Genomic DNA, 58,023 nt, shown 5'->3' on the forward strand with positions numbered 1-58,023 from the left:
TCTCACTCACTGCTCATCAACCACACCTGTCATGTAACCGACTATGATATCCGTTCCCCGTGGGACGCATAACTGTGGGACACCAGCATTTTTCACCGCAGGCTTTGACAGCAAAAGCAGCGCTGACCGTTAAAAACCCCCCGGGGGGCAGGTTGTAGTTTATCGAAACACCGCTGAGGTGAAAGAGCAGTTAGGTGAAGCAGAGAAGAGATACGTTTCGGCTTTTCCAGCCTCTGGGTAAAAGTTTAGGATAGATGCAGAGCTGCATGTTGGGATCTCATCACTGAAACAGCAGGAGTGATGAATAAATTGAACTGACTGTTTGCCCTGATAATTTTTTTTTTATTCCAATTTTGGGTGAGGATGGGTAATTAACGTACACATGCTCTCCTGCAGATGCGAGCTGAAGAGGCTACAGGAGACATTTTTCCGCAGTCTCAGATTAGTACAGGGGTCCCAGGGGTCTTGCTCGTCACTCCATTTCCTAAATTGACAGCTGGAGAAACTCTATTCCACTGGACATGATAAACGACACGGGGCGTTGGAGGAGCGTGTCGAAGCAGAGAGAAAGGAGTGATAAATGGGGGAGGTTGGGAGGAATCAGGGCAGATGAAAGTTGTTGGGCACTGAGAAATGACTGACAGCTCATTACGAAAATCTGCACACTGAATATGGACATACACTAATATTGAGGCCTTCAGTTGTCTTTGACTGATTTGTTTCAGCTGACGAGAGTGAGAAAAATACTAATCTGATAACAATAATAACAATAATAGTGATAATAATAATAATAATAATAATAATAATAATAATAATAATAATAATAATAATAATAATAATAATAATAATAATTCTACTATAGATAGAATTATTTATAGATGTAGACTGTGGTTGCTGATGAAGTGTTATTGCATTGCTATACTGAAAGATATTCAAAATTTCCTTTTTTAGGTAGTTATCAATATTTAGTTACTATTTGGGCATAGTTTTTGTCTGTACAAAACGTAGTTCACAAGGAGCTGCTTTCCCTTGTGAATCTGAAAGTTTTCACCTTTTGTCAGATGCTTTTTTAACAACTTGACATCGCCAAAATTTATGTTCTTTTTTTTTTTATTTTACTCTCTCTACAGTATAAGCCCTTTGTGATTTACGTTTATAGCATGTAAAAAGTCATCAATCAGGGCATTAGAAAGCTCAAGGAAGCCCATGAGATTCCAAGTTGGCATTATTTTATCGGCTATTTTTTCTCAGTCCTCTCACCAGCTTCTTGCAACCTTACTCAATTTAGTTGTTTTAGCCCCCTATGGCCGTAGCGCTGATTTTGAATAAGTGCTCAGGGCAAAAGGGGTCAGCTGCAATTTCAGCCGTAGTTAAACTGGTCTATTCTAATGTGAGATCTGAGGTGACTTTGACTTTTGATTAATGACAGTTCTCCAAAGGACATATCACCAGGAAAACTTTCCACAGCGAGAAAATCACTTCCAGTAAAAGAAGAAAACATCTATATCTTTACGCATACAGAATTCGGCACGGACTGACTGCATTCAATGTGAAATAATACCCAGGTGCCGTTACAGGAGGCAAACACTGAAAGTGTTTGTTATTAAAATATTTGTACTTGGTGGGCCCCAAAGGCCCACTATGCCTTTCTCACTTATGCATATTTCCATTATACTGACATCAAGCAAACAGAGAAATGCTGCTGCTGCCTCTCTGCTGTTCTCTTTCCTTCTCTCTCAAACGCTTCTCTCACAGGCTGTGAAAACAGCAGCCCCAGGGAGTGTTCATATCCCATGAGCCCTTGGGGCTGAAGGCCCGAGGACATGCTATGGGAATGTATTGAGGGGTGCTGTGTTGGAAAATAGCTCTGCACATCTCAATATGAATACTATAGATAAATGTAAAGAAGATTGTGTTGAATAGAATTGGCCCATTTGGGATTTTAGCAATGAGATTTAAAGATAATGAGAAATATACTATTAATATTTTATTAACTGCAGCGGATGAGTCTGACTGATGACCACACTTGAAAATATCTCAGAACATCAGAGAACATTAAATCTCTCCTGTGTCGTGCTTTAATGTTCTTAATAGGTGGAAACGACACAACTTCCACCATTGTCTGAACATTAGTAGATGTGAAAAGACTGTCAGTAAGTCTAGAACAATCTTCAACATGTCCTATGACTATATCTTCACAATGCAATCAGTCACTACTGTTTGATATAAAGTTATGAGCACATGACAAATCAAAGGTATTTCCTGTAACAAAGTCACAGAAAAGATTACAAATTCTAAAAATTCTAATCATATTTATTATATTATCACTACTATTATCAGTCCATTCACTTGGTAAAGACTTTGTCTGAACTCTCAGATCAACACTTTTCACAAACCTGTGACTTTAAATTTGATAGATTTCCTCAAAAGGAAAGTCCATACATTTATTCATAGAATCATAAACGAAAACAGAAAAAAATCGACCATCGTAATTCATCACAACCAAACTAGCAAAAAAAACCAAAACAGGCCTGATGGGTCGGCCAAAAAGAACCAAATGAGCCCCCCAGACCTGCCCACATAGGGTCTTCAGACTGGGAATCAACCTACTGCCTCATCTAAATCATAATATTCTCTCCTAGAATAGAAATAATGTCACAAAATCACGTTTGCAGAAGGGCCCTGATACCAAAGCTGAGTTTAGTTGGCAGAGGGGGGGTCGTGTAGTGGAAATACAGCTTAAGTGAACCCAACTCAGAGAATCTGAGATGTCTGGATGCCAAAGACTATTTAACATTATGACATAATCTGGGAAAGCTGGGCAGTATGTGGACAATGAAATAAAGAGTAGTGCAAGAATGGACAGTTGGGGAACTCCGCATTTAATTTTTTGTCACTCAGTCTTCATCTTTCTGTCTTATCCAAACTTAATTTCTCATATAAGTATAATATCAGGTATAAAAGACTGTGGGTTAGAAGGAGAAATATCTTCATGTTTTCTGTAACATGTGCGGACTGTCATTTGTCTCAGTTACAGTCAGTAATAACTTTGATTCTCATGTTTTGCCATAATTTCCTAAATTTATGATTAATATATAATTTCATTGTTTGTCAGTAAACCATGTACTCTAACTGTCAGGCTTTGATCATAAGCAGTTTAAAAAAATAAGTGTCTTTTCGGAGAAATGTTATCCAGAAATCATTAAGGTCACCAAAATATCTTCTGTGACGTTCAGACGAGTGGACGTTAATGTTCGTTGTGTCTTTACTACTCCTGCTGTACAGTGCACTCTCGTGCATTCGTGCATCAACGCTCGCTGTCACGTGACACCGTACGCGTAATCTATTGGCTGACGGCATCCGGAGGTGTGCTTCGTTCTGTCAGTCTCGATCGCGATCTCGATCGCACATTCGTTATTCGCGTGTGGTTCCTGGAACGCATCAACCGCAAGGAACGAGGGCGCACTTTATATCGTTTGTGATGCAGACTGGGAAATTTACCAGAAGTAAGACTTTTATTCTGTGACAAAGGTCTCTGTGTCTGTACTCTCCTGTATGATCTTATTATCTGTCAGCCAATTTAACTGAGAGGCCTTTGGGGAGTGACAATGAGGGTGTATTGGAGGAGGAAGGGACGCCCTCACACAACACATACACACACACACACACAGAACATACACACACACAGAACACATACACACACACACCTTTAATTCAAACCGACCTTTGAAGCCTCTTCACAATGCCGGTTTTCGAATTTGATAGAAAAATCATTATCCTTGCTGGCAGAGAACAACCTCCAGAAGAATTAAAACAAGCAAATGTTGGTATCAATCAATCAGTCCACTAACATCAAACTACTTTAGTATTGTTGCAAAATAAATGTAAATAGATAAGGGAAGCTGAAAATGTTTATCTATGTATCTATTATTATTTTATTTTATTTTATTTTTAAAATTATTATTATTGTATTAGTAATCATCAAAAATCTTCTTCAAGTATTATAACATCAATAACATCATTCAAAATATATAAGCATGTAGGATGTTACATACAAAATTCTGTTTCAGAACTTGGCAGTAGGCGGCACAAGTAGCGCTGCCACTGCACGGCGAGGCAGTTCCGGGATCGAGTCCAGCTCTGTGTGGAGTTTGCATGTTCTCTCCATGTCTGCGTGGGTTCTCTCCTGGGTTCTCCGGCTTCCTCCCACCTTCAAAAAATGTGCACTTCAGGTTAATTTGCTGGTCCCAAATTGACCGTAGGAGTGACTGTGTGCATGCGTGTTTGAAACTAACAGCGATATGGATTCAGCTCCACAGGTCATGTTATATAATTTGTAAAACTCATATACAAATAGAAGGTGGTGTAATATCCGTATGGGGAGGGTTCATAAACGTTTAAATTACCGTAAATAATAAGATAAATAGATCAATCGCGGATTCCTCAATCGTGTGTGGTTCCTGGAATGCACTGCCCGCAAAGACGGAGGGCGCACCGTATGTAAAGCATGGAATTTGAGTGATAATTATCTTGCTATGCAGATGACACTCATCTATACTTTTATGATGTCATTTTAAATTAGGTTTTGGTGCACAGTAGTTTAAAAGTAAAATATCAGCAACCACACAGCTTTCAGAGAAGACCTCCACTGCCACTCATTTTTTTTAATAGTTTCTTCCAGTCCAGGGTCAGCTCACACCAGCAGCTGGCTAATCGGGGTGTTCCTGACATCTCTCCCTTAAACAACATTTTCTTGCTAATCTTGGAGGATCTCGAGGTGCTGCCAGACTAGGTGAGATATAATCCCTCAGCAAGTTCTCGGTCTACCCCAGGTTCTGCTTCCAGTCGTCCATAATGTCTCCTCTACGTATGAGGGAAGCTTTTTTCCGTGAAGATATTCATGATCTCACTCTTTCAATCACACCGACAGCTGAGGACCATAGGTGAGAGGTTTGGGCTGGCCAAAAATAGAATATAATAATTCTAATGCTGATGTCAATGAGAATATCATAAATTATTCTGTCGTTTAACACATGGAGTAGCACTTGTAATGAGGATTTCACCAGGATGAGGTTGATTTAATCACTGGATCGACCCTAAAAAAACTAAAAAAATATCACTTAATTTTTTCCTTTCCTGAACTTTTCTGCTCCAAGATCTGCTCTTTCACACAATTTCATTTCATCGCAATTTGTTACTTTTTTCCACAGGTAGCTTGTGGACAAAAAAATTATAAGTAAACAAACACTGACTACACACACACACACATACACACACACACACACACACACACACACACACACACACACACATATATATATATATATATATATATATATATATATATATATATATATATATATATATTCTTTGGCCTATTTAAAATCTCATGAATTTATAAGGTGTTCCACAAATGTGCTGCATGAATTATACCTGAACCAAAACGATATTTGTAAAAAAAATCCAATTAATTAAGCTGATACTAATTATGGGTCCGGTTATCCGAACATTTCTTTTGCAACTCTATTTTGACTTTGTTTGCAAATTTTCTTGCAAGCCATGAACGGTAACAAATCCATCTACATTAAACTCAAGTAACGTATCAGTTCAGCTTCAATGGAAGTCAGTAATTTCAAAACAATCATGTCGACCACTCATGGACGTTATACAGCGGAATCCAGCGCAAACTGTGCAACAGTTATTTTTCCAAGTGTGACCGTTGATCCAAGGTCAAGCAGCATGGACAGACCTCTCTCATGCCAGTCTTCAGGCCGTTCTGAACAGATGTTTGCACAGCCAGCTGGACATGGTGACCTTGAGTTCATCTCAAGGGGTCTTCTTTGGCAGTGTGGGCACCCATCTCTCCCCCCCCTGGCAATGGAGACCCAGCACAACAGGGTATAAACTATGTGTTTGAATATACATATTCACACACACACACACACACACACACACACACACGCACGCACGCGCGCGCACACACACATACAGTATATAGCATAAGCTGTCTGTGTCTGTGTGTGTGTGTGATCTACAAACCAGTATTGTGTGCCATTCAAGCTTCAGTGAAAAGGTACCAGTGAATCAATCACATGCCCTGTGTAACACCTCACTAAATGAAATTCAATGGACTGATTGAGTGAGTGATGGATGATTCAAATACATACAGCCAGAATTAAGTGATGGAGAAACACTCACAAGGAGAGTGGAGGAGGTGAGGGTTGGTTAGACCTCTGAGGACTGTGTGTGTGTGTGTGTGTGTGTGTGTGTGTGTGTGTGTGTGTGTGTGTGTGTGTGTGTGTGTGTGTGTGTGTGTGTGTGTGTGTGTGTGTGTGTGTGTGTGTGTGTGTGTGTGCGTGTGTGTGTTAGAAAGAAATATAGATGTAGAGTGTTTAGACTCTGAAGGCTGAGCGCCCAGTGGAGCGACTGTGTTCATACCCTACATCTGCCATCCCAGAGAGCAGCAGAATGTGTGTATGTGTGTGTGTGTGTGTGTGTGTGTGTGTGTGTGTGTGTGTGTGTGTGTGTGTGTGTGTGTGTGTGTGTGTGTGTGTGTGTGTGTGTGTGTGTGTGTGTGTGTGTGTGTGTGTGTGTGTGTGTGTGTGAGTATGTATTTACTTGTGTGTGCCCAAGAGTGTGTGTGGTTACCATCTGGGCAGAACATCAGGGGCACGCCTGGCCTGCACGGTGAGCCAGTCCACTTTTAATCTGCCTGGCGCCCTCTCCCCACCAAGGAAGGTCAACTCCTCGGCAAGGACAGCACTGTCACCCCCAGTAACACCAACAGTGGGGGTCGGCGCCGGCTATCCATAATAGATGGCAGCTGGGTTTAGTGCACGTCTTCACTTTGCCTGGGGCAGCGGTATTAGCCCATCTTTCATTCCCACTACTCCGCCGAGCTAATGTGCTGTGTTAATGCTTGTGTGAATCAGGAGGAGTGCTCAGTCGTGTGTCTCCCCCGTAGCTACCGAGCGCTCATGTCATTGCCAAAATAGGACAGAAGGTGTTTCAACAAAGGAAACATTCATCTGGAGGTATCACAGCACAACACCAAAATTAACCTTCATACATTAAAAGCGTCACGACAATAGTTAGAGAAAGTGGATATGGTGAAGTTTTTGTGGGACAAGCACGCCTTTGATAAAGCTACCATGTGAGTCCAGTTTATAGAAGTTCATCAAATCGTCTGTGTTTACATTTATTATTGCAATAAAAACCACAAATATGTCTTGAAACTTCAACAATAGCCTGGATCACTTTCCTGAAACGTGGTCCAGTCTGTCCAACTGGTCCATCAAAGCAACGACGTGCCACACGACTTTTTTTTTTTTTTTGTCCGACTTGCCAGAGAGACCAAAACCATTTTAAATGCAAATGACCTAAATAAGATTAGCGAGGTAGGCAATCCGCTCCCTGTTCATTATCACACGCAGTAGTCAATTAACAACGCTAACGCTGGGACACTTATTGAGCTTTAACCCAATTTACCACGGCTAAGAGCCGGATGGACACAGTTGCGAGGAGGTAACTTAAGGTGGGCTCTGGAGTGGGAGGGCGGGGCAGGGGGGGGGGTCACGTCTTTATTGAGCTCCGTCCACATTAGAGAGACACGGAGGAGGTTAGACACACAGGTCAGTGTTTACGACATTGACTGCAAAGATAAACTCCTCATTGGTCGCTGGTCTACCTGCCCTCCCTGCCCTCTACCTCTACCTGCCCTGCCATGTGACGTTGGGCACCATATGGGCAGAAGGAGGAGTGTTACTCTTCTGGGGGTAATTAGACTACCCAGGATGCACTTGCTTGCCGAGATGCTGCTCTACAGTTAACAGCATTAGCCATGGCGGGGACGAAGGCGTGCTCTGATTTAACAGTTGTCACTAGGCCTTGGCTTTGAGAGGCATGGGTGACTGACAGGTCGAGACGAGGCCTCATCTGGGCGTATGGGTGTGTGTGTGTGAGTGTGTGTGTGTGTGTGTGTGTGTGTGTGTGTGTGTGTGCGTGTGTGTGTGTGTGTGTATGTGTGTGTGTGCGTGTGTGTGCACATCTATGAACGTGCCCAGAGACATGTGTCGACTGCACTGATGTGACAAAAAGTACGGAGAGAATTAAATATACGGCTTTTGTCACGGCTGCCGTTGTCATTCTTTAACCTTGTAAACCAGGAACTAGAGGGTGTTTTTCTTCTGGGTGAAATAAGCTACACTTCTCAGCACACGCATGACAATAAACCAGGACATAAAAAGTTTGGATTTGAAATTTGAAGTTTTTGAAATGTTTGCTATACACCTCTGCATCAGGAGCAAATACCAGTTCCTCACTGGAAAAAAATATTACGACCTGTTAAAATACTATAGGAGACTGTAATGATATCACACGGTACTGCAGGGACCTTACTTCTTTTTTCTCAGTTGCCGAGTTAGTTAGATATTGATTTTGATCTCTTTTGCTATCCTCCCCCATCACTTGCTGTGCCCTCTTCATTGAGTGGCGTTATTGCACTGCAGATAAGAGGTTTTAGTCTGGAACAAGATTCAGTGTCTTACTTTTTTTTTTTTTTTAAATTATTTGCTTGTTTGCTTTCACAAAAATTCACTGAAGTAAATTAAATAATCTTTTCTTCTTTTTTTGTCAGATATTGAAGCATTCTGGTGCCCAGTTCTGCACAAAAAGTCATGAATTTATGTAAAGTTTGAATGTAAATTCTTATGTGGGCAACAGTATTCCCACTTCTAGGGGAGTGTGAAGCATCAAAAGTTTTTTTTATTCCTATTTCTCTTTTTAGTGACCCAGAAGCTGCTGAAGCTGCTCCTCAATTCTCTTGTAAGTTTGCCCCATTCTCTGGACTCGTGATGAGCACCAGTAGCTGTTCTTATCAGTCCAGTCCTCTGGTACGAATGTTCAGGTTCTGACTGCGAGTCCAGGAGGTGATATCCAGCCATCAGACAGTCTCTCTCCAAAATGAGACATCAGCCCTGCTGACATAAATCATCATCACGCCCTGGTCCTGCCCATCCACTTTCATCTGTGTAACTAGAGCTCTGAGTGTCAGCAGGAAGAGTATTGGTTAGAACGGTCTATTGATCATTGATCTGGCGCCATCGATCCAAACCGTACCCTCCCACTCGCCCCGTGGGAGGCTGTAATTTGTTGTTGCTCACAGGGACTCCTGTTCCTCTTTTGACTTCAATCTCCCAGTGGAATATCCACGTAAGCTCAGATAATTATAATAAATGTGAGTTCGCCAGCATTTCTTCATGTTCAATTTATCAACTGTAATCAATAATTTTGACTTCATCACTTTGTGATGCTGCAGGAATAGTCCTTTATGTTTCTAAATGTGTTTTAAAGTCATTGAAAGGTTAAAGATTGCCAGATAAAACATGTTGAATGACCTTTCCTTAGTTTGTCTTATAAATATCAAACTGATATTTTAACATGTAGCCAGCCATTATAATTAAAAAAAAATATTATTTCATTAGCAATCCAATAGTAAGTTGTTAGTTATAATGTTAAAACAACACTTCATTAATAATATATGCATTTTATTTTGTAAGTTATATTTAGGGATTCTGGAAGAAATTGGATCTGAATGTTTTTCAGAGTTCAGTCATGACCTTTTTTTCAGTTGCACAAATGGCCAACAGTAAAAGCTACAGCTATATGATGAGCAGATCAATATACACGTAATTTACAAACTACAAGGCAGGTAATCAATGGATATAAAAGTGTATGAAATATACATTACAGGAACTGTGCTATAGAGCTCACCACAGACTTTGATAAATAGTCAAGTCGTTTATTTTTGTCGTTATTGATTATTCAATCCTGAGAGTTCACCAGAATCGTCCGTCTTCTCCTTTCCGTTTCACTCGGTCTTCTTCTGAAAGCTGATTTATGATCTATGGGGTCAGACGAGCAGCTGGTGGTTAAAACACCTCGGAATTGAAAAAAAAAAAAAAAAAAATTGAAGTAAAGAGCCTATAATGTGATTTTAAAACGTGTCTTTCCTTTCCTTGATGGAAATGTAGCTTTTTCTGGGTTTTGCTTTAAATTTTAGCGCTCAGAGAGTTTGCTGTTTTATATGTCTAGATCAATGTGATATTTCACTCCAGCTTGCCTCACGCTTCGTCCTTCCCTTTTCTGGTTGGCTGAATTATTGCCTAAAATTTAAAAGCCTGACTTAAAACATAAATATAAGAACGACTAAAATGGCCTCAGTCTCTATAAGACCCTTCCTTTTTTTACATTTATGGTGTGTTTTAGTTTAGCCTTTTTACAAGTTTAGGGTTTCCTGACTCCACACGGCCCTAACGTGTCTACGTCTCATCATTAGACTAACAAATGCAGTGTGGCTCCTGATTTAGTGTGCCACTCTGGCCTCCGATGTTTATTAATACCACAACACTGCACCTCGTACCTCAGGTTCATCAGTCACCTGGTAAAAGAGGTGGAATTGAAAAGCAGTCCTTGTTTTTGCTTGGAACTCTGATCACAGTCATTTATTGTGCCACACGACAGGGCGGCCCCTCTGCTTGTCCTTCACCCCCCACATGCGACGCTCGCGCCGATTAGATACCAAAGTGTATTGTTTTGTGACATACACAGGTGCACACATGAGATATGACTTTATATAAAAAAAAGGCAGAACATTCACACATTTAGCATCTTGAATATGCCGTCTGGTGGTACTAATTGTTTTTGTTTTAGTCGTGAAATTATGTCTGTATTTTGCACATTCCATTTTTTATTTTTTATTTCTTTGAAGCCGAATCCTCGAATAAAAAGGGTGAGGAATTTGCATTTAATTTCATTTCATGCATATTTTTAATCAGGTCTTTCTGGCTCTGCCCGGCATTCCCATCTACGAATGGCGAGGTTCTCATCGAGTGAGTGGTGCAGCTCTGGGCTCAGTTAAGTGATGGCTGTATGTGACAAATTGTCCTGAACCACATTGCTAGCACTTCTCCCAGACAGACCGTCCATCCCTCTTTCATCTCTTTCTGAGTGGACGTGAGGGCTCACCCAGTGGTACAAGACAAATAACACTTCTGCAAGGCCATCACTCTTTGCAGCAATGAGGCAGCTTACCTTTCAGTTGACTGTAGTCCATTAGCAGACTCGGCATCAGCTCAGCTTCCTCTTTCCTTTCCTGACCAGAAACCGTGTTTGAGGCCATCTGAGGAGTAAGAAACATCTCTGTGTGGTCAAAGCTTTGCGTGACGTGTGTTTCTGATGTGAGTTCATTCTAAATGCATCAACTGTTACCTAGTTTTGCCTTTTGTTTATCTTTTTGCACAGATTTTTTTTTAATAGTTCCTTATACTGTTACAGCTTTAATGATTTCTACGGCATATTTGCCAGAATAAAAATGACCTTAAAACAAAAAAGTTACATTTGCATCATCATCAATCTGATAAAGGGACAAATAAATAAATACTAAAAACTACTTTAACAGTCTTAATTATCAAACTGTATGCATTTACACTTTTGGTCGCTGCAGTTCCTTGACGGGTCAAGCAGGAAAAATGCTCTTGTTCAAAAGTTGATTTAGCTGCTTGACCTGCTGTTTTACCATTAATAAGAATCATCTTGAATTCCATGATGTTCTGTCTCTGTCAGAAACCTTATCTCGTGTGACCAACCCTCAGAAGAAAAATATTTATTGACTAAATCATTCTGCAGTCCACTGAGAGGACAAGAAGCTGTAACAAAAAACCAGAAACATGAGGGTCAGCACACTGATCCCCATATTTTAACGTAAAATAACATATCGTAAAAAAAAATCGCAATAGAAGTTGTTTTTAACATCATAATAAGACCGTTTGAGTAACCTGATTACAGAGACAGAAAACACAATTTGATATGCATGAATTTTATGGATAAAATTTCCAGTTTGAGTCCTTGAATAAACACAAAGTGTGTATTAAAAAGCTGTCTTTAACCATTAATATAAAAACTGAGTTAACATACAAGGATTTATGCATTTATGTAACCAATAACATTGAATTTGTGGAAGAAAACTTCCTTTGAAGGGATTAAAACAATTTAAGCCAGACATTTTTGGACAGATAGGAAGATAGAATGTTAGTATTTATAAATGTAACGTGTTTTGTTACCACGGGTCACAAGAGTTATGTTCAAAGGGAAACCTGAACAACATGGATAATGTTTTAAGGGAGTAAACGCATTTTTTGCTCTTGAACCTGAAATGTGAAATTTTTTTTTTTTTATGATGTCCTTGACAGAGTCACGCAGAAGGTTCGACTCTGACGGTACGACGACAAAAGAAGCGGCAACCGAAACTACGTCTGAATGAGTTCATGTAAATATCAGCATCACAGCGTACAAAAACACATTGGTCGGATTTATACCCCATTTTGGTCAGCATGAATACAAATTGGATGATAACTCGAGTTCAACTATCATAAATTGTCCTCCAACAATGTGTAAAAAGAGTTTTTCTTTTTTTTTTTTTTTTTTTGCCTGAACTGGAACGAGGCGTAAATGGGTTGTTTGTGTCAAGGTGTACGACTACTCTACCTGCTTATTTCTCAGGAGGATGTTGGTGTGAATATGCTTGTATGAAAGAGGAGCTTCGGCTGCCTCTAGACTCGTGATTCGTTAACTTCACAGGCGCTCTTGGGGAATCCTGAGGCCACGCTCCCCCCGCTGCCGCCCCAGGCAATTATGCTCTTTTGAAATGCTAATGTTTGGCATGTACATTTTTTGTGTGTGTGTGTGTGTGTGTGTGTGTGTGTGTGCGTGCGTGCATGTGTGGGCATGGGTGGGTATACATGCATGGCACCATGCACGTTTGTGCTTGTGCGTGCATGCCCTCCCCCCCACCCCCACCCGTAACTTATCTTAAAAGCTCCTAAATCCACAGGCACCCCGGTGCAGCGGCAGTCAAATACAATAACATCTGAAAGCCCTGCTACCTTGTGCTCAATCAGCCCATAGATGGGACCCTCCAAAACGCAGAGCCGACAAAGAACATACCTTCAATTAGCCAAACGATTAACATTTTAGAGGAAGTCTGTGTTTGGGTCCCCTGGGCTCCTGCACTCCCCCCACCAGTCTCCTTTTCATATTCAAATGCTCCACATAAAAGTTAGCCATATCTAATCCTAAAAATGGGTCTTTTACTATTTTTTTTTAAGGAGATATTGCCTGAAGTTTTTACAGGCAGTATAATTGCCAGGTTATGGAAGAAGGTGTAACATTTATGTATGACAATCATCATGGGCCGTAGGTGCTCTCAGGACTTGGGGGAGAATTCAGCAGCGACATCGAGCCGTATGATGTTGTCGTTTCTAATTTAGCAGTTGATTAGTCGATCATACCTGCCTGTCGGTAAAAGAAGCCCCTCTTTGGGTGCATCCTCAACGCTTGAGTGGATCTGTGGACATTATCATACCGAGCTGCAGTCGGGTCATCTCCATAAGAGACGCCGCTATTGATTTGTTGCCTTTTTCTGTCTGGCATCTCGGTGTGGGGAAGGCAGGGGTTGCCCATCCGCCTGCCTGTATAACAGGGTGTGACGTGTGGTGGCTGTAAACCTTCCATGAACTTGACATAACGCAACCCTTTGCCGTTAAAAACTGGATGAAGTCTCCATGTGGTCAGGTGAAGTGAATTTCGCCCCCCAAATGTTCCACATTGAAGATGTGTTATTTATGTGTTGAATTTAAAATCTAATCTTAAAAAAGTTTAAACTAAAACTAAAAAAAATTCAGTTCTTATCGATGCTGATTCATTTTAACACTTGATAATGTCTCACACAACCTGCAGAAGATAAAGAATTTACAGATGAATCATTGATCTATATTTTCACTCTGAAATTGAAATGTTGGGGATTAACTCAGAGCAAACCCAGTAAATTTAGATATTGACTTGTTTTAAGGAAACACCCTCTGAAACGCTGAAATTATTTATTGATTTTGCTCCTGTCTGTTGACCCAGTGCCTCTGGGTAATGACCTCTGAACTGTGGCTGAAGCAACATCTCTGTCTGTATCATCATCTGCTGGGATGCTTTTTCTTTTAACCTATATGATGGTTTGGACTGTGAAACTCGTTTCTTTGAGCTTAGGCATCAAAAGACTTGAACGTTGGCGAAAGATTTAATGTTTTCAGCAGAGAACAAATAAAAATTATTGTCAATGAAAGTTTTACTAATTTTAATACTTTCACTATTAACATTTCTGCAAATTGATCAGATATGTGGCACAGAAAATGTTCTTTTTTCACATCAAGGACCATTAAACTTACACAAACTGAAAGTCCGTTTGAAAGATTCCGTTCTGTTCTTTTAGTTGTTTTCTGACAGAAAATGAATGAAAGGTGTAAATGCGTCAAATTCATTAACAGTCAGTCGATTTGTTTTTCTGTTACTGATGGATGGAATAACTGTAAATAAATAAATAAATAAATAATTATCATGGAATCTCACAAATCCAAACTTCTTTTGCATTTACTGTTAGTGCTCACAGAAAACATTATTCCTGCCTTTACAGGTTATTTGTGCATAAAAAGGTTTTAAGGACCTACGTTAGTTTCAGCAGGTGAAGGGTTGTAATAGAAACGTGAGCTGTTCTGTTCCACAGGCGTCAGCTGTCAGCAGCAGGATCTCAATGAGGAAAACCCTCAGCTGACAGGAGACGCAGGTGGTTCACGAATATTTCTACTTTTGACACTTTCAGATGTAAACTTTTGACAGGAGCACACATAGAATGGAACGTTATGCTTTGAATTTGGCCTAAAAAATAATTTTCATTCTGGGGATTTCGTCCCCGTAGGACGGTAATTCTGACAGGATGCTCGACTGCCTTCTGAAAATAGAAGCCAATGAACACTGCAAGAAATGTCTTTCTTTGGAAAATGAGCCTTTTGGGCTTAAGAAAGAGATGAAGACAAAGTATTGGTGACAGCCCCCAAAATCCTAAGTTACAGAATAAATGTTATCCCCCTTTTTCGGTCCAGAAAAAAAAAAAAATCTATCCATCACCCTTTAGGAGCCCTCTGAAAGAGTCTGTTCCTCTGTTTCCAGGCCCAGCTGTATTCATTTAGATGAAAGGTTTGTCTTTATAGTCAAACTCATTTCATTATCTTGGTCTATAAAAAACCCCAAATGGCTTCATCCTCCAAAATATTTGGAGTTACTCATGTTCATAAATTTAATTAAGTCAAAAATGAGTTGTTGGAATTCACTTGTTTGGAGTGCACTTCTTTTGCTGGAGCATTTAAGTACTGGTGATATAATTTTAGATCACTGGTTTGTTTTTTTAAATATAGTTTTATATCCTTTTGAAAAAGCTAACTCTGCTGAGTGTGGACTGACAGTTGATTCTGTAGGGCTGTAAATGGTTCCAAAGGTGTTTGGTAATATTTTATGTCTACTATAAAATCTGCCTTCCCAAAAAATGAAACCTACCAAAAAAAAACATTGGTCTAATCTCAGGAAGCCTGACTGGACAAGAATCCTGATGGTGGCGCTTGACCAACTGTCCCACTTTTCAAATCATGATATTTTAATATTTTTCCAAATTGCAGCCCCAATCTGTAAAAAAATGGTCACACTTTTTTGACTTTTCAGAAATTCTGAAGTACTTTAATGTTTTTTTAGTGTTTTTTTTATGTAAACCAGTTTATTAATACAGTTTATCTTCTGAACTTTATTTTCTTCTTTAACTGTTACTACGGTGGCTGCAATGTATAATCAGCTCCGCCTCAATCAATAAGTTATAAAGCGTTTCGAATTATTAAAAATTAAGGTCTCGACCTATCAAAATGTCTCAGGTTTGAACATATTCCTGAAAAATAAAATATTTTTTTGGAAAAGAGAGCCGTGTAAACACAGATTTACAACATGTAAAAACAAATGAACAACTTTACTCTTCAATTGATGATGTTTAGAATTACAAGATTTACTTGGATAATAGAATATCAGACAACAGCTTGAAATCTGCCTTTACAGACCATAATGCACGCTCGTCATTCTGACTCACCTGTTTCAGCTTCTTATGAAGCTCTGCAGAAACCTGACAAACATTCATTCAATTCAGGGGTGTGTAAATCAGTTAGGTCAAGTTAGGTCACACTGGTTCAGGTTGTTTATCATGTCTGCTTGTTGGTTAATTTTTGTGCTTCTATTTTACTTAGTGTTTCACAGTAGTGATATATTTATTATCATATTTATATTACTAGAATATAAATTGACTTTTAATGTGTCTTAAATCTAGACCTCAGAGTCCTCAAGTGTTACCAAAGAGTGATAAAGGACTCGGTGTGTGTATGTGTGTGTCTGTGTGTGTGTGTGTGTGTGTGTGTGTGTGTGTGTGTGTGTGTGTGTGTGCGTGTGTGTGTTTTGGAGAGGTGAAGGTGAAGTCTACTTGTTAATCCTCAATGCTTCTCCCGGGGGGTGTGTGTGTGACTCTGACCTCCCACACACACACACACCTGACACTCAGCTATTCAGGATGCTGATGTTTCCTCTCCTGTCTGCTCCTTAGATCTCGAGTAAATTCCTCCTCTGCCTCCAGCCTCACATCTGACACACCTTAAGTTGCATCAGGTGTTGGTTTTTGTCTTTTTATCATCATCAATAAATAGTAAATTGTGTAGGGAAGTTTCAGTTTTCAGTTATCCGTATCCTCGAATAAATTCAACAGCCAGAACAGACTTTTATAAGAAATTAATAAAAGTTTGAAATATATTTCAAAAGCTTCATATTAACTATTAACATTTGTATAACAACATGAACTAATTTACTGTTATTTAATTCAGGAATCATACATATGAGTGCTTGACACCTAGTAATATAAATTTAAGTCTAACAATCTTTGTGTCATTGATACGATCGGTACTATAACGAAATTTACAATAAACACTAAAACAATTCTATTAATAACAAATAATTGTTCATGTTTTTTAAAAAAAATCGACTTAATAAACTTGAATAATTTAAAACATTCCACAAACTTTGACTTTAAATAACTCATCGGCATTCCCCCCCTTTGAGGTTCGTTGTGGTTTCATAAAACGGAATACGTCTCGACAGAATCAGAAGTGTGGAAGACATCAGACCAGAAAACGGGGAGGGAAGTGATTGAAATTCGTCTGACGCCGTATTGTCTCGCTCACTCCAAAAGTCAAATGAGGAAAGAAAAAAAAAAAAGCTGCGGTAAATTGCTCTGTAAATGTGGCTTCTGAAACCAATACTGTTTTCTTTGCTTTGCTAATTATTAATTACCCATCTCCATGCATATGTGTTTATTCTTAATTGTATTTGATGGATGAGTGGCAGCTTTGACACCTCATTAGACCAGATTAATTGAACGACACAATATTTATGTCTCACCAATGACCAGTTATCCTACCATCTATCATTGAGATGATCTCGCTGATTGAAAACCACTGGTCCGTGTAATACTAATTATTTGGAATTAGAAGAGAATTTATAGCTTCTCGTGGCGTTTTCCTGTGATGACGGCAAATTGGAAACATTAAATGCATAACGAGGGAGAAAATGAGAGGAAGACACAATCATGGAATTAATGGGGGTGAATGTCGGGGAAGGGGGGGGGAAGGGCGCATTAAACAAACGAGGTGTGTGTGCCTTATACAGTAGACCCACGTCTCTCCGCTTGCGAAGCGCAGTCGTAGACGCAGACAGCCATGTTTTCTCGAGCTGAAAGCGAATGCCCACAGGATGTCTATTTAGAAGAAGCCTTTTTTCACATTTAACTAAACCTGTATATTCTCCAACTCCCCATCGTCTCTCTTCCAAACATGCTTCTGCAGGATTTTCTCCATCCATATTCTTGTCTTTTATTAAAAAAAGTTGGCTGAGTACTGGCAAAAAAAAAAAAAAAAAACCACATTTCCACTGAACTTCATATAACCCTCCTCTAACTTCTGCAAAGCTTTGCCCCTCGTGGGAGGAGCACAAACTAAAATCCAGCATTTGAGCTCACAGAGAAGCAACAAGGCCCAGAAGAGTGGAGCTTTTACTATCATACAGTATAGGAAAGCCTCAAGGAACACACTTCTTTCCCAGGTAGCGAGAACTTCCTCAAGCTTATTTTTTCCAACTTTTCAAGTTTCTAACACCATTAGCCGGTTCCCTCGTGGTCTTGAAAGCTGTAGCACTGATTGAATTAAGCTGTTTCCTTCTTTGAGACATTTTGACAAGCTTTCTTTTACAGACGTCAGTCAAAGCTGGAACTACACAGACCCATACCAATATGTTCTTACGACGCTCGGAAACCAAAGCTTACAAATACAAGCAGAAACCTGGCCATCTATAGAAAATCTGCTGACCAGAATTTGCTCACTGGGACACAAAGCGCACATTCTTTGAAGCTGTTGTGTATTGCCATTTACACCGTAGTATTTTAATCAATTTAACTGGCTTTTTTTTTTTTCTTTTTTTTTTTAGATATACTTGGCTTGAAATGCTCTTTCTAGTTTTAAAAATAGGACAAATGGTCTTTTGGAAGCAACTAGGGAGAAGTTTAATCTCATTGAATGGAGCCAAAGCCAGACGTTTAGCTCCCACTATATAGAATACAAGATTATACCAGCCTGATATAGCCCTTCCACCACCCGTTTATTTTTATCCTCTATTAAGGCAGCGATATCCTTAAAGGCTGCCAAAATTATCCTGTAAAAATGCTGACTGGGAAATATGAAAGGTTCCAGGCGGTACTAGTAAGCAATCTGCGCGCATGGTGGAGCAATGTGACTGCTGTGCTTGCTATACCAACAGGGGTGACCCCAGTTGGATGGAGAGGTGAGACTAAATGAAAGTCATCCCTGGATCTCGGGGGGAGCCGAGTATGGAAGCCGAGGCTCTCTTCAAAATGAGATTTAGTGCCAACGAAGGTTGATTTGCATAAATGTTTGTTTTTAGAATTATATTCATCAGCGGTGTGTAAACAGGCTCTTGCCGTTTCAAATCCACTGCACATTTTTTCGCTCTTGCTCGCTTGTCATACATGCTTGATGCTTTCCAGTATTTGTGTAGCTACTTAAAATATGCACCGAAACATTAGATTTCTTAAGCAGCTAAATTATGTGTAACAGGATACATCCCAACATTCAACTGATTTCTCATGCACGGAGACGGCCTCTTTTATTGTTGAAGTGTCCTATCAAACACGCCACACCGAACTGAATGCATGAAGTTAAACATTTTTGAAGCTGCTAACTGAAGAGTCACCGATGACCTGCGGGTCAAGGAGCAGCTTTGTGGCACAATAACGATTCCTTCCATTTTTGGTTTAACTTAACAAATCGTAAGTTTATCACAGTCATTGCTGCAGATCTGAGTTTCACTCCTCAGTGTTTTGTCTACGTAAAATGCTAATTAGTTTTCCTTTACTAGCGGGAACCCCTGGAAATTCTACGCTAAAACAATAATATCAGACTTCGTACCAAACATACGAAAATAAATGTATTGGTATTATAAAACCAAGCGCACCCATCACAGAGTTCTCCCACCAGCAGGAAGCTCGTCCCCATCTGACCCAGAACTGGAGTCGGCGTCTTTGGCGAGGAACGAGAATAAATGAATGAATAAATAAATAAATAAATAATGGCTTTTGGCGTTTCCGTGTGGACGAAAGGCGTAACCGCGACAAAAAACCTGGCTGTCCGATGCCTTACGCCATATTGTTCACGTGATTCCTTCACAGATGCGCTGTGATTGGTTGGGCGCTTGATTGACAGGTAGTGGCTGGAGTTATAACACATGACACCGTGAGGTTTTCAAGTGAGCTTATTCAAATAACAAGAGCGTGTTATCTTTACGCTCTTGTTAAATCAGTCTGTTCGAGTCTTCCACTTTTCTTTCCTCATAGAACAGTAAAAAGCTGACACCATCAGGCCCTTTTTTGCAAGCTGCCTTATTACAATGAACTTGAGAGGAACGTATTGATCCCGCCTGTGGTAGACAACGACGAGACCTGGCCACGCTTTAGAGGTGACTCCGTTCAGACCCCCCGCTTCTGTTATGCAGGTGATGCAGACGAGTCGCAGAGGACTCGACTGGTGTCAAGGAGCTGTTTAAAATTAGAGAATGGCACCGCGATTGATTTTGTTTATATCTGATGTGATTAGACTCGGAGTCTCGCTTGGAATCTCAGTCGTGACTCGCGCCGGATGCAACGGTTAGAAAAATGTCCTCGAGATAATGTATGCCATTTGGCGATTGCATTTAACCAAAGTGTCTCGCCATGATTGAGTACACTTTATAATGAACAGCCGCGATAGCGACACCAGAATACACGACCGCGCCGACGAAAGAAGACAGAAATGTTGGAGTATTAAAAAAAAAAAAAAAAAAGCATTTGTTTAAAGTTACGATAAAAGAGGGAATATTCTTGATATCAGAGATTATTTATTTATTTCACACAATCAAGCTTCGTCTGTGCAGAAATCCCCGCATCCATTCGTTTCCTCAATGCGTGACTTCAGCTCTCAATCAAGATATTCGTCACCCGCTACGAGTCTCTGATTAACACCACTGGTTGTGTTTTAACTGTCCTCTGTTAAATGAGAAATTAAGAGGCAAGAGATGGAGGCTAATAGCATTTATTAACCCAGCGTGAACGGGCAGTGGAGCAACCACGGTCCTCCACCAGGCCTGTTTATTCCTGGAGGCTCAGCCAGCGAGCCCCAGAGAGGAAGGCAGAACATAATAAAAAACAACAAATGCACCCAGCTGATTACTGCTGCCCTGTGGCTATAGTAATTATCCCTCTCCACACTCCTCCAGAACACCAGCCAAACAAGTGTGTGGCCGTGAGAGGGAAATGTGCACCAGGCAGATCTGAAGGATGCAGGATCTTTTTTTTGGCATTTCATGTTAGTAGCCGGTCAAAGACGCAATATTGTTGATTTGTTCACTCTAGGGGAGGAAGTCGAAGCTTTTTACTCTTCCATATTTATAGGCCTGCTATGAAATATCAATGAACAGTTTTTTCTGTGGGGGTTCAGACATTTTTAAGATGGATGTTTAAATCTATAAAGATTGTTCAATCCGAATATTCTGAAATCAAATAATCTGATAAACCTTTTGAATAAGAATTTAAATCTGTGTTTGAAAACTGATGAACAAAATCTTTTTTTTTTAGAGTTAATTCCTCTACTCATGTTGCTTGTATGGATTAATTGATTTGTGTTTTGTTCATTCGTGTCATGAGTTTGTTTTTGCTGTTGTTTGGTTGATTTGAACCAAGAGTAAATTACACTTTATATTCAAACTTCTTCTGTCTTTCAGACTGCAGACAGTAAAACAGCAACTTTAAAGATTCATCAATTTGTTAACTACATTTGACTGAAAAAATTAAATATATTGTTTAAAACTCGGGATGTATATCCGTGCACACGTTGCTGGATTCATTTGTGACGCAGCTCGCAGTGATTTTCCCGGTGAGCCGTGTTACAGAGGTCAGAAGGTCAGGTTTAAAGAGACAGTTCGCTCATAAGTCAAGAATTTAATTACGTACAGTCTACATGACAGGATGATTGTCCTCCTCATGTCAGGGTAATATAGAACTACTATTGATCAACTGTTAACTATGAGTTCTTTTTCAATTTTAGAAACACGCTGTTGATTTGCAGATCTCAGATTTCTGCTTTCGACTCGTGTTGCATGTTTTTTAAATCACGCGTGAACACATTCTTTCACTCCAACAAGAAATCTGTATATTAAAATCTCTACTCGTGTGTTTGTTACATTAAAGCCGTATTCCAGCACTGAGAGGCAGTGAAGATCACTGGAAACAACCGAAAAAATGAGAGCTAATCTATGATGCGAACACAACGTGCCGCCTGAAAGCGGCCCCGGTGTCGATGCCAGGCTCACTGTGATCCGCTCACAGGGACACATTCTGTCTCAGAGCCGGAAATCTGTTTTGCTTAAATACAGATTTAATGATTGGATTACTGTTACTTCATTTGGTGATAGCTTGACGCTGGGATTACAGACCGGGGCGCTCAATAGATTTTCTGTCAAAAGCCATGAAGCCAGGTGTTCCACTGCTGTGTGAGGCAGCTGGAGGAGATGGAGGAGAGGACCTTCAAGATGGTCCAGCTCGAGAGAAAAAAAAAAAAAGTGTCAACACAAACACAGCTGGAAAATGATCCTGAGAATATTTTACCAAGCAAAAAAAAGAATCTAACATGACATGAATTCTCTTTTGGTTGTTAGCAAAATCTCTCAAATAAAACCAGCAGCTTTAACTCCACACGACGGCAGATAGCTGACATGTAAAAGAATACATCCATGTTTATTTGATTATTTACGTCTCTGCTATTTTACCCTCATGTGAAATCATCATTCTTCTCTCTCTGCCTCATTAAAAACATAAACATATCCCTTCTATTGATCATGTCTGGATGTCTTAATCAGATGAGCGGGAATATCCTGGTTTTTTTTCCCATCCACGTGAAAGTACATTTAAATGCAAAAATATTGATCAAAACTGTAATTGAAAATGCACAGCTCCTTTAATAAAGCAGTGGCCCCTTTGCTCCTGTGACTCTGATACGGACTGACATGAAAAGAAAACGTTCAAATTTGTAATTTGCTTTTATTTAAAAGACTGTTGGGGGGGGGGACTGAGTCTGTCCTGAGGCTTCTGGCGACACAGCAACACCGTGATCAATAACAGTGTGTGATGGGTTTTGCATCGATCAGGAAAATGTGGGTTGATGAAGTGGGTTGGAGAGGGGGGTGGGGGGGGGGGGGTGAAGGGGTGGTGGTGGTGGTGATGGGGGGCTTCCTCCGATGGCTGCCACATTACACAGACGTGGCAAAGATCCACTCAAACTTGTCTGTCATCGTTAATCTGGGGGTCATTATCGCTCCGGGCCTCTCACATCCTGCCTCTTTTGGGATTGATAGATCCCCCCCCCCCCTCTCTCTCTCTTTACCATGTGATTGGTGAGACGCTGTGGGAAGCAGCTGTCATTCCTTCAAAGCAGACCAAGCAGTGGAAAGCCAGATCTACAGTGGGATGGAGGTGGGGTGGGGGGGTAGTAAAAGGAACAGTTTAGCTCTGAGATCTGCCACTGAGCCTCTTAAAGCGCGGTAAACAGACGTGTTTAAATCGCTCCTGTGAGCCCCGTGTTGCTGCTGGTCTGTTACCATCAAACACCAAGTCCAAAGAAACTCCTCATCTTTCTGTCTGCCTCTCTCTCTCTCTCTCTCTCTCTGGGGGGTCTCTTGTGTTGTATTCCCTTGTGAATGAGTGGACACTGACCATTAACCCGGCCCCTCTCTATAATCCTCCATTGCCATTGGCTGCTCACAGGACATCCCTCCCCAGCAGCGACCAATGGCAGCTGCTCCATATGCACCAAACCACTCCTCTCTGCTCTTCAAGAGCCCCCGTGTCATCAATGGAGAATCATTCCCCTCACTGACTTACTCAGCCTGAGTGTGTTCTCACCATCGCTGCTCTCCATCCCTCTGTCTCCTGCTCGCTCGCTCTCTCTCTCTCTCTCTCTCTCTCTCTCTCTCTCTCTCTCTCTCTCTCTCTCTCTCTCTCTCTCTCTCTCTCTCTCTCTCTCTCTCTCTCTCTCTCTCTCTCTCTCTCCATCATCACCGTCCTGATTTCCCTCATTTCTCCTCCCATCCACACGTGCTTCATTCTCCTCTTCCTCTCTGCTGCCTCCACTCTTCCTCTCGCCACACTGAGGGTGCAGCACCTGTGCAGACTGGAGTTTGTTGGGCTGAGGCAGGAGGTTTTTGTTGTGTGTGTGGGTGTGTGTTTGTGTGTGTGGGTGTGTGTGTGTGTGTGTGTGTGGGTGTTAAACAGGGGAGGGAGGGGAGACAACACCCAGGAACACCTGACCAACGTTTCATCAAGATATGTGGAGACGTAGGAACTGATCTCCTCCAGTTTTTCCCCCCCAACTGTTTGTTTTTTCTCTTTTTAATTGCAAAACCTGGAATGCTAAACGTGGACTGATGGATGTTTCTGAACTGTGCATCCCCGATCCTCTCTGCTACCACAACCAGTAGGTGCTTCTCTTTTCCACATCTCGTCCCCCTTCTTTGTTTTTGTCTTAACTGTCTCTTACTTATTTATGTCTATTATTTTAAAAAAAAACAAAAAAACCTAAAGCTTGAGGAGGAACTCTTTGGAAAAAAAAGTATTTGTTCACTCTAGGGGAGTTTTTTTTTTTAATAACCAGGGGGTTCCTCAGCCCTGCCGGGCGGTGCAGCAGTGGTGTTAGAGAAGCTGCAGCAGTGGAGCCCACAGGGAGTCCAGGTCAGGCGGTTGCCCTGAAGCAACAGAGCTCTTCATCAGGATCTAGGGTTTAGACCCAGCCACAGCGTAGAGCCACAGGCAGATCAGTGTGGACAATACCCAGAGCAGAATCCTCTGGCAGCAGCCGCAGACCGGAGGTGTCCCGGGAAAATAAACTGACTGTACTGCCGCCCAGAGTGTGTGAGAGTGTGTGTGTGTGTGTGTGTGTGTGTGTTCTTGAGAGGCAGATAAGAGCTTGAACTTTTCTGTGTGTATGAGTGAAGCCTTGATTACTTTTAAAACCACTTTTAACTTGTGATTTATCCTTGGGATCATTTTGTTGATCATGATGAATAAATGTTGAAATTTTATTGACAGGGAGGAGTTTTCTATTTGATTACTGAAGGAGATGTTTTAAAAATATTTAGAAAGTGAGAATCACAAACGTCAACCTCAAATTGGAGCAAAAGTCGTTAGTATTTCTTTAGGACACAACTTAAGTACCAGAAAGACTTTCCTATACTGATGTCTCCTATACTGTGGATGGTATTTGGAAGTTTTAACCAGCTCAGCACTTTTTACAGGACCGTGGTTAGGAATTTGTTCACATTGATCTTTATGAATGAAAACTACACATCCTCTGTTATATTCAACACATATAGCATCACATTGCTCAGTCTAAAGATGCATCAGAGTCTTCAAACAGACAAAAAAGTTTTTAAAAATGAATTAGCTTGTTTTTGTTTGCAGGAAATAAGGAAGACTTTTACATTCGTCCCCTATTACAACATCTCCCTGCTGACAGCACTTGGCCTTTCTCGCACCATTAAAAATGTGCATCTTGCTGAGTTTAACAGCTATTTTCATCCTTTCCAGATTTTTTTCTGGCATTAAAAATTACACTCCACTAAAAAAAAAAAATCTCAGATTGACAGCAGTGACTGTTCAGACCGTTGCAGTGCAGCGAAATGTGCATCGCAATATAAAAATGAACATTCATTTATTTCTTGCAATCAAAAACAACATGCAAATTAATTTGTCAGTGAAATAGTAACAGGAGTGTTTTTGACTGTTTTTATATAAGTAACATTTATTTTTTTATTAATGTGTTGAAAATCATTTGCTTCATGTTTTGTTTCATGGCTCAATATTAGACTCACAATATATTTCTCTTCAGACTGAAATATGCTTAATTTTTTTTATTTTTGTTTTATTTTATCTTTTAAAGTTTTGCTCAACAATAAAAACTCCGGAATCTGTGAAGCTAAATTTAATTCATGGGTCATCAAAAAAAAGCATTTCCTGAGATATAAAATTTTTACTACATATTAAAAACATTGAAATGAATATGATAATGGAATTATTTAACATTATACTATACTGTTTTGATTAGTGTGTACTGTGTGTTTTTGTAAACCTGCATATTTACTCTGTAAACATAGATATATAAAAATCTGCATGTGTATTCTGGTGAGTCAGGAGCTGCTAGCTAAATGTCTGCATACATGCACACACATCTGTATGATGCATGTAAATATATGCATAGTTCCTACAGTTTGTTGATTACTTTATGTTCAATGAAATTAAACTTTGAGTAAGCAGCAAAATGAAACTGTGACTCCAAGAGAAAAGAGTCATCTACCATGTAGTCTATACGATAAGTACAGTAAATGATACCTTATTCCACTGCTTTAGAGTCCAGAAACTTTAAGTTTGTGGTTTTAGTGTCACATAAAACTGGACTTAGTCTGGTTTGTCCTCTAGTTATGCTGCAAAGCAACAACCATTAATCAGTACTGCTGGCCCAGTGACCATCCTACTGACCCGAGGTGAGACGTCCATGAAGAGACTCATGAGTCCGAGATGATTTATTTCCAAAGGTTTCCTCTTGGCAAGAAAAAAAGTATTTTTAGACATAATTGCACAATCCCATGTTCTTTATTTATTTATGTAGAGTTTAATGAATCTTGTACTATATTGTATTATGTATTCAATATACTCAAGAGAGAGGTTTATTGACAATATATAATAAGCTTTTCATTTAACTTGAACCAAAATCCAAATACCCCGTAGTCAAAAGTGTGACTTAAAGGCCAAAACTTACATAGAGTCCATGGGACTGTGTGGTGTTTGATAAAAATCAGATGCTATCTTTTGAAAATTCAGGATATAACACTTAAACAAATAATATTTTATATTCTTTCACAAGAAAACACATAATTTCCCCCATCTTTAAAATTTGCATTGACTTTATAATCCAAAAAAAGTTATGATTATGACTATAGTTTTGGTAGAACCATAACATTTTGGCCGAATACCTCATTACCCCACAACTTTACTGAAAGTGTTCAGTTTACTCTAAAATAAAAATCAGTTTATTGTCTCTTCCCACCTGGTGTCCTCACAGGTGTCATTCATGCAGACCAACAAGTACAAGTTGCCAGATGTATATACACAGACACACAGACACACAGACACACACACACACACACACACACACACACACACACACACAGACACACACACACACACACACGCAAACACACAAACACACACACACACACACACACATACAGTATATGCTCACACATTTGTGTGCAAATATGGATAAGACCACAGAATCACACACTGACCTGGGGTCTAATTTTAGCAGCGTCATCTCATGGAAACACCTGACTGTGTCTGTTAGGAGGAAAGCATCAGCTTATCACGCATTGCATCTCATTTCATTGCACAAGTATTTACACGCATCAAAGAAACATTTCTATCTGTCATTAATATCTTAATAAACAAATACCAACAGCACGGTCCAAACATTTACCTTGTCACATGTTAACATGCCGCGTCACTGCAGGGAGGAGTTCAAAGTAATGGAATGTTCCACATTTTATTGCAATAATTTTTCTTGAAAATTAGCGGTAGCGACTCGAAAAATTATAATTTTGTATGCAGTAACAGAAAAGCATTGTCGTAGAGTAAATATTTTAACTTTTTCAGTAGCATATTTCCTAGAGTTACTGATGGATGTAGAATGTAAAGTTTATTCTTATCATGATACTGCCATCATATAAAAGTCAAAACTAATGGTGACGTGTTATTTTCACACTGTGTATACCATTCAGTGTTTTCAGATTAATAAACAAACTTATCCAACGCTGCTGCTAAAATTCTTCAAATGCATTTTAGTGCGTATCAGAAATTGAATTTTAACATAGAAATACTTGTGAGGGCCGTCCTTTTACAATCTGTGCCGTCACTGCAGTGACAGACTGCTGCATATTTTACATCTGAAGGCTGGTGTTGTTGGGGGGGGTGGGGGGGTGGGCAAACAAAACTCTGAGTCAGCTGATGGATGGAGGGAGCAGGTGGTGGGACGGGGAGCTGTCGCTTGTCCTACTTCCCTCCAACTTTTTCTTCTTGCGGACAGCTTTGAGTGTCGCTGCTGCGTTTCCTCACAAGTGTTAATAATGGAGATGCAGAAGGTGCAGCCCAGCTCCATGGTGGTGCTGTGAGGCAGCGTAGAGGGAGAATGTCTTCATTACATGTCACGACCTCCGTACTGGTATATATATATACATATATCCTTTAGCGGCCCGTCAAGGACTCAGGTTCATCAGCTGTAGATGGACGCTCCTCTGGAGCAACTCTTCAATCAGAACATGTCGGCGGTCGTGTGTTCAAGCTGAATGCGGGCATCAGAGAGGACTTCGTAGAATGAGTTTGTTTTATTGATCAAATGAAATTAACACACACACACACACACACACACACATACACACACAGACGCTGAAGAAGCAGTACATCTAATCATGGAGTGCGGGTCGGTCCGCATGTTTAATTTAATGGGCCTCATCGTAGCTTCAGAGGTCTCACATTGTGAACTTAATTCCTCTTCACCACGTTAATTTGCATTGTGTCAATTGACCAAAGCGCTTACTGTATCAGCTTGAGTCTCACTTGAAATTCAGCCCATGACCTAATACCATTAGGCAAATGCAAAGTTGTGTCATTTACACATTTGGATAAAAAAAAGAAGGGATAGAGAGTAAGAGAGAGAGAGTGAGAGACAGAGAAAAGCCAATTTGCCCCGGACAAGGCTCGCTTGTGATTATCGGTGGATGTTATTACTGTGGAGAAGCAGACGTTTGAAGGTTATGTTTCTAGGCAGTAATTGAAATGCAAAATAACATTAGGATCGATGGCCATCTCTGTTTATTTATGAAATCAATATTGTAACTGTCCCTCATGAATCCCCCTCTGATTCCCAATGACGGCTTAAGTCTCTGTTCGTTTATTCTTTCCCCCCCATAACCTCTTTCTTCTGTCTCTTTTTAAAAGGCAGTTAGGGGTGTGTTTGACTTTGCAGGGAGAGCAATTTCCTGGAGGTGGTGGACTTGTATGTAGATGGGGGGGTTGATACTCCAGGTAAGGAGACATCATCCATGAGGGAAATCTATGCAATCTCTCCTTGTGTCAGTGTCATTGAGGAGGCCATATCCTGGGAGTTCTGTGTACGGGAATGTGTGTGTGTGTGTGTGTGTGTGTGTGTGTGTGTGTGTGTGTGTGTGTGTGTGTGTGTGTGTGTGTGTGTGTGTGTGTGTGTGTGTGTGTGTGTGTGTGTGTGTGTGTGTGTGTGTGTGTGTGTGTGTGTGTGTGTTACCGCAAAGCAGCATCAGTGCTCAGTGCAGTAGAATAACTTACTAACTTGTTCAACGGTGGAAAGATTTTGTAAGAATGTAAATATTTAGTAGTATATAATGTAAAAAGTATATAAAATATTTAGTATATAAAATGTTTTATTATTGTCGTAAAAATATGCATTATTATGGTCATTTTTGTAAATTAATATTCATTAATCACCCTGGGGAATAATCAACCATTTCACTCTTGCCCCGTTGACTCGATGGAACTTTATAATAGTATTTAAAGGGGGGAGCTTGTTTAGAACAGCTCTGATCAAAAAGCATCACACTTAAAGTTTGAGCTCAAAATATGATCTACAGATACTTTTTCTATGTATTGTTTTTAAATAATGAGTGTAAGAATGTACTGGTTCCAACATATGTGATTAAGTGAAATCTAACATCTTTGAATTTTGGATTTGTTGGTTACAAAACACAAGCTGTCAGTGGTTTCATTGACATTTTTCACAATTAGTCCTTATAGAACAACCAATTAAAAATGGTTCATCAATAGTCACACAATATTGGTAGATTGTTGTATTGAGTAAATATGTTCATCAGGTGCATCCTTGATGCTCATTTAAAGAAAGGATGAAAGACACACTGTCCATATAAAGTTTAGATTTGGTAAAATTGAACATTACAGAGATCCAATAAAACAATTAAAAGTAAGTATAAAATTAATTAAAATTAATTAAACTACAGCCGGAATCACATCGCTGATCGGCGCTACAATAATCGTGTTGAGAGGGGTTTTGTTTAAATGTCACAGATGCTGATATGCAGCAGTGCTGGATTATGAGTGACTATATGGACAAAACAATTCACAAATTAAATATAGATTCTGGTAAGTATTAATATTAATTTAGGATTTAATGCTGAAGGTAAAACTGAGAGGTTCTGATCTGTGTGTGTTTGTACACACTGAAACCACCAGGTCTGAGCAGACGATGAAGACATGCAGATTTACAGGACTTTTTATATTTTAATAAACTATATTCAACAACATTCCTCCAAATGTGCTTAGAAATGTCTTTTGATGAATGTCTTTGCTCTATAAACCTACATAAAACTGTGTTATTAGCAGTATATGAATCATACATTCAGATTTTTAAACGCATCCATTTTTTGATGACCTTCATTTGTGCATGTTGTTGTTGCTGCTTAACACTTGGGCGACACACGCTACTGCATTATCCCGCTCGCATGACCATTCATTTCCCAGACAACTCGGCTGCGGACTAACAGTGTAATCTATGTGTCAGGCAGGAAGGGGCACTCAGTTTAAAGCTGATAGAGTTTGCCCCAAACAAGGACAGCCTATCATAGAAAGATTAATGAACTAATTTCATGCATGGCTCCTTGCCTCTGTCCTTCTGCGCTTCCATGTTTGACTGTGTGTTCAGCACAATGATTTACGCCGTGTTGCTCGCTACAAGCCTAACCCCGAGATTAACAATAATATTTCCCCTCACTTGGAAAATATATACTAAAAAAAAAAATAAAAAAAATAAAGGACAACTGGATTTGCAGCCCTTCACTCGTTCAGGATCGCGGGAGGTCATTGTGGTGAACTGGTCTGAATACGTATTTTAGACTTTGTTTGACTGTTGGAAAAATTTAATGTGCAAAATTTTATAAGATGCATGTGTTTCATGTTTTAAAGGTGGATTAATTTAAGAGGGGGAGCTGGAAATCTGCAAAACTGCAGGCGTTAGGGAGGGATGCCAAAACACACATATACACGCACACCCGCACACACAAACACACACATGCACACACATTCAGCCACAAATATGTAAGATTTTCACCTGCGCTGGTCAGACAATGGTCACCGATGTGATCAGCATGTCCGTCTGATGAGAGTTCTCTGCTTGATTTGTACTATTTTTCTGTGTGACAGTGCAAACACACTACCTCCTAAGATATGAGGTGTAATATTTAATGTCTGTGTGTGCATGCATGTGTGTGTGTGTGTGTGTGTCTGTGTGTATTACAAAGGGAAGCCGGCCAGGTTGAAGATCATCAGGCGACACATGAAAAAAAATTTTTTTAAATATAATATGATCATACCATGAATCTAGATCTGTCACACAAATTTCTGCCGTTATTTTATTTCAACAGATATGAAGGGAGCCATTAGATATTTCCATTAAAGCTAACAAAAAAAAAAAAAACCCATCTCCCCTGCGTTACTGTGTGCTAAGTGTGGAATGAACTACTTTTTACATATGCCACAACGTGCTATTCCATAGGGAATCCCCTATCTGGCTGCGATGATGTATTAACTGTTACCTCTCCACTCTCTCTCACATTCTCTCAAATGGGAGAAAATATACCTTCCAGTCAACTATAGGTGCTTGTTGAGTGTCACTCAACATTTTATGAGCTCTGTGAATCTTTTATAAACCACAACAGCCTCAGATTGAAGACTAACATAATGTTGTATTGCTCCATCTCTCACTATGTTAACAGTCCTGACTGATTAAAAATGCATAAGGAATGTCTGGGACCCGTAAGAGGAGGGTTTATTTTTTCATGCCTCATCTGGAACAGGAAGGAAGCAAAGGATCAATAGATCTGATCTTGGCCCGGAGGTAGAAAGCTATCTCCTCCTCCCTCCACCCACTCGTTAGCAGTTAAAAGTGAGGTTTCATGTTGTTGGGGGCCTGATGACTTCATAGCTTTATATAAACGCTCATGCAAAGAGGCAGGAGAGGGAAAATACATTCCAAACCACAACCCCAAACCTGAAAACAGGGGCAGCCCCTGGGAGCAAAGGGGAAAAGTTCAGAGGAATCTGGTCAGCATTAACACCCTGCTGCACTCTTCAAGTCTCTCAACTGTTGTCACCCAATATTAAAAATGCCCAACGGTGTGGGGCTGAAGTTGTGTAAGATCTCTGACAGACAGAGACAACCGTTCTCGCTCAGTCCCAGGCCAAATTTCATGCTTTTTTTTCTTTTCTTTTTTAACGAATTGATATAACAGAATCATCTGCTAGTAGGACAACATAGACCAGTCATGGCCATTCTTTGTGGGATGAGTAATGAAGGCTCTTTTCTTAAAATATAACTCAAGTTTTTTTTTAGTAATGTCGGCAGAAGTGCCAGAAGAATCCTCACGGAACCTTTTATTTACGATCACATCTGATCATCATAAGTGGGATCTGGCATTTGGAGCCCTACACTCTGGTGCATTGGCAAGATTCAGACAAGGTCCATGGAAAATATATAGTTTAATGAATGAACAGTTGACTCCAACCATAAACTCTAAAAGTCAAATATCACAAAATGCAATTTAAAAAAAAACATGCCTGGGAGAATCAAAGTCAGGTCATCAGCTTGAGTGCCAGTGATCGTAATCTGTACATCAACCTGACTAGAAAAACTTGTGTTATGCTGACGACTCATGCAGTTACTGCTCCCTTATAATTAATGGTCATGAAAAACTCCAGAATAGTAATTTAACAGGGGAATAAAGGTAAATAACGTGAGAAATATAAAGACGTCCCACTGAGAAGCATTAATAGATGGTGTTTGGGTAGATAATGTTTATGCACAGCTAACATTTTACTTTGCATTTCCTTTTACAAAATGTGATCTTAACCCCAGGTCAGTTCCTCTTTCTCAGTTCCTCCATCCTCTCAATGGAGCTGCCGTAATCCAGCACCGTCCTTTGGCAAACTAACCGGGACTATTGATTGGGTCATGTATTACCCATGATCCTCCATATGCTGAGTGTAACACCTCTCTCTGTCCATTAACAGCCTTCTGAAGTTTCGTTCATTCATTTGCTCCTGGCAGCCGACCAATCGTGGGCATTGTTTGTGAGATGTATGGGACAGCTGTTGACATGGTTGTTAGTTTCCATTTTCCCTGAGAGAAATGCGTTACTGTGGTATATCACCTGGCATCCCAGTACATTAATGGTTGCATCTGTGACGTAATCTATCAAATTCAGCTGAGCCTTTGAGCTCCATTACAGCTGATGAATCAGCTGTCAAGAAATCATGGAGAGTTAGTCCTGTCTGTTGGAATGATTTCCTTAATCTTGTTGTTTTCTCATGTATATTAATTAGCATTTAAAATAGTGAAGACTGTGATGATTACATGATTTGTGTGTTTTTAGAATTATCTAGAACTTTTTGTCCTCAGAGAGTTTGGATCTTGATATTTTAGATTTTTTAGTTTTCAGAAACAAAAAATACAACCGTTTTGTTTCTCTTTGACGCCTAGACTGACTGTTACTCTCGCTCTGTGTCCTTCTCCAGGTTTCTAACCAGAATGCCCTCTGAGGACCGACACCTACCTTCAAGCTGCGGTTCTTACGTCAAAACCGAGCCCTCCAGTCCTTCTTCGTCACTAGTTGACACCGGCAGTCACCACAGTCCCAGCTGCAACTCAGACGCCAGCGGCGGCTACATCAACGGCAGCAGCAGACATTCACACGCCCTGGACTCTCCCCCAATGTTCAACCCGGCCATGCTCGGAGGTGGGGCCGCCTGCCTACGCCGTTACGAGGAGTGCTCCGGCAGCGTGGTGGACGACTCGCCGATCAAGTGCGAGTACATGCTGAACGCCATTCCCAAGAGGCTGTGCCTGGTGTGTGGCGACATCGCTTCAGGGTACCACTATGGGGTGGCCTCCTGTGAAGCCTGCAAAGCCTTCTTCAAAAGGACGATTCAAGGTATTCTCACTTTTTCTTACAATTAGTCTGGATAATAATCCCAGTTATACCCAAGAATAATTATGTTTCCTGTAAATTTCCAGGTGTGGTTATCTTTAATCCAAGAGTTCAGTTTCTATATATTTGGTCAAATTTTTATTGGTCTGGTCATCATCGTTTTAATTGAAGATGACTGTATTATTATGTGTTTCACATGTTTCTGCAACTCTCGACCCAGACTGTATCTGCTTTGGGTTTCCATTTTTCTTGCCTGTGAACACACATCTGGTGTCAGCCCTGTAGAATAATCAGTAGGTCAGAAATAAAAAAATAAAAATAAAAAAAACAAACAACAGAATTTTGAATCATTTTTTTCTGCAGGATTTGTGTCTGTTAACATGGAGTTGGCAGAAACTATGCCTTGGCTACATTACAGCCACGGTATGGAGGCACAAAATCAATAATCACAATTTATAACAAGAAAAACACACACAAAAAAATGTGTCTCGCCGACTCTGCTGCGGGGCATATTAAGGTTGACAAGCAGAAGGTATTAAACAATCTGTCTCTACTTTTTTTTGTGCCTGTTTCAAGTTTAAAATCAAAACAGATTTATATTTTCTCATTTCTCAAGTCAATCTGATGAGAGGATCCATTAATCCATGTGGTATGTAGTATAGGAATGTTGTAGGTCCCACACAGAAAGCATGAAATGACAAATGAATGCAAAGATCATCCTAACTCTGGTATTTCCACATCATGATGTCAGTTCATGTTTAATTTGGAGTCTTTTAAAGGATGCACTTATCCTAATCTGACCAGCAACAGACTGAAGGACTGTGGGTGTTTTTCATGTGTGACTTTGTTTGTCTTGCACAGACCTGCCCCTCCCCTCTTCCTCTTTCTCGTTCTCTCCTTCGTGGAGGACAGGCCCATAATGAACCTAATCTGTCCGTCAGTCGTCCCGAGCCACGGGACTTTCAGTCAATAACAATCATTGTCGGGCGACTGTAATTAAGAACCAGGCATTTCATTGGGAGAAAGTAAAAAAAAACGCAGGGTGGGTGGTGCAGATCTGTTCTTTGCCCCTGGGCCCCTCCATCCAACACTCAGGGGAGAGTAGACGGGGGTGGGGGGGGGGTAATTAGAAGCTCAGGCACGTGTTATCAGAGGCAATAACACAGGAAGCGGAGAGAGGGAGACGTCGAGGAGTCCTCCAAATAAAAGGCAGAGGGACAAGGGACAGGGAACGTGGTCATTCTCTGAAAGGAGCAGCCGCTTTAATGGAATGGTAATCAAGAAGGGGGGTCCCGGCCTTGGAAAAGGAGGAGGACAAGGAGAGGTCCAGCTTGAGTGGGGATGAGCGCGTGGATAATAGCATGGCATAACAATATATCAAAATTTAGAGGAAAAATAAGAGAGGTTAAGGAAGGATATTAGAGTGGTTGAAATGTCCTTTGAGAAATAAATGTGGACACAAGACCTGATTAACTAAGAGGGTATGCCGACAGTGAGCTTTTAGAAGTAGGCAATTTAAGACTATTGTGAACCAGTAATGCCGCCCTCTCACACACACACACACACACATACACACACAGACAGGCACAGACACACACACACACACACACACACACACACACACGCACACACACATACACACACAGAGATGGACGTGCACACGTGCACTCGTGTGCACGTCCACACACACGTACTGTATGTCACAAGTTATTTTTGATGCATTCACAGATAAAATGTTTCTTGTTTGCTCAAATAACAACAACAACAATAATAATAATAATAGTAATAATAATAATAAGAAGAAGAATTATTATTATTATTATTATTAACTATTATTATTATTAACTATTATTATTATTATTATAAAAATATAAATAATTATAATAATAGCAATATCATTATTATTATTTTAATTTTTACACATTGTATTTCACCCATTAATAAAAAGAATATAATCAAAGAAAAGTTCATTCTATTTTAATCCATAAAACGAAACCCCATCATCCTTCAGACAGATTTTTTGACAGTCACAGCCGTACACGAGTGCCACACACTTTACTACATAATGAAAACTTTTCACACTCAGAATTCAGACATTAACTTAAATTCAGAAATCAGGTGGTCCATCATGTAGTAGACATTGATTGATTTAGCGCACATCCTTGCTGTTGATGTTCCCCACTTCTGCATAATGTGCTCAAAACTACAAACAGGACATTATCAGTTTTTTGGAGGAAGATATTGAAATTAAAACAAAATATTTGGTTTCTTTTACTTGGCATCTCAAAGCAGCAAGATTATGTCTGTTTTTTATATATTTCATATATATTACATATTTGATATTCCAACATGTATGTTTTGTGAGTGTTACATTTACATTTATTCATATTTACATCCTGTTTAGAATCATTGTGACATATCATTGAACTGTATTGAACTAAAACCTGAACAGTATAGTATGACAATGCTGTATATAGTGCATACTGTAGTGTATACCATCAGTAGATTATGGTATACAGCATGCACCTCTATGCACATACGCATTACGCTGTACTTTCCATCTGCTAATGCCTCTCAGTTGAAAAGACTTTACCCACCCTGGAACCAGCAGCAGTCTCTGCCAACATCCTGGCGTGGTGCCCCTAGCCCCTCGCAGTGCATGTGACCCTGCTGGCAACACCAATGCCAAGGATCCTGACAAATGTTGGCACCTTCTCCTTGACCAACATTGGATTGTGTGTGTTGGGGAGAGGGGGGTGGGGGGGGCAGCTCTGGCAGATCTGCAACAGACAACACCTGGTTTTCTGTTTTTAGGTACCATTAATACATCTCTGGGCTTAAGAGGCATTGTTTCAACATCCAATCAAGGGATTTGGATCCTTGGGTAAGAGGATTTGTCATTGGATTCTGGAGGTCATGTCAACTTTTGAAACGAAGGTTTATTGATGTAGAAAACAATGTTATAACCACAACTTTTTGATGTGGCGGTTTCATGAGATGCGACGCATTTCTAGCTTCTTCTTTTGTTTAAACTCGAATTGTTAAGTTGTATCGGAGTGGGCCAACGAACACGGAGACAGACTTGAACAAAACATCAACCTTTGCTCCATGATAGGGGAACCTCAGACTGGAGAGTCTAGCAGCAGCTCTCGGTCATTACTGGGGAACATTATGCAGAGTACTGGGGTGTGCATCCATCTCCTAGCCCTTGTGTTGTTGAGGGAGGACTGGAAAGGGTCGCGGTGAGCGTTTGCAGAGAGGACGCTCTGCATTAATGAAGCTAATTTATCTATGATTCAAAAGGGGGGTGGGACTCTGGGGCGGGGAGGTGCTTTTTACATGTCCCATCAAAATGCCACTAAACCCTCCTCTCCTTCAGGAGTGTCACACGGGGTCACCTTGGGACAGGTGTGTGTCTGTGCGTGACTGTGTATGTGTGTGTGTGTGTTTGTGTGCCGCCTCGTGCTGTCTGTCTGTGCTTCATGTACCTCTGAGATTATTTTTAAGCTAATGCTTCCCAATTGTCCCTGTAAATTGTTTGCACTCATAGAATTAATAGAAATACTTTTTTTTTCTCATCGTCATCAGGAAACATCGAGTACAGCTGTCCAGCCACCAACGAATGTGAGATCACTAAGAGGAGACGCAAGTCGTGCCAAGCCTGCCGCTTCATGAAATGTCTTAAAGTTGGCATGTTGAAAGAAGGTGAGAAATTATTTCGTAATATGCTCGATTTTGTTTATTAGTTATTTCAACTTACGCTTTCAGACGGACACAGTTGACTCATTGGTCATAAAAAATAAAAAATAAAAAAAATAACACAAATATGTGAAGTAGATAAAATAGCAGATAAAAATGATTATAAATAAATAAATAAAAATTTGGTCTATGAAGCAGGTGCTATGGAAACCTGGTGGCCCTGTATTTATTTTTTTGTGATCCTCATATATTTAATTGATCATTAAATAATATTTTATTAATGTAGCTGGAGAGAAAAATTATTGGTCTCAACAAAAATTTTTACTGAACAGACAAATTATTTTTATTAATAATATCCTAGAAATTCTTTGCTTTTGATTTGAATAATGAAGCTGTTATTCTAAAAAAAAAAATCTTGTGATTTTTAAGTGTCAGGTTTTTTTTTGTTTTTGAGTCCCGAAGAGTGGATTAATGAAAGTAAAGGAATACAGTTCTAATTGTACTTTATGTTGTTAGAGAGAAAGTAACGGGTCCATTCGTATTCAGAGGTTTGGAGCATTCTTTTGAGCATTTACTCTAAACTAGTCAGTGATTACATATTAAAGGTAGTTGTGGCTCATGGAGACATCGGTGACATCACCCGTACCTCCCTCCTCACATCACCAAGATGTTCAGCATTTAACTGAGGCGGGTGCAAACGGCTGTGGAGGGTAACAGTACTCTTAAAAATCTCCCCCATGATTTTCCTCTCCCCCGGGGCTCCTGGCGTCCCTCTCCTCTCCGCTTTGGCTGGATATTGATCCACTAAATCCTCTCCAAACATCCCACCTCACTTCCTGCATTTGTTGCTTCTCCCTCCAGGGACCTTTGGCAATACAGAGGGAAAGTTTCCACAATAGATTTCTACTTTAACTTTTTTCAAAGGATGGGTGTGTTTAATTATTAGAATAGAGTCTTGCTGTTAGCTTTTGTACAGTGAATATTATCCTAGTATATTGGGTAATATTGTTGTGTTTATACAGATTTGTCCCATTTCTTAACAGCTGAACTGCAGCACTGGCTGCGACACGCAGCTCATGGAAGTAGAGATGGTATTTTCAAACATTAAAAAATGTAAACATGCAAATGTGAATATGCAAAGATTTTAGATTAGTGTGACTTATCATATAATCCATAATTCATAGAAATCACAAGAAAAAAAAACATGAATTGTTTACTGAAGAACTATAATGAGATTTATCATGCTCTTTGATTTTATTCCGTGACAAACTTTGCATATACAGTACAAACTGTAAGTAAACAAACTATTTCAGTATACTGATAGTAATGCAAAGATGAACAATATGTATTCTTTGTTACCATCTCCTTAAGGAGATGATGGTTCAGAAAATTAGAAGAGGGAATTAGAGCTACAAACTAGAAGAGTAAAACTCCTCTGATTTCACATTTATATTATAAAAATGTGTATTTCAGCTTCCTGGCGGTCATCATTATGAGTAAAGGAGTTGATGGTGTCAGACAGGGAACACAGTTTATAAACCCCCACATTAAATCTACCGTACCAGCATTTAATCTAGATGTAAGATCTTGATGTGTTACACAACGTTAAAAATACAAAGTTTATCTCAATTTGGAGACAAAACTCTGCAGGTTGTGTTCTGAAGCTCAGCTCACTGTCATCGGCTCTGATTCTATCCTCACATAAAAAGGAGCATCTAATGAATTTCTTTATAGGCTCAACTTTGTTTGCTCATCTGTGAACAATGAGTCATCCACTGTATTGTCATTACACTATTAATACTAAATGTCTTCATCCTGGCCCAACAAGGCTTTGACTCTCATCCAGATCAAACAGCATTGGCCAGACCTAGGCTGAAACTATTAGTGCACGCTTAGAGGGAGAATGGTGGGGCATTGTCTGTGGTGGTCTCTCAATGTAATGGTATTCAATAAAAGGAAAAGACATTTAACTGTGGCATAGTGCAGTGGTGTGGCCTCCTATGGGCTTGGGGGTTTGATGGTGTAACCAGTGAGGACCAGTGACCTGCCTTACTCCATGTAATGAGATCACCATGTAACGAGTGGCCAAGGGCTGATCATAGAAAAGGAAGTCATCTCAGTGTACTTTATATGCAGATGTAATGTCTCCTATTCTACAGCTGTTCAGGTATAAATATTGCCAGAAAATTTTTAACATCAATTTGTAAAATTCTTTGAGAATCCTGTGTGTTACAAAGCCCCACGGCTCACAGCATCCCATAGTCATGTTTTACTGGTGACGGTGCAGCGGAATCAAGAATCCCCTCTCACAGCAGAAGATGTTGAGAGAACTTATGAGATCAGTCATTCCAAATCTGTCTTAATATTTCCACGAGGACCCTCTAAGCTTCGCTCTGAGCATGCCATTCTGAATTATAAAGCGCCAGCTGCTGTGGTTATAGACCAGCAGCGTTGGTGGGAAACCCCTCCTCCCCGTAACACCTGCCACGAATCAGCTGACTTCACTTCTCAGAGCGGCTTTTGGTGCCTTCAGGCATGTTTGGACTGCTGTGCAGGTCCAAATAACTCTTTTGATGTAGCATCTTCCGATATATCTGTCGTCACTTTCTGCGGGGAGAAATTCATTTTATGTTTTATATCTGAGAGGAAAATCAGAGACGCCAGAAAAAATATATATATATATGTGACGGGCTCCTTTCCAGATCCGGCTTTACTGCTTTGCCTCAGCAAAGCACACGGATGAGCAGGATGGATGGTAGCGGGGAGGAAAGCAGCCTCGCTCAGCGACCCCTTAAATGTCCAGCAGAGGTTGATGAAAGGTCAGAGGTCCAATGGAAAATCTCTCACGTAATTACAACTTGAGGAAGGAATGGTGTCAGTCACTGGTGCCAGGAGTCGCTGCCCGCAGCTTATTCACAGCGCTAATATCCCAATAGCATTACGTGTGGTAAATGATGCCTCTTTTTTTTTTTACATTTTCATTGCTACTTTTATTTTTTTGCCATAGGTAAAAAATATTAAAAGCCTGTAGTGGGTTTAGTGGTGAGAGATCTCTATTGACCTCCTGAGTTTTTAACTATTTAAGTTTTAGGAACGTCAACCTGCTCTTCTGAAGTCAACGCTTGCCTGATTTAGTTTTATAGCTCAGTGTTTCTTCGGTGTATTCTTTCCTTAAGGGGATTTTCTGACTCTGCAATAATGTGGTGGATGAATACAAGCTGCCAGACTATTTTGGCAACCTACACCGCTGTCTCGCACTCGCCCAACCACAGATACGGATCAGCAGTCTTTGCTGAGCGAACGTGGCTACCAGGGTTACATTACAGCCTGATTTTCCTCCAGCCACATACACAAAAGATTAGTAAAGCCATATCCAATATCACAGATCACCAGGTCCCCTTTCCAATCAATAAGCTCAGATCGGAAACCAATCTATACATTGAGATGGCATCATCAGAAGAACGACACACTGAGAGTCAATACTGTGACAATTTCCTTAAAATCAAAGCGTAGGTCTGCAAACAATGCATAAAACCATCTGACACCTATGCTTCTTGATTTTTTCTTGATTTGTAGCTCAAAAAGAGGGAGTACCACACGTGTGGGACCTCGTTTGCTTTTTAGGGCGTCAGATGTAGTTGGCAGAACACAAGCTGAGAGCCGGTGCCCACCGATGGACATCCTGACTGTCTGGCAGGTGGTAGATCAGACACCAACACGTGTGCCTCAGAAGAAAGGGATTTCGCATAGCGCTGACCTCCTTACGACCCTCCGGTACACACACGTTGACTCACAACCCTCACGTCTATGTCCACACGTGCCAAATATATAAAGTTATCGTCCCTGAAAAGCAACACAGGATTAGAGTTTGAGGTTAGGTGTTCACCGCCGCCACCTGTCTGCCTCTTTTTGTCTCACACAACCCAACAAACACAAGTCCAGGCAAACCCCACAAATCAAACACTGTGCCAATACACCGGGGTCCCTGAGTCAACACCACCGTTTTCTATCAGAGGGGGCATTTGTGGTCGGTGCGGCTCAGTAATGCACAGTAATACCCCTTGTGGAAATGCCAGCTCAGGTTTGTGAAAAGCGTAAAACATGATAAAGGGTGTGATGCTAAGTGTGCACAGTCCTGGGAGAAGTCCAGTCCCTCTGGGCTCAGAGCAGGATGGGACACCGTCAGCATTTACCCCCCCCCCCCCCCTCCCTCCCTCCTCATTCTGCCCTGTATGAACTTTCCTCTTTTCTCCCTCTCTGTGGAGCCCACCCACATTCTGTGGAATCAAATAAAAGCTTTATGATGCCCTCAGGTCCGTAGACGTATCTCAGGAAGGGTAAGATCCGTGTGCCTTGTAGAGGGTGGGTGTCTGTGTGTGTGTGTGTGTGGGGGGGGGGGTTTGCACACCGCGTCCCTCTGATTTTTCCCTGCTAAAATAGGGAGCTCCTAATCTCCCTTTGGCAGCGTTAGCCGGCCAGCCAATTCTGACACATTCTCTAGAAAGAAGCGCCTCTGACAGGTGAGGGGCTGAAAATAGTTGTGCACACAGATGCACATACAGTAACACACATTGGTTTTGATGCTTTTTTTTTTTTTTTAACTTGTTCTGCTGTCTATTTAAGTTATAGTTCATGTTTTTCATTTTGGAAAATTCGGTGGCGATTTAAAATTTAATAGATCTAATTAAATTTTTTAATAGAAATTTAAAATTTTGCCCTTTCTAATAAAACAAATCACAGAAATAATTAAGGTGTCATTATTTCGCCAGCAGAAATGACATGTGGTCTCGACATGAGGACAAAACGGTTCGATTGTATTCTAAACATTACATTTTATTTTAATTATTTTATTAGTTACAGGTCACATAATAAATGAAACGTGATAAATTTAATTAATTCCAACATTCATGTTTATGTTGGTTGGACATCATCATTCCTAATCTCCCAGTTGTGAAACTAGTTGCATGTTGATGAAATTATTATTTTGTTTATGTGGTCATAAATGGGGAATTGTAATGTACTTTTTAAAAAAAAAGATATATAGACTCAAATAAACATTTAATGCATTAAATAATAACATAAACCCACATCATGCGTTCACAAAACAGTCAATACATGAAGAAGACCTCAGCCGCTTCAGACAGGAATCTACTTTAAGTTTGCATGAGTCAATAAAGATATTGAATGTGAAAGGGAAGCTGGGGGTCAGGTGACCGTAAAGATTGTCTCCTATGCAAACATGCCTCATAGTCATGTACACACACACACACACACACACACACACACACACACACACACACACACACACACACACACACACACACATAAACAGCCAGGATTAACTGTCAGCCAGTATCTTTGTGTCTCAGGCCGCCCCTCTCCTAGTCATAAGTTATGAGCGTTCTGTATTTTGCTCTATGATCTTACTGAGCTCATAACATTCAGCACACATACTTACACCACCTCCCATTCCCCACGTTCTTTTCACCCATAACCTCACCCCCTGCATCCATATTTTGGCTGCCATGCTTTATGAAGGGCCAGTAACCATAAAAGAGTGAACTGGATACTTCTAAGATGATCTGTGCCCACCCCCGCCCCACCCCCCCTGCCGCCTGGTCCCCATGTCACCAACTCCCTCAACACCAAGACACAAGCCGAACCCAATTGTGCTGTAATATAGAGGCTGCTGCGGTTTTGGGACGGAGGTGTGGAATGTGGTGCTGATGATGACAAGATCCCTCCTCCCCTCCCTATTACCCCCCGTCCCCCCTCCCCCATCCCCTTGCAAAAGGGCCTCATCCAGCTGTCTTGTTGTGGTCAGATTCTCAGTACTGTTCCATATCACATGGGGAGGAGATAATCCTGCACTGGTCGGATCAGGGCTGTCAGGGAGGAGACGTACACCCGATGCTAAAAGGGAAAGAGAAAGAAGCGGGGGGGGGGGGCAAGCGAGAGAAAGGAAGACAGAGATCTTGCAAAAAAAACGGATGTATTCATCCAAAAGGCAGCGGCTCCTCACGTCTTATTCCCCCAACATCTTTCTCCAGCATTAGCCAACCCTTTTTCCTCCTCTCTGTCATTGTCTCTGCCCTCCTGCTTTGAGTCTCTGCTGTAAACTGAAACTGGTTGGTGCTGAGCTCTTAATTCTTGTCAGTGTCTATTAATTATAGGCCAGTTGGATGTTCCAGTTCAAACAGCCCCCGCGGATCTTGGAATTCTAACTCCGGCTGGTTTGGTCACTTGTCGCTCGTTGCAGACTCGTGACCCTGCGGCCTGAGGTAGAGAGAAGTGTGTGTGTGTGTGTGTGTGTGTGTGTGTGTGTGTGTGTGTGTGTGTGTGTGTGTGTGTGTGTGTGTGTGTGTGTGTGTGTGTGTGTGTGTGTGTGTGTGTGTGTGTGTGTGTGTGTGTGTGTCATTGTCTTTCAGTTTATGATTCAGTGAATTTAGGGTATACACCTGCTTAATATGTTTCTGCAGTACACAAGCTTATTGTTCTGAAAGCCTTTATTAGGCCCATGTGTGTCATTAGACAGAGAGAAGCCACTGAATTGATTTAATATCTGGAGAACACGCACAGTCTCGTGAAGCACAATTTATAATTTTAAATTTACTTTAAGCAAGACTAATGGTGAGAACAACAACTAAAGCTCCATCTATCGCAAAAAGGAGCTCCTAGCTGCCTAAGTAACTAATTAAACCTGCATCCACATGTGTTCAAAGAACAAGAAGTCTATTTGCAAGCCTTATTGATTACTTTAAGGCGTACAAATGGAAAGCTGTGTTAGGAGAGGGGCTCTCGATTTAGCTTCAATCTGCCAGGCATAAAATGATCTCACTGTGTTTGCTGGGAAGAATGAGCTCCCTCTGGGTATGGTGGGTAATTAGGTTAGTGGATAGTCGGTGTCAGGAAATTGAAAGACCATCCTAATCGGATTCTTTTGTTTCCAAGGGAATCAAAGGAATTTATATGAGTCACTGGGAAATCTCACACGACTCAATTCCACTTGACCGTGTAAAATCTGTTTGCTCTACCTCAATGCTCGAACAACTTTTAATACCAGAGTGTAAATCCAGCACATAAGGTGAATCCAAACGTCGCCTGTGTCCTTCTAGATGGCTTTCAAGATAATCCCAGATATGTCCGTTTGTATTCTAACAAGATGCTTCCTCTCATCCGTCTGTAACATGACTGAAAACCCTCCATTTAAAAAGTCAGAAACAATCAAAATCAACTCAGTATTTATTATACTGTACATACATATACAATTGGTGAAAGAAATTATTTGAAAGAGAAAAACATTGCAGAAATAAAAATTACTTGCGCTTTTATAGGACATGTCATAACGGATTTAAAAATGATAAACACAAAACAAAAAGTACCTGGGAGAGATTTATACCATTCAACAAAGTCAGGCTGCTATTGTTAGCAGCAGTTAGAGCAAAATAAGATTGATTGTTCTGATTCTTATAAATAAGCGGTAAAGTTTGTGATGCTTTGTGCAGGCGTGCGTCTGGACCGGGTGAGAGGCGGCAGACAGAAGTACAAACGGAGGTTGGACGCAGAAAGCAGCGCCTACCTCGGCCTCTCCATCCCCCCTCCAGCCAAAAAACCACGTGAGTCACACACTTCGCTTTATTTATTTATTTATCGCTGTCATCTCCTTCAGCTGATTTAAGAATAAAATGGAAAAAATAAAATAATTTAATTAACAATTTAGGTGTTAACTTGGCATCTTTGGATTTTTAAAGAAATGACTGAACAATGAGGTGCATTGACTTTACAAAGAATCACTTGTAGATAAATGGATGGATTTTTATTGTATGACAACTGAAACGTTTCCACCAGTTTATAAACTTTGCTCCGCAAGATGTAAAATATTTTCATGTGTTTGTTGCTCTCGTTTTATACTGCTGTATATTAAAGCTAACAATTATGTTCTGAAAAACATCTACATGCTGACACGCAAATTCATCTTTCGCTCTCATCGCTACTTCCATCCTGTCAGTGACGAAGATAGTTTCCCATCTGTTGGTGGTGGAGCCAGAGAAAATCTATGCCATGCCTGATCCCACCATGCCCGACGGCGACATCAAGGCCCTGACCACACTGTGTGACCTGGCTGACCGGGAGCTGGTCGTCATCATCGGCTGGGCCAAACATATCCCAGGTAGAGAGACGCTAATTAATGACGGTGTGTGTGTGTGTGTGTGTGTGTGTGGCTGTCGTAGGCTGTGGCTCTTGATAATCTAGCACTAACCAGGTAATTTAACCCTGTATTTTAATCTGTTAAACTGAATTTAGTTCATTAACTGTTGCACATACAACACGTAAACACACACACACATACACACACAAACAGACACACACATGCAGACGCACATTCGTGCACACAGGATAATTAACATCTGCTACTCATCTGCACCTCAGGGAGAAGCCAGTCCCATATTCTAAAATCTAATCAATAAAGAGCAGCTGAAACCTTTGATTTGACTGGGTGGGGTGGGAGAGTCTGTGGGAGTGGGGAGGGATCCGCCCCAGTGTCAATATATTCCATTTCAATCCCAGACTTAAAGTATGCAATCCTCTTACTCACTCCGAGAGACTGAGAGACTGCACAGGGTCTTGTGTAAAATTGATTTATTTAGGGAGATACTGATGGATTTCCATGGTCCTTGTTAACATATTCTTAAATAAGCCTTGTTCTAAGCCTTGTTACACAAAGGACTTTTTTTTGTGTGTCTACCAGTAAAAACGAGCAGCGCATTTTTAAAGGAAGCACAGGCTGAACAGACAGTAGATATGTATCAGTGGATGTGACCAATTCATCTGCATTCTCTATATTTCTACCAATACAAAAGACATTTATTATTTATTTATGTCACTCAAACCATCAAATACTCTCTGCCTTTTGACAGAAGTTTTATCATCAACATTGATTTTATGTTTTAGTGTGGAAAAACCACTGAAATTAATTCAGATGTCACTGCTGTGTCACGTTTAAACAACAATGCAGCCACTAATGTCTGTCCTACCTGTGGACTCATCAATGCTAACGGCTGCTAAGCGCTGCGGTTTGACCACGGTTAGCCTTGATCACTGATTCCACATCAGATTTATGTTGGACACTTTAATTAAGGCAGCTTTGAGTCATTAAAGCTGCGTTGGCCCCAAATCTGCCCAGAGACCTCAGATGATTGACTTTCCAGAGACACTGGGGAGCCTGTGTGGTCTGACTGGGAGTTCTGGCTTTGAAGGGTTGCTGGTGCACAAGGTGGAGGGGTGGGTGGGGGGTGGGGTGGTTAGCGAGGGGAATATGCTTTAAGTCACCATCAGGACCTGGTGCTTTTAAAAAGATAGAAGATGGAGTACCCACAGTCAAATCCTTCAATTTATGAGGTGCAGAAATAAATTCAGGAAAATGTTCTTTGTTCCTGTCAATCCTTTGTGCTCCACATATCTAAAGCCAGACCTGACAGAGTGATTAAAGGGACACGTGACACTCTGAGGACATTTTACCTGGGGCCACCGGGTCAGGGTGTCACCAAGTAACGATTAAGACAAAAGGGGTCCCTACAGTTTAACAGTCCACTCCCATCATTACACTCATAGCCCAGTGAGCAAATGGCCTTAACGATGAGGTAATAAGAGTCATTACTGAGCATCGCTCCATTAATGCGAAAGTCCTTCAACATTCAGATGTGGAGACAGAGAAGGAAACACGAAACATCGTATGGCTTTTTCTTTTTTTTCTTTTTTTTTCTCGCGACATGTTGTCGTTTCTTAAGGTTCGGTGAATTAACTCGACCGCTGCGAGTTGACTCATTTCAATGTTTCGCCTCGATTCTGAAAAACATTTTGCTTTTTAGAAGAAAAATAGTTTTTATCGAGAAATAAAAAGCGTGTGAGATGATGACTGTAGTTGCTGGCACGATGTTGTTGTCGTGAGATGGAAACAGAAGGATGGGGTGGGGGTTGGGGGGGGGGGTCAGAGATGATCACAGATTTGTGCAGCTGTTAAAACACATGCACAGTCTCAGACATGTAAGTACACACAACAAGTGTAGATTTATATTCCAGGCAGCGTTCAATGCCCTCTGGTATTTAACACTCACTCAGTTAAGTGCTTTATTCTCTTTCCTGTCTTTTTCTCTCACTCACACAGACTCTCCACCATCTTTCACTCCTTCCTTAATCTGTATTTCCCCTGACTCTCCTGTCCTACTCCTCCTGCTCATATAGGACCCTCTAGTCTCATTATTACCTCTGTCTTTTTATTAGGCCCATTAGGGCTCTTAGGAGGCCTGTAATGATACTAAATGAATAGAGAGTGAACTGCTGTCTGTTTTAGACCTAGCTCTCAATGACAGCTTCAAGCTTCACTGCCAGCCACTCTGTTTCTTCATTGTCCTGAAGAGGGATTCAATTACTTCTATGATCTGTACCTGTACTGTACTGTTGCAGCGCCAGAGTGCTCTTCTTTTCTGAAAACAACCACTAAACTCCATCTGATGTTGAGGAATAGACTCACATTATAACATTTGGCCATATGGTCGACTGGTTCAGAACGACGATGAGGTCTTTGATGTCCTGCTTACAGTGTAATTTAACCCTTACCATAAAACGTTAGCTGAGGTTCAGAGAAGTTCAAATAAACATGCATCAAACTCATTTTAACATGACCTCCATCCTGTACCTGAGAACTACCATTACATTTTAATAACAACCGGAACACATTCAACAACTTGTATCAGAAGTGTGTTGTTTCAAACTGTTGAAATAGTGGCTGATTTTGAAAGAATTGATTCTTTCTGATCTATATAATAAAAAAATCAATAAATTAAAGGATTGTTTGCAGACATTTTATCTTAGGGATGGTTTTTGTTTTTGGAATTAGATGAGTTGGAATTCTATAGACATCAAGTGAATGTTATTTATATAATGCAGAAGTCACAGTTCTGTATCTACTGTACATTACTGGATATAAATGCAGGCATTACTGTCTTTGTACAGAACGGTTACGATTATTCATTGTCTTCTGTGTGCCAGAAACCTGAAATATGCTCTACATTCACACTTTTTGTTTCACAAGGGAATAAAAACTACAGAGATAGACGCAGACATTCCCCCAGTTTGCTCAATATTGTGTCATGTTTGGTCAAACAGCACCAAATAAGTACGGTGACATATTGATATTTCATCAGGGGGAATCCCTCCACAGCGACACTTAACTCAGTCACCTCGGGCGGACGCACCTGAAGCTCTGGGGCGACCCCGGGGAGGGGCGACCCCGGGGAGGGGGAAGTGATTCCACTGCCTCAGTAAGAAAGAAAAAAGGCACACATACAGGGGAAACGAAGAAATGATCAGGAAAAGGAGAATGCTGAAGAAGCTGACAGTTTTCCAAAATATGTTAAAAAAAATAAAGGGGGGGGGGTACTTAACAATAATAGAGATAATGTTACCCTGAGCATTAAACTGTGTTATTAAAATGTTTTGAAACACTCATAATAAACATTATTTTAGGATTGTTAATAGTTGTTGTTTTTTTTAACAAACTCTCATCAGCTTTTTTCCAGGCATTTTTTTTATTTCTCATTTTCTAAATAAATTCTAAATAAATCCTACAACATTAAACCCAGTGTTTCTCCATGTAGATTGATAAAAACTAAATGTATGAGTAATTAATGCTTTCCACACTATCAACATTCAGCAATTCCGCAGTCCGTCCCACCCACCCACCCCCCACTAATCGTGTACCGGATGTCCTCCATCAGCTGTCTGTTTGTCAGATCTGAGGCTCGGATCGATCCCCCTTTCGCATTTGGTGGACTGATTACAATCTACTAATCAATGACACCCCCAGCACTCTTTTCTCTCTCTCTCTCTCTCTCACTGTCGTTCCTCTATTTGCTTGATAAGAAGCGTTGGGGGGACCTTTTAAGTCAACCGGCCCCATCCATACAAACTCAGATTTAAGTAAGCAGAGTGGTGGTTTAAAGGACCTGGTCAATACCCCCAATCACCTTCCTATTCACTGCAGACTGCTGAAAGGTATCGTGGCAGTCGAGTCTCTTTCAGATGTCCGTCTGTTTGATGTGGGGTGTGTGTAATTGTTGGAGAGGAGAGTTGATGGGACGACCTCCAGGTCTGTGATGAATGACGTTCAGGAGGTTGAAACAACAGAATCAACGGGGTTTTAATCAGGGGGAGCATTTGCGTTTATGATCAAGTCTTGCATTTAAATTGTTAACCATCACATTGCTTTATTATAATAGCCACTCAATTTATAGTGAGTTCCGATACTTTTTATTTATCAGTGATGTAAGTAAGAAATGATCATAAAATATCATGAGATGCAGTGGAAATGAATCCATTGCTGTCGATTCTTTTTAACAAATCAGTTGTTTAGTTTTAAGACAAACATTCATCAAATCATGATTCCTTTTGTTGCAACAAAAACAGTCAAATCTGACATGTAATCCACTGAACAATCACTTCAATTCTACCTCCTTGTGTGACTCTTTCTGGCTTCATTGCACCATTAATAAACTCATCGATTCATTTCAAACTAACCTTAATGAAAGAGCTGCTTTTGTGACGCTGGTAATGATTTTGTGTTCAGTGGATAACTTGATATTGTGACAGATGGTGACGCAAAGCTGAAATAACGAGTGAGTGACTGAAGTCTTTTTTTAAATTTTTTTATTTAAGCCTTTCGGTTTCTTTTATTTGAAATCAAGAAATAATTTTTCACAAGGAAGAGTGGATTTTGTGTTCTCTCTTGTCCACAATGAGGAGGTTGTCAGGTTTATTAAGGGAGCTGTCCTCACAGAGGAGTCTCCTGTGCTTAAATACAGACGGACTGCCTGTTGACTGCTGATGGCTGAAGGAGCCCTGGCTCATGTTTCAAAGGCCTCTGCACTTGACTGATTTATATTCTTCCTTTAAGCCGCCTCATGCAGCCATCGGCCTCTGTTTCATGTTGGACTTGTCTGAGGATTATGCGGCGTTACATACGGTACACAGACCATAAAACACACTGAGGTCCTGAGACTGGCGATTACAATGCAGCAAGGTTAATGGGTAATGTCATGATTTTGTCATGCACATTTATTTAAAAATATTTTTTTATTCTGCAGGTTTTTCCACTCTCTCACTGGCCGACCAGATGAGTTTACTGCAAAGCGCCTGGATGGAGATTCTAGTGCTAAGTATTGTTTTTCGCTCGCTGCCGTGCGAGGACGAGATTGTTTATGCTGAGGACTACGTGGTGGACGAGGAGCAGGCGAGGATCTCCGGCCTGCTGGACCTGCACGTTGCCATCCTGCCCTTGGTGCGACGGTACAAGAAGCTGCGCATGGAGAAAGAGGAGTTTGTCTCACTCAAGGCCATCGCCCTCGCAAACTCAGGTATAGTTTCTACTTCGTCTTAAACACACCATATTCAATTCCAGAACAGAAAGAATACTTTACAAAATATTTTAGGTTTAATTTTCTCGAAAAATGGGGAAACATCAGGATATCTTAATTTTCTGGTACTGTGTGTAAACATTACATAGCATCAAAAAAGTGATTAAGAGATCATGTAGAGTTTAAGTTTTAGATCCTGTCTGTGTGGAGTTTGTATGTTCTTCCCGTGTCTGTGCGGGTTCTCTCTGGGTTCTCCAGCTTCCTCCCACCTCTACAAACATGCAATTTAGGTGAACTGATCAATCTAAATTGCCCATTGGAGTGAATGTGTGTGTGTGAGTAGCTGTTTGTCCTTCATGTGGCTCGGCGATGCACTGGCAATGCGTCTGGAGTGTCCCCTGACCTCTCACCCATGACCCGTAAGGCAGAAAAGCAGCTGCACAAGAAACCCGATGGATGGATAAATAATATATATGATAAAATAATCTTTGTACAGAAAGGTGTGAGCCTTTATTAACTTTAGGCTTAAGAAAATCTACATATTCAAAGGTATCATCCGGACCTTGCATATTCTTTACATTTACAATTTTAAATTTATAATATAATATTAGATTTACATTCTATTTATATTGTGCTGTGTATAAACAGAGGTGCCGTGAACTTGAAAGGAAGGTGCGTCTCTATGTTGAATCTGACATGAATCCAGATACGTAGTTGGCATTTAATTAAAGCAAACAAAGAAATAAAGCAGGAATAAAAAAATAAAAATGTCGAGCCCGTTGTCTGTATCTGGTGAAGTCGATCATTTCTACCGCGAAGGAGACCTGATAAGAGGGGACAAAAAGGTCAGAGGCACGCTTTAATTTAAACATGTGTGTGTGTATTTATGTTTTAATGTGTGTGCAGATAACTCTGTGTGTGTGTGTGTGTGTGTGTGTGTGTGTGTGTGTGTCACATTGCGCTCTCATTCTCTCCATCTCCATAACAGTAGCTGCCAGCGTGCCACAGTCGGGGGAGATATATTTAGCATTTCATTAGGAAAACAGGGGCTGTCAATAAAATGTGTTAAGTGGAGTGGAATGAGCGTCAGGGAGCGACGGGCCTCATTTGTTCCAATGTGAAGACGCTGCGCCCATATCGACAGTTTGCTTTTCATGAGGCCGGGCCTGCCCCCCCCCCCCCACTAATCAATGCCTGTTAGGACTCTTTTCTCCTGCCTGACTGAAAAATGAAAAATGCTGAGCCCAGAGCTTTAGTCTTCTGATAACAAACCCACTATGAGAAAGAAAGAGAGAGAGAGTGATGGGGGGGGGGGGGTAAATGTGAGAGGAGGAAGTGTGTGTGTGTGTGGGGTGGGGGGTGGGGGGGCTGATGGAAAGACAGGGATGTTTAAAGGTAAGGGAGAGGTGTGACGGAGGAAAGCAGGGGATGAGGGAATGGCTTTGGAGGCCGAGAGGTCAGCCCCGGCCCGTTTGAACTCAGTCTCAGGGAGCTTCAGGCTCGGGGGGTCCTTTGGGCGTGACAGCTGTGGAAATTCATGGCCATTGATTTTGTAATTAGCGGAGTATCGACGGGATTGACGCCAGGCTGCTGACGGATTACATGGAAATTGTTTCTTCAAAGTTAGTTTTGCATTCTGCCCCTAACCTCCTTCAACACACACACACACACACACACACACACGCACACGCACACACACACACACACACAGCTAAACGAGGATCAGATCAGTATTAACATGAAGGTTTCAAATGAAGAGCGCTGGAACACATGTGCGGTCCACATAGCCTAGTTAATTTCCCAAGATAGAAACGCAATTTACACAGAAGGCGAGTGGTAAAAGAGACTTAATCAGTCAGTTAGGAACATAATTAGCCTTGTACTTTCCTTTTTTTTCTGCCTCATTTACATGTTTGTACACGGTCTTACTTCACTCGACAACTTTCATGACACACAGCGCAGCCGATCTAATTCGCTCACACACTTCAATCAGCAGCCAAATGTGGTTTAGCTTTAGCGATTCGGCGTGTGTTTAGGGAAGAAGCGAGTCCATCTACTTCTGTTAGATATACACCGATGAACGGCTTCCCATTCAATTAGAATGCTGACTTGAATCCACAATTTGTGGGTGCACAGTCTCCACTATCGGTTATCGAATGGTGGATGTGATTCATCCACAGATGAGACCTGATTCTTTAAGACTGTACGGCGAAATTGGCTGAAAGCAAATCGCTGCTTGTCCATTAAAACACTCAGCTTGTCCTTTGGAGGACGAGCATTTTTTATTTTTTTTCCTGACTTGTAGACGTACACATAGAGAGCAGTTTTTAATAAGTCTCAACTGGTTTTTATTTTAGAGCCTATACATAAGGGGGCCAACTGCTCTTTCTTATGGAAATGAAGGCCATCTGCTGCCATCATTCCACTGAACGATATCCTGGTAATGCAACCATCTGAATTCATTAGCAGGGGGGGGGATGTATGCAGTCGCATGATACCAAAAGAAATGAATCTTTTTCCTGTCCCACCATATATTTATACGGACTTACAGTACCCCTCCCTCTCTCTCCCTAGAGTCCGGGCCACTCGTAGGCATTTATTTAAGGAGCGTCATTAACCACTAACAAGAGAAAACCTCTCTCTGAAATTACATGAGTGCAAAGACAGACTGAAAAATTCGAAGCTGCAACACAGTAAACAGTAGATGTAGACTGTTGGTCCTGCATATCAGCAGAAAATGTTTACCTTTCATTTTATTCATTGCTCATTTAATGCATCATTTTAAAATATGAGTAATCGTTTTTTCTTCCATCCCTTCTTGCTCCAGACTCCATGCACATAGAGAACATCGAAGCCGTCCAAAGGCTTCAGGATTCCCTCCATGAGGCTCTGCAGGACTTTGAGGCCTCCCAACATCCAGAGGACACTCGGCGGGCGGGCAAGCTACTAATGACCCTCCCTCTCCTCCGTCAGACCGCCACCAAGGCCGTTCAGCACTTCTACAGCATCAAAATGCAGGGCAAAGTCCCCATGCACAAACTATTCCTCGAGATGCTGGAGGCCAAGGCCTGACAAACGGGCCGGACATTTGACAGACAGCTACATCGCCCAATGGGAGGCAAGGGACAGTCCATTTAAAAAATAAAGGGGGTGTGCCAACTGATACTGAAAGGATGACGCCGGGAACCGCTGCATCATTCTAACACTTTGAAATGATAATAAACATTAAAAAGAATACTTGGGATGGTTCATAGTGTGAACATCAACCTGACTGACATGGGATCATGATGATGTATATGAAGATGTTGTGTACAGAGATCAGACAACGGAGGTCTTGTTATACCCAGAGACCCACTGCTCTATATCACCTGAAGCTTCTGTGAATTTCTTATCTTATTTTGATCACCAAATGGAAATGTGTTACTATAAATGTCCAGAAGAACTGTGCGGCTACGAAGCCACGTTTATGTGTTCCTTTCCTTCACATTTTCTGATTTCAGTTGTTAAAACAATAGTCTCTAACTGGTCTACATATACTGTAATATGTGTACTGTATATTGTGTGAAATTGCACTTGGCCGGGGGTGGGGGTGGGGGGGTATTGTAACACATATTCTTATATTTGTCATCAAAGAAAGAGATACCTACCATGGATTTGCGAGATCCTCCGTTTCCTTGTAATATATTTACCTCGTAGCAGCTTCATCAACTCAGCGGTATCTTGGTGCTTACAGAAGGACAATGGCTGGTCAGTGATCATAAATCACAAAAAGTTTGCACTAAGCATCTATGAATAACGTGGCAATAATGGGTATTGTGCTAGTGAGCTCTGTCTGGTAGCTTCTGAGTCTCCGTCAGTGGTTTCTACTCATAGTGACTAAATCCTGTCTCACTCTTCTCTGTCTGTGGTGTACTGTACCGCACAATATTGGCAATGAAGCAAACTGTGAAAAGTAAGCATTATAAGCTACATCCTGTCTGGAGAACTTCAACTGTATGACTTCTGTAAATAGAGGACGCAATAACAGCAACAGCTATGCAATGTAATGCGATCAGATGAGACGGTCCTACAATTAATCATCCAGATGTGATGTTTTAAAAGTTTAGTTTGTGTCAAATGTGTAACGATTCAGTTCTCCCATCATCTTGGGGTCTATATAGTTTCTGGTGGGGCTGTATTGGATTGCATTACATTGCATAGGCTTCACTCTCTCCTGCTTGTGTCCCCTTTGGTTTAGCTTTCATTCTCTAACAAGTGTCACTATGTTGTTAGTGTTTGTTGTTCTGCATCTAATCACGTTCTGTTTGTGTGTGATACCAAAGCCACTATGTTAGCCTCACACATCCAAACAACTAAATCCTAAAAAAATGAGTATCATTGGGACATTTGAAGAGAAAAAGCTTAGCACGGCCCGGCCTCACCTGTGTCCAATGATGTCTTCCTGATCATTCAAAAATTAAGATGGCAGCTTTTTAAAACAGTTTAATATATTTAACAGTTTTAATATGAGTGTGAAACAATATAATGACACTTGTGTTACGGACAAATACTGTCTGACGTGAAACTCATCAACAGCAATGATCGATTCCTCTGTGTCTTTGTTTTTTTGGTTTTTTTGGTTATCTTTAAGAAAAGGTGCTAATCATTCAGTTTGTTTCTACAAACACTGACTGTGATGTGCCCAAAATAAAGTAATAAATCTATGTATTCCATCACTGATAAAATACTTTAAATAGTGTAACATCTGTCAATTATACACCAGTTGCCAAACTATTCCAAAAAAGAAATCTGAATAATGTGATCTGTTTATCAGCATTTCACCAAAATTACACAATAGTAATAATCTGGTCATAATTAAACTAGATTATGCCCATAAATGAACAGTTTAAATGTCAGTGTCTTTTACGTGTTAAGTGCCATTAGTTTCTGCCCTGAAGAGAAGAAATGTAGAGTCAAGCCACCAGGAATACAGATGCAGGCCAGATTCTACACATGAAGAGCTCCCAACAGGAATAGATGCTATTGATTCACTGTAATGTAATGCATAGATAATTATAACCCAACACTGTAGAGACTACATTTCCCATGATGCTCCTCCCTAAATATATAACCAATTAATCCATCCCCACTTGAAGTGAGGGACGTGTCACCTCTGTGCCGGGGAAAACCAAAGCGTGAAGTCTTCAAACATTTTTCTGATGTTTACGTCATTTTCAGCAGGCCTGTAAAACTAAGATGGAGATGCTGACTTTGAAACCAGACAAAACTCTTTTTTGTTGACTCAACTGATTTTGGTCCAACTAAAGACACACCACACCATGAGGAGGTTATCTCTTTCATACAACGATGTGAAAGTATTTCTAGAAGCTCTCCTGCTCCCTGTCTGAATATATTGTCAACCAAAAAAACAAAAACGTCTGGCCTCTCTCCTCTGACCTGAGATCCTTCTCTTACATCCTCTGAGTACTTTGACGAACGATGCCAGATAATTGATTCCAAACTTTCTCTTCTTGAATTAATTCTAGAAAATACAAGAAATATTCTTAATTTACTTTCAGTTCTAAAATAATTCCGCTGCATCCAATTAATTCTAATTGTCTCCTTTCCGAAATTCTCAATAGAAATGGAGCAATTAAATTTCTGCTTTGGTTCTACCTTGGGGACACGAGATGTTTTACTTCCATTGAAAGTGGGGAGGGTTTGTCAAAATCTTTACAGAGACAATTTCCTGGGTGTCTGTAATAGTTTCCTGACAGAGCGATCACTCGGCTATGCAAGGCAAATATGTCCACTCAAGTTCCTTGTGTTGTGGAGCATCAGACTGACATTTAGTAGTGCTTTGTTTACAATGTGGACATACTGTACAGTGCTGTACACTGCAAATGTATTGTGCATATTTCACCTTACTATACTGCAGCTGCTGTGCATTGATATAACTATGATCATTCGTTTAAGTAGCCCGTTTAATGGATTTCTCATGATGTTAGCGATCCACCGGGAAAACTGTATAATATAAATCATTGTGTTGAGTCAAGTGAGAATAAGTTGTCCTATTGGGTATAAGGTGGGAATATTTTACTTTTTCCGTGTCTCTCGATGCTCATTGATTTTGGTTATCAGCACAGCAGGATGTGTAGTGGTGAAGTGGAGTGGTGCAGAGCCTATACATCAGTTAATATTTTGAAAATTACACAGGGTTTGGAAGCGGGCCATTGGTTCCTCCTGGGAATCAATGGCACAGAAATCAAGTGACATCACTGACTGGGTATTAAAAAAAATGTAGATGAACCTGCTGCAATTGGGGAGCACATTCCTCGGAGGAGAAAGCTGCTTATTCGCTGTTCCATTTGCGGACTTATCTCCGTGCTCTCTAAGATGACGAGATTTACATAAAACATGGAGGAACCTCCTTGGCCGTTCTAGTCCACGGTCTATAAAGGATCCTGCTAGCTGTATGTACCGTAGACATGTGATTACCCTGGAGGTTTATTCCCCTCAAAACTAATATAATAACAATTGTAATATATGAATCAAGTTGAAACAGAGCTTTGTTTCATTTTAATTATAAACTTACCCTATGCTCGGAAAAAGGACAGGGCGACTATGCACACACACATCCACAATCCTGGTGGGACAAAGGGGATAAAATGTGAACTACTGGAGGTGAGGAAAAAGCCAACCAGAGCTGGATTTCATTGGATGGTTATTGTGTGACATTTTAATGTATTTTGTTTGTTGTGTTCATGCCTAATGTGTAAATATATGCTTTTTTGGAGTGAGTCAGATCTAACAATGCACTGAATGTACAGTGACAATAAAATCAAATGGTTTATGTAATCACTGGCAATGGTTTCCTTACATACGATCACAAGAACAACCAATGGAAGAAAAAAATTCACCAAGATACAAAACAGATATTTACTGACGACAGTGATGCACAACAATGGAAACCTAAAAGTCTGTTTTATTTGACATGAATGTGACAATGTTTGGATCCCAGGTCATAACTCCAACCACAGTACAGCTATATGTTTTTGTCTAGTGATATTTACCTCTTCATGCCTCTTCTTCAGTTTTACCGTTGCAAATCCATGAGTTTCTTCTGAATACTCTTAAAATCTAAAATAATTTATGACACGGTTTTACTTTATAGATAAAATTAATCAATAGATCAAATTAATAGAAAAAATTTGCATGATACAAAATATTCTCAATAACTTCAAGTTGTAATTTGATTTGTGATAGATTTTATTTGCTTTACTCCACTGTATACAGTATT

The 58,023-nt window shown here is 40.6% G+C and overlaps 1 protein-coding gene across 1 annotated transcript; it reads left to right on the forward strand.

The window, feature by feature from the left end:
• Positions 1–23,904: 23,904 nt before the first annotated feature.
• LOC137613337 (steroid hormone receptor ERR2-like) lies at positions 23,905–54,261 on the forward strand. Its single transcript, XM_068342475.1, has 7 exons — positions 23,905–24,032; positions 33,221–33,636; positions 37,222–37,338; positions 44,838–44,948; positions 45,341–45,502; positions 50,475–50,744; positions 53,572–54,261. Exons 1-7 carry the CDS (start codon positions 23,983–23,985, stop codon positions 53,814–53,816), a joined length of 1,371 nt encoding a protein of 456 aa, XP_068198576.1. The 5' UTR covers positions 23,905–23,982; the 3' UTR covers positions 53,817–54,261.
• Positions 54,262–58,023: the final 3,762 nt, after the last annotated feature.

Source organism: Antennarius striatus, chromosome 19, assembly GCF_040054535.1.
Source record: "Antennarius striatus isolate MH-2024 chromosome 19, ASM4005453v1, whole genome shotgun sequence".
In the NCBI taxonomy this organism is placed as follows: domain Eukaryota; kingdom Metazoa; phylum Chordata; class Actinopteri; order Lophiiformes; family Antennariidae; genus Antennarius; species Antennarius striatus.

Bases quoted from the DNA above. Each gene is read 5' to 3' on its own strand.
- LOC137613337 (XM_068342475.1), top strand. From the start codon at position 23,983: ATGGATGTTTCTGAACTGTGCATCCCCGATCCTCTCTGCTACCACAAC. The intron at 44,949-45,340 runs GTGAGTCACACA...CCATCCTGTCAG, and splicing joins CCCTCCAGCCAAAAAACCAC to TGACGAAGATAGTTTCCCAT. The intron at 45,503-50,474 runs GTAGAGAGACGC...TTTATTCTGCAG, and splicing joins CTGGGCCAAACATATCCCAG to GTTTTTCCACTCTCTCACTG.